The sequence below is a fragment of the Megalobrama amblycephala genome, linkage group LG16, assembly GCF_018812025.1.
Source record: "Megalobrama amblycephala isolate DHTTF-2021 linkage group LG16, ASM1881202v1, whole genome shotgun sequence".
Taxonomy (NCBI): Eukaryota; Metazoa; Chordata; class Actinopteri; order Cypriniformes; family Xenocyprididae; genus Megalobrama; species Megalobrama amblycephala.
In genome coordinates this window covers 6144882-6216970 of record NC_063059.1, presented here as the reverse complement: position 1 = coordinate 6216970, position 72089 = coordinate 6144882, and the positions used below count along the sequence as shown (strand labels likewise).

General features: G+C 38.2%; 1 protein-coding gene, 1 long non-coding RNA gene and 1 pseudogene across 2 annotated transcripts; all 3 read left to right on the top strand.

The window, feature by feature from the left end:
* Positions 1 to 24885: 24885 nt before the first annotated feature.
* Positions 24886 to 50978, top strand: LOC125248193 (annotated as a pseudogene).
* Positions 50979 to 52144: 1166 nt separating this feature from the next.
* Positions 52145 to 59339, top strand: LOC125248866. The gene is made up of 3 exons (XR_007180421.1): positions 52145 to 52464; positions 52695 to 52746; positions 58981 to 59339. It is a non-coding gene; the product is annotated as an uncharacterized LOC125248866 (long non-coding RNA).
* A 129-nt stretch (positions 59340 to 59468) lies between these two features.
* LOC125248865 lies at positions 59469 to 64572 on the top strand. Its single transcript, XM_048161010.1, has 15 exons — positions 59469 to 59841; positions 59940 to 60233; positions 60441 to 60476; positions 60578 to 60918; positions 61013 to 61312; positions 61506 to 61608; positions 61876 to 61917; positions 62015 to 62041; positions 63079 to 63141; positions 63230 to 63274; positions 63460 to 63486; positions 63617 to 63661; positions 63778 to 63843; positions 64187 to 64205; positions 64315 to 64572. Exons 4-15 carry the CDS (start codon positions 60648 to 60650, stop codon positions 64360 to 64362), a joined length of 1056 nt encoding a protein of 351 aa, XP_048016967.1. The 5' UTR covers positions 59469 to 59841; positions 59940 to 60233; positions 60441 to 60476; positions 60578 to 60647; the 3' UTR covers positions 64363 to 64572.
* The last annotated feature ends 7517 nt before the right edge of the window (positions 64573 to 72089 follow it).

The window sequence follows — 72089 nt, the reverse complement described above, 5'->3', positions numbered from 1 at the left end:
CAAGCAAACAAAACATATATTTATACATCATGTTACATGCACCAATGCAAACAAATCCATCTTAGTAAATTAATAAATTAAGCAGGTCTCTAGAGAGTTATCCATCTCTAATTTTGTGAATGGCTAACACATATTTTGCAGCTAGTGTAGCTGTGTTATCATCTTCACCAAGTATGAAGGGCATTTTCTCAGTATCACTCAGTTCAATGAATGATGGAATTAGTGTTCCAAGTATGGAGAGAAATGTTTCTCTTGCATTGCGATATTTAGGACAGATGAGTAGGAAGTGCTTCTCATCCTCTATTTGCTGTAGATCACAGTGTCTACAGATCCGCTGTTCTCTCGCTGTCCATGTTTGTCTATGTCTTCCTCTCTCTATTTCTAGATCATGGTCACTTAATCTGTATTTGGAGAGGATTTGTCTTTCTTTAAATTGTTTGATTAATAAATAATTTGCCAATTTAGTGGTTCTATTTAGGGTCGAGTAACATTGTAGTTTATTTTGGATCTCAAAATGTGCTTTTAGTGATTCATCATGAGTATCTTTTAGATTTTTGTCAATTTCTTTAATAATAGTTTTGGGGTTGTAGCTGTGGTCCACTGGGAATTGAGTTTCATGGACAAGTTGAAGAGCGAGTGTGTTAAGAGGATGAGATTCTGCTGAGGTTTCATTGGTGAGGAGGGCTTTATATTGGACTGAATCAGGATCAGACTGATGGAGGTGATGCCAGAACTGAACACATCTCTTCTGGATCTCAATGTTCAGTGGGTACAAACCTAATTCAGCCCTACAGGCGTCGTTGGATGTGCTTCTGTGAACCCCTAAAATGTTTTTGCTAATTTCCAATTGTAGTTTTTCTACTGAAGTTTTATCCCAATTTCTAAAATTTTGTACTGGTCCCCAAATTTCACATCCATATAAAAGAATTGGTTTTATTATTGAATTATATAATTTTATCCAAGTTTTAATGGGTAATTTTAAGTGACCGCATCGTGACTTTATAGCATAAAAAGCCCTCCGAGCCTTTTCGCTCAGTGTTTTGACAGCCAGACCAAAGCTTCCTGAAGCGCTGATGTCGATGCCCAGATAACTGTAGCTGGTGCTATGCTGTAGGACCTGGCCTTTATAAGTGAACTGGTGTTTGTTTGCCTGAGATCTGGCCTTTTTCTGGAACACCATTACTCTGGTTTTGTCCAGATTGACTGTCAGGGCCCACTCATGACAGTACTGTTCCAGAAGGGACAGGCTTTGCTGGAGACCCTCAGGTGTGCGGGACAGCAGGACCAGATCATCTGCGTACAGCAGACATCTGACCTCTGTGTGGTGTAGAGTGAGGCCGGGGACGGTAGAACGTTCTAGCATTGATGCCAGATCATTTATGTAGATGTTGAATAGAGTCGGACTCAGACTGCATCCCTGCCTCACTCCACGTCCCTGCTGGAAAAACGCTGTTCTGTGGTTATTGATTTTCACCGCACATTTACTGTTGGTGTACAGGGATTGTATAGTGTCAAAAGTTTTCCCACCAATGCCAATTTGTAGGAGTTTGTACAGTAAACCGTCATGCCAAATTGAGTCGAATGCTTTTTTAAAATCTACAAAACATGCAAATATTTTTCTTTGTTTGTCCTTGATGTTTTTGTTAATTAGTGTGTGAAGAGAATAAATGTGGTCAGATGTGCGTTGTTTTGGTAAAAATCCAATTTGTGCTTTATTTAAAATGTTGTGTGTGGAGATGTGTGTGACAATCCGGATGTTTATGATGCTGCCGAACAGTTTTCCTAACGCACTGCCCACACAGATGCCACGATAATTACTGGGGTCAAATCGATCACCTTTTTTAAATATGGGGGTGATAAGTCCCTCAGACCAGATCTCAGGGAAGTTACCGGACCATAAAACCAGATTAAATAATTTAGCTAGAGCTTTATTCATGCTGGGACTGTTGAGTTTAAGCATTTCATTGCTAATGTCATCTTGGCCACATGCTTTCTTTAATTTAAGTCTTTTAATATGCTCTGTTATTTCAGATATTGTTATAAATTTGTCTAATGGATTTTGATCATTTTTAATTGTTTTCTCCAAGTCTACTAGTGTTTTCTTTATTTTACACTGAGGCTGGTTAAGGTCAATATGTTCAATTTTTTGATAAAGATTTTCGAAATAAGTTTTCCAAATTGTGCCACTCTGTAATGATATTTCTGATTTGGGTTTTTCAAGTTTTTTATATAGATTCCAGAAAGAATTTTGATCAACTGATTCATCAATCTCTCTCTCTCTCTCTCTCTCTCTATATATATATATATATAAAACAAATCAAGTCAGAATATATAGTTATGAATATATAAATTTGAATATAAAAGTCTGACTATATAAATGTAAACTCTGTATTTGTATATTTACATTTATATGTTCAGACTTCTAAACTACACTATATAAAAAAGGAAACTTAACTTCTAACTTAACTTTTTCAGATATCTTTTTATTTACTTAGAATTTTAAGTACTTGACAAATGTAGTTATTTGAACTTCTAAAGTTTAGTTGGAATAACTTTATGAAAGTAAAGTGAACTTATTTATTTAGTATTTAGTTTTCAATACCACATATTGAGATTTATATTTATATATTCAGAGTTATAGCTATATATTTAGGATTTATAAATATATATTCTGACTTATAACTATATATTTAGGAAAAGAAAGTGATAAGTGAAAGTGAACTCGCTTTCCCGTTCCTTCAAAAAAGCATGCATGACGTAAAAAAGTAGTAGTGCAGAGGTTAAAAAGGTGAAAAATTCCATTACAAAAATAGAAGAAGTAGAATTATTATATTGGTGATTATTCCTGTAACTGCTAGGGAAAAACTCATGATGGAGACTGCGTCATGTAAGGATGCTACCTTTTTTTTATAATTTTTTGCGCAACCGTCCATTTCAGGTTGCAAACACTTGTAGTACAGATGCAGTACAAATGAGAAATGTAGTTGTGAACTATTGTGCACTTAAATTTGCTCTTGTTACACCTATAGTACACTTAAACCTATTCTTTTACATACTAAAAAGTAGACAAATTTAGACCCAAGCCATATTGAATTAGTACACTTACAAGTTTACTACTAGTACAATGATATTAGTATACTTACTAAATAAAGTATACTTAAAACATACTTGATCATTATTTAAGTATACTTAATAAAATTAACTTGAAATATACTTCTTTTTCATAAGGGAAATGTTAAACCCCAGACAACAATCCAGTGATCTACTCAACTTTTTTCAAATGTTGCCACTTTGATTTTGAAGTGAATATATGCCTATATCATTTATGTGATTTGGACTCATGTAATTCGTTTGAATGTGACAAGACAAGAAACATTAACAGAGCTGTTTTCGGCATAATATGCATATGGTTTGAGTGAATGTGTGCATATTTTAAAATAAAACATTATTTACAAACAATTTAAATGCATTACAATAAATTCTAGTTCTTTTACTATTTTATTCTCTGAAATCCCCTTAAATTATGGGCCACAGTCAATTCATGATTATTTCGTCAAATTTTGCAAGGCCCCCTAAAGCGCAAGGCCCTGTGCAGATCCCCCATCAATGCAGAAGAAGAGCCTGTTTCATTCTTACCTTTATAGTCCAAAATGTCCGTTCAGTAGACTATTAACTCGATAGTACAGTCGGCAATACAAGGATGCGCAATGCTAGAGCTTTTATGTAAACAGGTCACATGCTGCATTCATCCAATCAATGACACTGACACCGCAAATATGCAAATAAGAACATTAACTCAGGGTTTAGGTATGTACAGTGTGAAATGTCAGCTAACGAATACCCAGGATTAATTGTTAACCCCACTGGCCTGTTGCACAAAGCTGGTTTCAGTTGCTACCCAGGTAAGTTTGAGATTAGTTTGAGAAAACTCTGGTTTCTCTGGCACATGAAAGTGGATTGGTTTTTAGCAGTGTTCATCGCCATGGTAACTTAAGGTTATGATACACGTGGCAACTTTCTGAGCAATGTTGCCGAGAAATGTCGCTTGGGCGCTTTCCCACTGAGAATGAGCAACAAATTTATATCTGGATACCAATCATGTGACCATCATGAGGTCAAAGGAACTGCCTGAAGAGCTCAGAGACAAAATTGTGGCAAGGCACAGATCTGGCCAAGGTTACAGAAAAATTTCTGCTGCACTTAAGGTTCCTAAGAGCACAGTGGCCTCCATAATCCTTAAATGAAAGACGTTTGGGATGACCAGAACCCTCGCTAGAGCTGGCCGTCCGGCCAAACTGAACTATTGGGGGAGAAGAGCCTTGGTGAGAGAGGTAAAGAAGAACCCAAAGATCACTGTGGCTGAGCTCCAGAGATGCAGTCAGGAGATGGGAGAAAGTTGTAGAAAGTCAACCATCACTGCAGCCCTCCACCAGTCGGGGCTTTATGGCAGAGTGGCACGACGGAAGCCTCTCCTCAGTGCAAGACACATGAAATCCCGCATGGAGTTTGCTAAAAAACACCTGAAGGACTCCAAGATGGTGAGAAATAAGATTCTCTGGTCTGATGAGACTTTTGGGGGCTTCATCAGAAAAAATAACTTCTTTCAGTCTTGTGCTGTCCAATCCTTGCGGTACTTGCAGAATTCTAGTCTGTCCTTGAAGTTTTTCATGGAGAAAAGTGGCTTCTTTGCTGCCCATCTTCACCAAGCCACTGTCCAAAAGTCTTGACCTCACTGTGCCTACAGATGCACACCTGCTGCCAATATTGAGCTCTGCACATGGTTCAGGATTGACTCTTCAGGAGGTGACCGTCCTGCCGCTTGCTGGACACTCTGGGATGTTCCGAAGGCTTCTTCATTGCAGTTGAATTTCTCAACTTTAAGATCTTGATGATCCAGTAAATGGTTCTTTCAGATGCTTTGCATCAAAATGGCCTCACATGCAAAGAAATTGCTGCAAAGCGATGATGGGTACATGTCTTTCTTTAGAGGTAACCATTGAAGACGCAAGAACACAATGACTGGAAACACTTTCCTCCTGACTAGAACTTGTTTGCACTTTCCCATGTGCTGATGTGATTAGTGAAATTATGCTAGCTGGTCACCTTTTACCAGGACCTCAAACAGGTTTTTTTTTTTTTTTTTTTTTTTTTGCCAATGAAGCGTTTTGCAAATTCTGTATGTAAAATGCATCTGAACAACACCACAACTGAAGCAGCAAACGTTTAACAAGCAGTTAATCTAATGAGGGTTTCTGAGACTACAACCCACTGCAGAGAACCACCAAAACTTTTGGCCATAGCTTTACCCTATCATTCAAGTGTGGGGCAGGACCATAATAAATTGCCGTTTTTGAAAGGTAATGTACCTCCTTGTGGTTGAGAGACAACAGAAGAGAAAACATTAAGAACCTCATTCTGAGCACATCTCTATAACTTATAGAGTGAACATCTCTATAAGTTCACACTCCTTTTCTCCACTCCACTGCCACTGAGAGGCCGCCATCTTGTTTGATTTTTTTCTGAAATCTCCGAACCGGTCACGTTATCGGCTGCTAACATTCTGATTGGAGGATCTTAAAAAATTGCCCTTGACCGATCTAACGTATCCAGATATAAATTTGTTGCTCATTCTCAGTGGGAAAGTGCCCAAGCAACATTGCTCAGCAACACTGCCCGGCAACATTGCTCAAAAAGTTACCCCGTGTATCATCACCTTAAGAGAATATGCGCCGTTATTGCAGCGTCAGATGCCAAAAGGTTAATCTGTTTTTACTTTCAGTTTCTGTAGTGAATAGGTATAATTGACTGGAGTTTGAGACTTCTTCACCCGCATAACTCTCACAGAAAGTTTGCACATTGTTTGTGTGATATCCACTGGCTCGCCTTCATGGCTTAAAATGGAAATATTTTCAATATTGCGACGTGGCATTTTTCTTTATCACCAGTTGCTTGGAAAATGATGGGCACTGATTCACATATTGTCCACGTCATTTCCCATGATAATAAAATTAAGTGAATTATTAAATAAATGTTTTGTACCTGCAAAAAAATAAAAAATTAAATAAAATAAAATAAATAAAAATTCTTGCCCCCCTATACCTCAAGAGTCAAATGTTGCCATGTTAATAATAATATGTTTAATATATAGAACCTTTCCAAAGCTCAAGGATGCTTCACAATAACAGTAAGGAACAAACAATCATTTCACACACACAGAAATGTTAATTCTATTCATCAGCAGCAGTTTCCATGTTTCATTAACGGTTCATGTTAGTAGCCTATTGTGTATTTTACCATGGTAACTGTTGTTTCCATAACCCCAAAATACTATATTTTCACTTTGTGTTATTATGTATATTTTTAAATTACTGCAGTGGCTCATGCCAACTTACCAACTTTATTGTATTAACAAAAACTATTTTGTGTCCGCTATTTAATAGCCTTACCTTATAGACCTATTTATTCATCAGTATCAGTCATATTCCTACAATTTATGTGTGTTACGTAAAGTGGGACAGTACTACAGGTGCCCTCTTGTACTCACGGTCGCACACGTAGCCACGTCACGGTCTGTCGTCCGGCCAATGATATTGTCACATTTGAATCACATGCTTTAGATGCCAGTCGCACTGGAGGAGTTTCCCAAAGTGTCTTCGGACACAGTGCGAGTTCCCATTTGAAAGGGAACAATATTTATGGTACTTAGACAGGAATGTTATATTGTTTTGATAAAGGTAAAGAAGATACATTTCTAGTTTCAACATTATGTATTGTTCAGATATATTTCTCTTTAAAATAAATAATTATCAGCTATATGCAAAGTGTATGCAAAGTGACCCACATTTGGTTTTGGACCCCTGAAAATGTACAATTTAACAATTTACTCAAGGAGCCAAATTGAAATCTCCATATCTGTGGAAATGAACCATACAGGACATCAAAATATAAGATACCAAAGGAAAAGTTTGCTAAGAACCAAAATCTAAAAGGTTATTAAGATATCAGTACTTCTTGAGTTACAGGAATGTAAACTTTGGAGGGGAAAACACAAGTGCTTTTTCACATTTTTGAACAGTTACCACAATGCAACAAAGAGTCAACAGATTTTACAAACAGACTACCAATCTCAGTGTAAAATAAAATAATGCGGCCATTTTTCTAAAGTCATTTTTAACCCTCATTTTTAATTTGGCTCCAAATCTCAGGTGAAAATGATCATTTTTACATTTGTCACCCCCCTTTACAAAATATTGGACTACTCCATTAATATTCGTCCATGACATTTAATATTTTGTCTTTCTTCTTATTTTCTGTTATAAAAATAAATACAGTGAGATCAAACTGTATATGACTAGGGTGAAAAGGGGAAGTACATTGTGTTTAAAGATGCTTCCTGCTGATAAAACCACAGATCTGTTTCCAATCTAATTATACAGTTACTAATTAGAATATGTTAAAATGTAACAATAAGAACCCATGAGTAAACAATGGAATTGAAAGTAAAAAGTCATCATAATTGTTTTACTATAATTTCAAGTGTTATTTTTTATTTATTTATTTATTTATTTTTTGTTTTGTTTTTTAGAATATGGAGTCGACTATCAAGAATGTCTCGCAGGTAATTACTGTACTTTTGAATCTATTTTTAACATCTTCATTGAATGATTCATAAACCTCCATCAGTTATAAATGAACTTGAACTGAATTAAATTCTTGACTTTCTCCTGTGTGTGTGTGTGTGTGTGTGTATATATATATATATATATATATATATATATATATGTGTGTGTGTGTGTGATCACCAGGTTTCGTTCAGGTGAAGGCAGTGGTGGTCCAGGTGGCAGAGAGCAGAGGCAAGTACACAACAGCTTCTAATGCGCTCTTCTGCAACAAACCAGGACAAAACAAATCCTCTAGTGGAAATTTACTCAATCTGTAATTTCATTTGCATTTTAATTTTGGTATAGAGTTGTTGGTTTTTTAATGAACAGAGACTTAGTTATCAGCAGGAATTAAAGTTGTCGGACTGGATACTATCTGTAATCCATACTTTATACTAGGACAATAAATGGATAAGAGTTTATGTATTAAGGAATAATTTTAGATTAAAAGGTTAGTTCACCCAAAAATGAAATTTCTGTCATTAAAGGTGCCATAGAATTAAAAAATGAATTTACCTCGGCATAGTTGAATAACAAGAGTTCAGTACATGGAAATGACATACAGTGAGTCTCAAACACCATTGTTTCCTCCTTCTTATATAAATCTCATTTGTTTAAAAGACCTCAGAAGAACAGGCGAATCTCAACATAACACCAACTGTTACACAACAGTTGGGATCATTAATATGTATGCCCCCAATATTTGCATATGCCAGCCCATGTTCAAGGCATTAGACATTTAGATGTCTGGATCTGTGCACAGCTGAATCATCAGACTAGGTAAGCAAGCAAGGACAATAGCGAAAAATGGCAGATGGAGCAATAATAACTGACATGATCCATGATATCATGATATATATAGTGATATTTGTAACCCTTAATGTTTCATTAACATGTTGCTAATGTACTGTTAAATGTGGTTAAAGTTACCATTGTTTTTTACTGTACAAGAGCCATCGTTATTTTCAATTTTTAAACACTTGCAGTCTGAATAATTCATAAACACAACTTCATTCTTTATAAATCTCTCCAACAGTGTGTAATGTTAGCTTTAGCCACGGAGCATAGCCTCAAACTCAAACTCAGAATCAGAATCAGAATTAAAAATCCAAATAAATACTATACTTACATGATCTATACTCAGCATACATGACGAACATTTTGTAAAGATCCATTTTGAGGGTTATATTAGCTGAAAAAAACTATGGGATATTTTGAGCTGAAACTTCACAGACACATTCAAGGGACACCTTAGACTTATATTACATCTTGTGAAAAAGCATTCTAGGGCACCTTTAATTACTCACCCTCATGTCGTTCCACACTCGTAAGACCTTTGTTCATCTTCGGAACACAAATTAAGATATTTTTGATGAAATCCGAGGGTATCTGATCCACACATAGGCAGCAACGTCATTGCACCTTTTGACATCCAGAAAGGTGTTTAAAAAGATGGTTAAAATAGTAAATATGACTGCAGTGGTTCAACCTTAATGTTATGAAGTGACGAGAATACTTTTTGTATGCAAAAACAAAACAAAAATAACGACTTTATTCAACAATTTGAACCGTTGTCATACGTAGTAAACTCAGTGCAGGCTTCCTTGTTTACGTCCGAACACCAACTCAGTATTGGCTGAAGCTGAACATGTGAGCAGCACAACATATACATGTGATGCTGACACAGGATTCGTCCAATAATGAGCCAGCATTCGAATGTAAACAGGGAAGCCTAAACTGAGTTCACTACATATAACAACAGTTCAAATTGTTGAATAAAGTCATTATTTTTGTTTTGTTTTTGCATACAAAAAGTATTCTCGTTGCTTCATAACATTAAGGTTGAACCACTGTAGACACCTTGACTATTTTAACCATGTTTTTAACTACCTTTCTGGATGTCAAAAAGTGCAGTGACGTTGCTGCCTATGTGTGGATCAGATACCCTGGGATTTCATCAAAAATATCTTTATTTGTGTTCTGAGGACAAACAAAGGTCGTACGGGTGTGTAACAACATGACGGTGAGTAATTAATAAAAGAAATTTCATTTTTGGGTGAACTAACACTTTAACCTGTTAAAAATGTTGCAATGTTGTACTTTTCTCACAAATGTATTGTCTTCCTGTTTCTCTGTAGAGATCAGTACTGTCATATAATTTGTCAAATATTCATTATGAATATTGACATATATGGTATTCAGTGGACTTTTCAGTTCTTTTGTTTTATTGATAGTTAATAATAGGTCTAGTTACAATAAGGGAAGTAAGCTAAAAAAAACTCAGTTGTTTTACAGATTGTGTGATGATTGTTTTGATGGTGTGTTATTTTGGATCATCTGACCAAGGTGGAGAGGGGAAGTACAATGTGTTTAAAGATACTTCCTGCTGATAAAAGCACACAGATCTGTTTCCAATATCTATACTGGCCTATATATTAGTGCTCTAAAAATTAACAATTAATTCTTGTAAATTTATTTTCTTTTTCTGTTTAACACGTTAAAAATATTTAACACAATTAATACAGCATCTGTTGTTTTTTTTTGTTTGTTTTTTTTCTGGCATCCTTTTGCTAGTGTTAAAGTATATGATCACGCTCTCATTCATTCAAATGCTTTTAAACCATTCAAGTGCGAAAAGAGAACTAAGAGATTAGTTTATTCAGTTCCTATATATTTCCTATTACTGTTATACCTACCTGAAAATTTTAAAGGACTATTTACAGGAAGGTTACATGGGTCAAGAACAACAAAAACAATAACTTGAAGAGTTCATATAAATTATTATTTTTTTTAAATATATTTTATATTTTTTTTATAAAAGCCTAAAAAATATTTTTCCTTTCAATTAAACTGTAATGTTGAATGGCTATAAGTAATGTCTAAAAATGAGAAGATTTTTTTTTTGTTTGTTTGTTTCTACATTCATTTAGAGATTCATTGTGAAATTATTGCAGTATAAAAAATAGAGTTGGTCTAATGTGGTTTTAGGAGGAGAAAGTGATCATGTTGTTTTAATAAAATATGCCATTAATTGCTTTTAACTTTGACTTGAATTTTGAACAGTATTAGCACATAAATCAACCATGTCTAGAATCAATAAAATATTTTTTGTAAATTTCACTGTATTATGAACACAGTATTAATGTTTATAACTTTTTGGTGTCTCGATTGTAAACAAAGCTGCTTATACAGCACAAAAGATTGTTTTTTCATTAAATTTGACAAATTCAGTCAGAAGTTACTTATATTTAGTTATAGAAACAGTCCTCACAGTACTGTTTCACATATATATATATATATATATATATATATATATATATATATATATATATATATATATATATATGGGTCAAAGATGAGACGCCACCATTTTGGTGTCCGCATCAAATTAAATTTACAGAATGTAAATTTTATGTACATAAAAAAACATGTTAAATGCAAGCAGTGTATCTACTTCCATATTTCAAATAACTTTTGAAAAAATAAAATGTCAACATATGGAGGAAATAATGTTCCAAAGTGTAAAATTGTCATTTAACTTGATTTTACCATTACATCTTTAAATAAACATATAAAATACCAATTTTAAAATATATATTTGTGTTCTTGGCATTTTCAAATAAGTGTTGGCTGTCAAATGTTAAAAGGACTATGTCTTATTTTTTTATTATTTTTTTTAAGTATTTAAATAACCTGTCCTGAATATTGATTTTGTCAGAGGTCATTCAGTGTAGCGGGGTCAAGAAGCCTGTAACGAAGCAGGACTCAGGCAGGGATCCATTTGCAGTGCTTTATTAAAAGTGAGCGTGGTCGTACAGGCAAGGTCAAAACAGGAACAAACAGGAACCGCAAGGCACAGGCAGAATCGTAGTCAGGATACAGGCAATGGTCAGGACAGGCAGATATCACTCACAGGTCAGAATACAATAAACAGTCCAAAGGCAGGCGGCAGAGAATCGTACACGGGTAACAGACAGGCAGACAGGATAATAACGCTCAGAATTGTATACCAGGTGAAACAAGACTTCGCAATGAGGTGGTGTGTGAGTGAGTCTTAAATAGTCCAGATAATGTGCTTCAGCTGTATGTGGCAATTGATGATTGGTGTGGAATGTATGCATGTGACTGGCAGGGAGGATTATGGGAGTCCAGGAACTGACGGTAATCGTGACAAAGCCATTCTAAAATCAAATAAAAAACAGATAGTCATTCAACAGTCTGTAACAAGATCAAATGGCACCCTGAAGACCATGTGGTGCTGCAAGAAAATTGAGTTTATTGCTTTTAAATATTTGATAATCCCACCTTTTCATGGTGTGGTAGCCTAAGTTACAAAAATGCATGTCGTTCAGTGAAACACCAAAAGAAATACTTATATTGTTAGATTTTTTGAAACATAACCAGAAATTGTAAATAATTGTGATTAACTTAATGGTTTACAGTTGATGGCCAGCAATATAAGCTGGTAGAAGTTTCGTAGAAGTTCCGTTATTCAGGGTAATGTTTTTGCCATTCAGTGTAGTGCAAATTCTCTGTGACACCACAGTGCCATCCATTACAGTAAAGGACAGCAACACTGTATAAATAACAATTTTAGCATCGTTATTTTACAGATAAATGAGGAATGTTTAGCACTAACAAATATGTGTTAAACTTAATAAATAATTATTTTAGTGCATTTTTGTATCATTTAATTTGTTTTATTGATTCATTTTAGATGCCCATGAACAGAGAGAGTTGAAAGGCACTGTAAAAAGCCAAAAAGCTAATAAAGTAAATGCAGACCCAGTAGCTAGGGTGGCACTCTTAAAGCCCATTCACACCAAGAACAATAACTATAAAGATAACTATAACAATAACTATATTAGCGTCCACACCAATAAACAATAACACTGTTCATTCAAGCATGCGCTGCAGTTTTGTCATTTGCCACTTTAAATGCTGGAGCTCTTATAAAGCGAAATAGTTTTTCATTATAATTATAGTTATCATACTGAACAGGCCTTTAGCAAGGAAAAGAGAGGATTGCGATTTTCAGAATAATATCTTAGCAATATTTCTAAACAGAGAGTTCCCCTTCACTACGGTAAGTCACAAGTTCAAAGGAGACCATTGAGGGGATTATTAACCCAAAATACTCATCCTGATAACGTTTATGTTGGCAAACAGAAATCATAAAGGTAGCTGCATGCTGCAATTTTTTGGGCAAAGCAAGTCAGAAACCAAGTGACAAGCTAAGCAAGCATGGCAGGAGCATCAGAACAGTAGTGTAGTGTCTCACAGGTATTTAATCAATGGGTGAAATATATGAATATAAGAAGTCATAACGCTTTATGACTGATTATAATATATGTCGCCAGCCAATAGCCTACTGTAAGAAATAAAAGGCCAAAACACAGGCAAAAAAATAGCTTTGGCTTTTGGGGTTGGAGATGAATTAGTTTACAGAACAGACAAAAATGTTAAGAAATAAAAAAATGAAATAAGAATTGGTTTCCACTCACTCCATATTATAAGAATCAATGTGGCATTTAAAGACAACAAAAAACAGAAAGAAAAACGGTAGTGGCCTTTACACCCCTGAAATTCAAACAGTAGCACATATAGGTCACATGCATCATTCAACTATCACTGAATTGCCACAGTATTAGCTTTACCATAGATAAAGTCTTGAATTTGAAACAAATAATTCAACACAAATCAAGATTATGCACGTTTCAAAATATTTGCACAAAATGTACATTTATGCTGTATTACATCGCCCGGGGCGGTACTTAACGTCGAAATCAAAAACAGCAAGCTGAGCTGCCCATCTTTGCTCAATCGCCCCTAACTTTGCTGTTGTAAGGTGGCAGATGGGGTTATTGTCCGTGATGACGGTAAACTTTGACCCCAACAAGTAACTCCAAAATTTTTCTGTCACCACCCACTTCATGGCTAAAAGCTCTAACTTCATACTGCTATAATTTCAATCGTTTTGTTCTGCTCTGCGCAACCTTCTACTCGCATAGGCAATCACAACCTTTCTTCCTTCCTGATATTGGTACAAGACGGCACCTAGACCAAGGTTGCTAGCATCTGTTTCCAAAACAAACGGAAGGGCAAAATGTGGATACCCAAGTGTTGGAGCACTAGTCAGCTTTTCTTTAAGTTGCTCAAAGGCAGATTGACATAGGGGAGACCAAGAGTGCTCAAATGGCTGTTTTACCCTGAGAGAACCATTCCCTCTGAGACAGGCATTAACTAGGTCATGCAGCGGACCCGCAATTTGAGAGAACCCCTCAATAAACCTTCGATAATAGCTGCAGAAACCCAAAAATGACCTGAGCTCCTTTAGGGTGTTGGGTTTTGGCCACTGCTTAACCGCATTTATTTTTTCAGGGTCAGTGCTCACTCCCTGAGCAGAGACTCGATGTCCAAGGAACCTGACCTCCGACTGCAGAAAATGACATATTTCCACCTTAATTTTTAGCCCAGTATCTCTCAGTCTTTTGAACACTGTTTCCAGCCTCACCAGATGATCCGAGAAGGTAGTCGAGTACACTAACAAATCGTCTAGGTAGACAAGGGCAATGTGAAACACCAGGTCACTCATAAGAGACTGCATCAGGCGCTGAAATGTTGCAGGCGTGTTGCAAAGCCCAAAGGGCATACGGTGATATTCATATAGCCCGAACGGGGTAATAAACGCAGTCTTGTGGTGGTCTTTCTCATGTACGGACATCTGGTGATACCCACTGGCAAGGTCTATCGCTGAAAAAATCTCTGCTCCCCCCAACGTGTCCAGGCTTTCGTCTATGCGTGGTAATGGGAAAGCATCACGTCTGGTCTTAGCATTTAATTTCCTATAATCCACTCAAAGTCTAAGACTCCCATCAGCCTTGTGCACCAGCACAATTGGGGAGGCATAGGAACTGGAGCTCTCGTGTATAACACCTTTTCTTAACAACTTGGAAATGTGCTCTCTAACCTCCACGAACTTGTTCGGAGGTATGTGTCGATAGGGTTGAGAGACTGGTGTATCATCCACCATAGGTATCTCATGTTTCACCCTGTCTGTGTAACCTAGATCATCTTCAGAGGCTGCAAACACGTCAGCATATTTCTTCAAAAGTACTCTTAGTTCGGTCTGTTGCTCTGGTGTGCCTCCTATCTGCAGTCCATCTAGCAGGTGTCCCAAATCACTCTTAGTCTCTTGCCTAACTTCCTCGTCAGCATTCATTCCTTCCTGGCGAGGAGACATGCAGTGAAACCTCACTTCACATGGGTTACTTTCCATGCATTGACAATGGGCAAGCACACCTACAGGAGTCTTAGAAGGTAACCAAAAATCCTCTGATGAAAAATTTACCACCTGGACAGGGAACACTTTACTATGAGGTGGCACTAAGGTTGGGACTAGGACCCACCCCTTCAGGCAACGGCCCATTTCCTGGCTCGAACAATGCCCAAACATCACTGCCTGCTGGACTTTTGTGGACTTTGACATGCACTGTGGCAACAGCCGATGCTAGTACGTATGCTTTATGTTTGCCACTTACTCGGACGATCGACACTTCCTGTATTCGTTGGAAAGCTTCCCTCCAAACAGAGTCCAAATTACCTACAAGTGTGTTATCAAACTCAGAGATAACTAGCTTCCTGCGTCTCTGAGCTATGTTCATTCCTATTATGGCAGGTGGAGTTGAGTCTGGCTCTGAATGGTTAGTCCCAGTGGCAGTGACATCTGTCAGAATCCGGCAAATTCAAATGAAACGCCAGACCCACTCACCCTACGGGTCACATCTGGGCTGTCAGTGAGGCAGTGTATAGGCAGCTATAGCCTCAGCTAACAACAGATTAGAAAAGGCACAAAGCATTCAGTGCGTACTCTTACCACACACATGGATTTTAAAACGAGCACAAAGCACTTTGCACATGCTCTTACCATACACATGAAATTAGGTTCATTCTAAACGACAAAATTCGAGTATAAACTGTATCTCCCCTTTTATGTTTTTGCCACCTGACAAGTTTGGTTTCTTTGTAAAGCTCTCTTTATGCCTTATTCGACAATGTATGTCGCTTTACTGTAAAATGCATTGTTCTATTTTTAATGGTACTTCAAAGAAAAATGTACTCTGGTCTAACACTTCATAAATTATGCAAATCGAACCGCAAGACAAGACAAAGAAAAAGTTTGCCCACCAAGATTGCACCCCTATCATTTTTCGTGTCGCATTGTGCCAGTGTAGGTCGCGTCCGGTGTAGACACGGTGATAATATTAGACGGCACCATGAGACGAATATCTATTTCAGAACCAGCTGCTATAAAAATAATCTGGCTGTAGGTGAGACATTGCTTCAAACACTGTGGAAACGCCTCTTCGTGATTGCATCGTGAAGCGCGCATGAAATCTGTCCAATAGGGAGACGGAACATCATAGGCGGGTGATGTCACTGACCAGGAACTATAAAGCCTACCCGAAAACACACTTATTCAGCTTCTGATTTCTGAAGCAAAGCGATTACGAGCATGCCAGGAGTATGGCAGGGCAACGCAGCGTCTCATTCCCTATTCAGGGAACTAAGGTTATATACATAACCGAGACGTTCCCTTTCAAGGGAACTTGCGCTGCGTCAAACGCTGTGGGAACGACAATCCCAACGACGCCATATGAGCAAGTGACCGTTCATGTGAAGCCGTAGCGCACACTCACAGTAGCACCTGTGCCCCTGGAGTGGAGCCGAGGTCTAGTTCATAGAACCTCACAAACGTGTGCGGTGATGACCATCCTGCTGCATCACAAACATCTTGAAGAGAAACTCCTGAAATTAAAGCCTTGGAGGCAGCCATACTCCTAATAGAATGGGCTCTCACAGCCAAAGGTGAAGGCTGACCAGCCGAATCATAAGCAAGCGAGATGGCCTCGACCACCCACTTGCTCATTCTCTGCTTGGATGCAGGGAGACCTTTCCTAGGTGCCCCGAAACAGACAAACAGTTGATCTGACTTTCTCCACATGGCAGCTCTGTGGACATAAGCATCCAGTGCTCTAACTGGGCACAGCAGATTAAGCTTTTCCTGGTCCGACGTCATAAATGGAGGAGGACAGAAGGCCTGCAGTATGATAGGTCTCACAGTATTAGTAAGCACCTTAGGGATGTAACCTGGTTTTGGATGCAAGAAAGCCTTGACCATACCAGGTGCAAATTCCAAGCACGAAGGAGAAACCGACAGGGCTTGAATGTCTCCAATTCTTTTGAGAGACGTGATAGCAAGAAGGAATAAAGCCTTTAGAATGAGAAACTTCTCTGAAACCTCTTCAATAGGCTTGAAGGGGGCCATAGAAAGGCCTTGAAGTACAATGGCCAAATCCCATGTCGGTACTCTAGTGCGAGCTGCAGGTTTAAGCCTCAATGTGCCACAGAGGAAACGAGTTATGAGTGGGTCTCTTCCCAAAGATACTCCACTTAAAGGAGTGTGGTAAGCAGCTAAGGCTGCCACATACACCTTCAGTGTGGAGGGGGATAGCCCTGCAGAAAATCTTTCCTGTAGGAATTCCAGCACCACGCCAACGGGGCAGTTAACTGGATCCCACTGGTGATTTTCACACCATGAAGTGAATAATTTCCACTTCAGGGAATAAAGTTTCCTCGTGGAGGGAGCTCTGGACTGGAGAATGGTCTCAACAACCTCAGTTGAGAGACCTGAGCTTATGAGCTGTGCCCCCTCAGAGGCCACGGCCACAGCTTCCATATCTCCGGGTGGGGGTGAAGGATCGACCTGCTCGCCTGAGAGAGAAGATCCTTCCTGATCAGAATCTCCATAGGAGGGCTGTCTAGTAAGGACATCAGGTCCGAAAACCACACTCGGGCTAGCCAGAACGGGGCTACAAATAACAGACGGGGCCCGTCCCGGCGTACCTTCTCCAGAACTCCCGGGAGCAGCGCAATCGGGAGAAATGCGTACAGCGGCAGCCTCGGCCACGGCTGTACCATAGCATCCAGCAGGTGCTGGGCTTGACATTGAGAACCATAGTGAACAGTGAGTGGTCTCTCGAGACGCAAACAGATCCACTTGGGCTTCGGCGTAGTTCTCCCATAAGAGCTTCACTGTTTCTGGGTGAAGTCTCCATTCCCCGGGCCTCGGCCCCTGCCTTGACAGGATGTCTGCTCCCACATTCAGGTACCCTGGGATGTAAACTGCTCTGAGGGAGAGCAGTTTCCCTTGGGACCACAGGAGGATCTGATTTGCCAGCTTGTATAGCGGGCGTGATCTCAGACCCCCCCTGATGATTTATATATGAGACCACCGAAGTGTTGTCTGATCGCACTAACACATGATGGTCCCTGAGGTCTGGAAGGAAGTATTTCAGAGCTAGAAATACCACCAGCATCTCCAGGCAATTTATGTGCCATGAAAGATGATGGTCCTGCCACAGACCTCGAGTCGAGCGACCACTCATGATCGCCCCCCAGCCCGTGAGGAATGCATCTGTCGTTAGCATTACGCGACGACTGAGAGCCCCCCACACAGGTCCCTGGGATAGAAACCAAGGTTGCTTCCATATGACTAGAGCACGTAGGCATCGCAGTGTGACTCGAAAAAGATTCCCCCTCAGAGAGAACCCCTTGGTTTTGAGCCACCACTACAGTGGTCTCATGTTCAGCAGGCCAAAAGGTATCACATTGGACGCTGCTGCCATAAGACCTAACAGTCTCTGGAACTGTTTGACAGTGAGTGACTGGCCTAGCTTCATGCCTGAGACGGTCGAGAGAATCGATGTTATGCGAGCCGGAGATAGACGGGCATGCATAATCACTGAATCTCACACCACGCCTAGATAAGTGGTCCTCTGAGCTGGAGAAAGCACACTTTTCTTTGCGCTTAGTCTCAACTCCAACTTTTTCATGTGAGCGAGAACAACATCTCGATGTTGAACCGCCATCTGCTCTGATTGAGCTAGAATCAACCAATCGTCTATGTAGTTTAATATGCGGATGCCCTGCATATGCAAGGGCGTCAGAGCCGCATCTACACATTTGGTGAAAGTTCGGGGTGACAGTGCTAGGCTGAAGGGAAGAACCCGATATTGGAATGCTTCACCCCCGAAAGCAAACCTTAGGAACTTCCTGTGTTGCGGGAGGATTGATACATGGAAGTATGTGTCTTTTAGATCTATCGTGACAAACCAGTCGTCAGATCTGATTTGTGACACAATGTGTTTTACTGTCAGCATCTTGAACTTGAGCTTCGCTACTGTTCTGTTTGACATAGATCTAGAATTGGACGCAATCCCCCATCTTTCTTTGGCACAATGAAGAACCAGCTGTAAAACCCTGACTCCCTGCTGGGAGGAGGAACCCTTTCTATAGCCTCCTTTCGCAGAAGAGTCTGTACCTCTTGTGCCATCACCAGAGCCTGCTCGGGCCCCAACACTGTGGGCAGGACCCCGATGAATCGGGGTGGGTGTGTTCTGAATTTAATTGCATACCCCTCTCTGAGATATATTTGACAGACCATTCCATTCTGTCAAAAAATCTACTAAGGGTACCAACCTCTCGAGGCTGGCCTCTGGTGAAATATGGGCAGCCAGCACAGTGCCCTGAAGCGGAACCCCGGCAGGGAACAACTGGCTTGGCTGCACTAGAGGGCGCACACCAACCTCGGGTGACACGCGGGGAACCACTGCGCCACGCCATTGCGGCGGGGTTGGCAGAGCGCCCCCCTGAGGGCACCGAAGACATACGGGCACCGATGATAGAGGTGAACGGCGTTTGCCTTCAGAGGGGACCACCCTCAGAAGCCTGACACTCCTGGCGTCAGGACCTCTTTGACAAAGCCCTCTTAGCAGCAATGACAGCCCTCAGATCTGTCTTGCCCTTAGAGGACTTCACCTGCAAGCGTTGTCCCATCTCCCAGCTCCTCGGAGGAGGAGTACGGGTAGCAACACTCTGCTTCTGGTGTTGTCTGTGCGTATGTGAGGAGCTTGTACTTGGCTTTGGCTGCTCCCACCCAGCAGCCACAGGGACTTGGGATCGGCGGGGAAGAAACTGCTGCAGTGCTGCAGCCTGTTTCTTCTACTCCATGAACCTCTCGGTGACTGAGGAAATAGCATCACCAAAGAGGCCGGAGGGATTTAGTGGGGCATCAAGGAGAAAGGACTTGTCCTTATCCTTGATGTCAGTCAGATTCAGCCATAAACGCCGCTCCGTGGCCACTAGGGCTGCCATAGACCGGCCGATGGATTTGGCTGTCTCCTTCGTGGCACGGAGGGCTAAATCAGCTGACTGATGCAGCTCTTGGATCATATCCATCCCCACTACATCACTCTCTCCCAAGTCCTTGAGCAGGTCAGCTTGGTACGCTTGCAGTATTGACATTGTGTGCAAGCATGCCGCTGCCTGACCTGCAGCCGAGTACGCTTTGCCCACCAGCGATGAAGTAGGTTTCAGTGGCTTGGTGGGCAATGTCGGGGCTTTTAGGCACGATGAATGAGGAGAGAGATGGCTCGCAAGCGTCTCTTCTGCCTTAGGCATCGCCCCATAACCATGCCGTCTCATACCAACCACGTTGCTGTATGTGGATGTCTGTGGTGTATAGACATGGTATGAGACTGGCTTCTTGGTAAGCCCCGACGTGGAGTTTGAGCAGATCTAGATGGCAGGAAGCACTCATCTAGCTTACTTTTGACTTGCTGCTCTTGTTTTTTTGACCGGCCAGTCAATGTTAAGTCTAGCTACGGCACGAGATAACACCTCCACTAGCTCCTCACTCGCGGGAGACTGAAGTGGCGAGTCTTCAGGTTCTTCCGTAGTCACACATTAATGTAACTGTGTCTACCGGAGCGAAAGAAACCGCAACGCGTGCTTCCTGACTCCGGATCAACACATTAGATGCAGCGGGTGAGGGCCGAGATAGGGCTGGGCCCGTCTCTAAACCCCTCCGCTACATCCATCTGCGAACCCCAGGACATGAGGCGCTGCCCTGCCTCAGCAGAAGTGGGACTCGAGCCCTGAATGCACGCAGGCAGCCCCCTCGAGAGCTGCCTGGGCATGCTGCACACCCAGGCAAACAACACACAGCTCGTGTGTATCCCCACCCGTAATAAAACGAGGGCAGGGATGAACACACTTCTTGAACTGCTCACTCGCCATGATAACAAAATGATGGTAGACAGACAAGATCACACGTAGCGCTTGCTGAAGACACAGAAGCTGAATGAGTGTGTTTTCGGGTAGGCTTTATAGTTCCTGGTCAGTGACGTCACCGGCCTATGACATTCCGTCTCCCTATTGGACAGATTTCATACATGCTTCACAACGCAATCACGCAGAGGCGTTCCCACAGCGTTTGACGCAGTGCGAGTTCCCTTGAAAGGGAACTAGCATCATTTGTTTGCAGATACATGGTTTGATATCTAATGCAATACAATTTAATGTGTGGTTATTGCATCTTTTTATTTCATTCAAAGTATACTTGGATATTATTTTATGCAATAGTTTTATACAAAAAAATTTGTATTTGAAATACTGCTTTGACCTTGTGACAGACATGGTTTGCTATGGGGGTAGAATTGTAGCAAAATTCCAAATAAATAGATTATGATCCACAAAGATATTCACAAAAAAAAATAATCGTATGCACAAATTAATAGAATGAGGTCCACAAATATATGTTAGGAGTTTCACAAAAATTAATTGAATTCACAAATAAATAAAATGAGATTTGCAAATAAAAAACATATTCACAAATATGTTTTATGTCACAACTCTGCCTGCATTTATTTGTGAATCACCACCTGTACATTTGTAAATTGCTTTCTGTGCATTTGTGAATCTCTTCCTGCGCATGTGTGAATCATTTCATGCATTTGTGGATTCTGAAACTATTCTAGCGTCATGACTGCAGACAAATCCAAATCCAAATAGGTCGACTCCACCCACCGACTACTCAAGCCAATCAGATAACGGCCACGTTGCGCTGACCAATCACAGCACACTTTCGCTACAACCAATCACGTTTTTCTTTACAATCGGGGGCGGTCACGTCCTGCATTGGCTTAGAAAGGAAGTAGATGGTTCTTAAACAATAGTACAGTAAAAAGAGGTTTAAAATTTATATTTCATTAGACCATTAAACTGTTTGTCAAGCCAAGCCAAACTATTATATTTTATGCGCTATTTAAAAATGCCAGAGAAACAGTGCTCTCTGTTATGGGAACAACAAAGGTATATTGGATCCAGATGTGTTATGGAAGCGTCACGTTATTCAAGATTGAACAGAAAGCCTCAATAATTAGCTATTAATTTATCTAACTGGATTTAACCTTGTGATAAACATGCGAGTTTGCAAAATAGATTAAACTGTCATCACATAACAACAGCATTTCCCAGTTTATCAATCAAAAATTGACGGATATGAGCAGCAAACCAGCTATTAAACATGAGCAGGCCCTTAAGTAATATTTTAAACAGTAATTAAACGTGTTAACGTTACCATTGTTTGTAAAGAAAATATAGGCTTTTTAAATGTGACAGGTTATTGAATTACATAGCCTATAAATTATGCATTTCATTCAAATGTAAAATGTCCAGCAGTCAAACACTTGATCACACAAATATTTCAGATGAATCAGACTTAATAGTTTTTTATTGTAAGTTATTTACAGCATCCTAAATAAATACAAAATAAATAAATAAATGTATTTTTCAGCATTGCAGCCTCTTTAATTGCATTATCCAAAACCATAGCTGCAGTGATGCTCGTACTGATGGTCATTCAGGCTCATATTTGGTACATGAAATTGTGCAAGTGTGGTATTATAGCTACTGTAGAACGGGACATCCGTTTACTGCCACTGACTTGTCGTTTCTCACCGTGCCGCTTGTAGACAGTATAGCTGCATTTACATGGACACTAATAATGTAATCCATTTGTTTATAATGATTATAATGCCTTCTATTTGCTGCATCGCATCGCACCGTGCCGCACCGCGCCGCTTGCGTCAGGTAGACGTGTTATAGCTCGGGATCTGTGAATGATCATAATTCATGCACAGCCTTTATCCTGATTCACTGATCCTGATGGTAATATAAAGAATATACTATTTTGTGTAGCGGACCCTGTCTGAATGATGGCCGAAACTTTATTGATGAGTTTCATGAAGTTTTATTGTACATTAGCTACCATGAAATGTCCGTTCTTAACTCCAGATAATCACTGTAAGAGCTTATGCATTTTCAGGGTTGCTTAAAGGGTTAGTTCACCAAAAAACGAAAATTCTGTAATTTATTACTTACCCTAATGCCTTTCCACGCCCGTAAGACCTTCGTTAATCTTTGGAACACACATTAAGATATTTTAGTTGAAATCCGATGGCTCTGTGAGGCCTGCATAGGGAGCAATGACATTTCCTCTCTCAAGATCCATAAAGGTACTAAAAACATATTTAAATCAGTTCATGTGAGTGGTTCAATATTAATATTATAAAGCAACGAGAATATTTTTGGTGCGCCAAAAAAACAAAATAACGACTTATATAGTGATGGCCGATTTCAAAACACTGCTTCAGGAAGCTTCGGAGCATTTTTTGTGAATATCTTTACATTTATTTGTGGCTCATAATCTATTTATTTGGAGATTAGCTACAAATCTACCCCCATAGTTCGCAGAAATGCAGTTCATCAAAATGAATGGCTACTGCATTGACAATGAAAAAGGGACAGTTACATTTTAAGGACAAACAGGAACTACTCAGTAATGATTTAGAAATTTGGGTGAAGCATACTTTTCTGAATTAAGAAACAGCCTAGTGTTATGTTATAAATCACACCTGACTGAAGCTTCAGTTTCAAGAGGTCCTGACATTCTCCACTAGGGGTCAGTATACTCAATGCTTTATGGATTGCTCTCCATCACAAAGGCAGGGTTGCACATTTCCCAGTTCTGCACTGAAAATTGTTCCTATTCAGGCTCCAGTGCTGATGGCAGATGATGACAGTAATGATGGCATCCTTAGTGAGCTTTTCATTTCTTTGAATAGTTCTTCCTGGGTCCTGAGTCAACAGAGGCCTTGATGTTCCATTGCCCATGATATATAGTGAGATGTGATGAAGTACTGTAGAAAAGAAAAAAATGAACACAATAAAAGTATTAAGTTTGCACCATAATTATAAAACCTGTACTGTACATGCATAAACCATTCAGCATGATCAAAAGTAAAAAGGAAAAGTATTCATTGACATTACCTCAGTTGATTTTGAATGGACATTTCCTTTGGTTTGAAATCTGATTTGGATATAAATAGTGATGATGAGTTCCCTAAACTTTCTGTTTCAGCTCTCAGTCAGTGGTGTGAACAGCTTTGTGTTAGATAGGTGTTTCTGTTCTTTGAATGGATTGTGGAAATTAAATTAAAAATAGGATTAGGGAGAACAATGAACTCTGTATATTTTTTTATTCTTGCAAAGGTCCCTTTAGGGGCTCCGTACTTTACTATGTTCTCTATTTCGTTTTTTTTTTTTTAAGTGCCCCTATTATGCCTTTTTTTAAAGGTTCCTAATATTGTTTTGAGTCTCCTACAACATGTTTTCATGCATGCAAGGTCAAGAAACACTTTCGTTTTCTCATAATATACATTTAATTTCACCTCCATGAATTTCACCTTGTAAATGATTCATTTCAAAGAATCAGTCTCTCTAAACCCCTCCATTTCGTGAGCCTACACTGCTCTGATTGGTCAGATGGCCCAATCCTCTGTGATTGGTCTACTGCGCACACCGCATGCCCATGCTATAACTGATTGACAGCTATCAATTCGCAAGGCATTGTATACAATATATGGACAGAAAAGATTGCATCGATTTTACCGCATCAATTCGAACCCCCGACGAGGAAATGTCTGATGAGGTCGATCAACCAGAAACTGATTCGCAATCGACGTTTGTCTATGGTAAGCGTCACCTTAGTTTGCTTGTGATAGCAGCGTCACTGTTATACTTTATGTAGGTGCACCTGTGGGAACTGTATCAGAATGCCAAGCAAAATCTCTTACATAAGATTTGAGAAGCAGTTGTCAGTAAAATGACGGGAACACAACAAAAGATTGTACTGCTGTGGTATTGTTGAAAAAAAAAAAAAAATTCCCTGGCGTCTGCGCGTGCAATAAGTGGGCGGGCAATATGCTAATGTTTCATTGTAACGTCACAAAGAAACGGCTTGGGATTCGTTTTTACAAACGACTCGTTTAATTTTATATACGGTGCACTTTCAGATTTAAAACTTTGCAGGATATTTTCATTCACTTAGAACTATGTTACACACTACATGAAAGGTAACTTTCAAAAATTCATAACAGGGGCAATAACATCACAGGACAATGTTGTGAAGCAGTAATTTACGAAGAAAATGTGTTGAATCTGTTCTGGTCAGACAAAGTATGCTAATTTTTATGACTTCATCTCCTGATTCCTGCTGTTTCTCTGTCTCTTGGACTGCTAGAGGACTTAACATTATTGATTTTGGATGTTCAGTGTTGACTGGTTGTAGATACCAGATTAAACTGATATCTTGTGATGGGAGGTGTAAAGCAGCTAAGAACAGGAATTCTGCTCAGTTGGTCAAACCACCTAAAGATGCATGTTGCAGTTTGTTTTTAATCAAGTCATAAACATTCATTCTCTTCTAGATCTGAACTTCACTCTGGTGCTCAGCGTCCTCAAGGGATTCAAGAGAAAATGAGAAATGAAATAAAGGTCTGAATTCTCAGAAGTCTGTGGGGCACGATATACTTCCTGTTGGTTGTTAAGCAATTTATATCTCTGGTTTGCATTAGAATTCAGTCATTCAGTCAGTAAAGGCACACCAGTCACACTCTGAAAAATAAGGTAGGCTCCCTTTCTTTTTTAAAATAATTATTATCATCAAGAAAAAATGAATGAAAAATGTTCCTGATCCTAAGCATAGTGATAATATTTCAATCAAATGTTTGTGTATATGAAATTTTATGAATATATGATGATTGAGAAAATACAAAATATACATACAAAGAATTGCCTTGTATTATTTCATATATTTAATATGTTCTTCAGTTATTTAAGTTAATTTCCATTATTTATATTATATTTGATTGCTTATTGATTATTGCAAGATGTTTATCTAGTGTATGATTTATATTAGATGCATATGTATCAAATTATTATTGTTTTTATTTATTTATTTATTTATTTTTTCAGATGCAAAGGTCCTTTTGCTCTTAATTTACTCACATGTATATTTCTAGAGAACTGTAACAGGTTGTGTATTAACCTCACAAAGGTTTACTTAACTAAATAAATAAATAAATAAAAATAAGGGGAAAAAAAAAAACCTTCACACTTGCCCTCCTAAGCGAGGCCCATATCTATTTTTATCTTCTTTTTTTTCCTGTTTATCCACTATTGCTTGTGACCTAGTAAGCACAGGCAAATGCTAATCTTAGAATGATGTCAGACTTGTACATACTTCCCTTCTGTCTCGACTCTTTGACTTATGAAATCTCATTCTTTTTGTATTTGCTTCAACTAACCATTGATTAAATTTGTTTTTACTTTTTCAACAAATATCAGTGTCCAACAGCCTTGTCTACTGATTCTACTTGCATCAATATCAATAAATTATACATTTTTGTTTCCAATTTTTATCACCTGAGAACTCTCAGATTGATTTTTATGATCACTATAATTGAAGCCTGTGCAGTGCCCTATATACGCAAAGTAATCAGTAAACATTTTTTTGATCAATTTCTGTGTTTTTGCCTCTTCAGTTTATAGAGTCAGTCCAGCATGGGTGCACAGGCACAAGTTCTTCTCTGTTGGCTTCAGGGTATGATTTTAAAGCATTATTTAAAGATTATTTAAAATATATATTTCTATTAAAAATGTAAGTGTAAATTTTTCACTGATTGTGTTATTATTATTATTTTGCAGTTGTTTGTGCTGTCGTGTTTGGAGATGTTTGGAAGGTGAAGGTAGAGTCTGAAATGGAGGCTCTGGTCTCATCTTGTGTCGTGTTGCCCTGTTCATTCAAATACCCTGCTGAACAACAGCCCTCCAGTCGTATTAAAGCCATGTGGCACATGAAGAACAAGGAGGATTTCATCTATCACAATGATCTTACAAGGGTTATAGAGAATTTCAAGGGTCGTACAAAACTGATTGGGTCACTGGGTGCTTTAAACTGCTCCTTGGAGATTGATGAAATCAAAAACCATGACAACGGCCCGTATTGTTTCAGGGTGGAATTAGAGACATCTGAAAAAGACAAGTACTCCTTTATGGAAAACTGTGTGAGAATTAATATGATTGGTAAGTGTGCTTTTGAGCTCTTAACCTATAACCTATAATTACAATAAATAGGATACAAAATAAGAAAGCAAACTAAAAAATGGAAAGAGTCCAAATTATGTTTTTGTGACTAAATAATTAGTAAATAAGCTCTTTTTTTATTTACTATGTGAAATTAATGTTTCGTCATTCAAAATATATGTATAGAGCAAGCATCAAAACCTGTGCTGCAGGCTAACATGGCTGTGAAAGAGGGTGAACCCACAGTCTTCAAATGCTTGTCCGGCACACCTGTCCATCCCATCAGCCCACTCTCAGCTGGAGCCACCCTGGAAATGTCATCATGAGCTATAAGGACATTGGTCATGGAAAATGGGAAGCAGAATCTCTCCTTACCTTCACCCCAACAAAAGAGGATAATCACAACTCTATCTCATGCACTGTCAAGTACCACGGGAGTGTCCGGGGTGAAATGCAAGCCACACAGCCTATCTTTGTGAAAGGTATAACAATAAAACTCTTCTGTTTATATATTGTTATAAGTGATAATTTTAAGTAATTAAGTGATTTTTATTTTTAACCAGAACAAGCAACTCTCAACCACATCATCATACCAGCCATCTCTGGTCTTGGAGCTGCTCTTTTGGTTGGATTACTGTGTTTCTTCGTTGTCAAGAGATACAAGTGAGTTTGCATATGATTTTAAAATAAATATCAATTAGTAATATTAAGGAATGCATTCCTGAAAATATCTGATATTTGAGTAAATTCCTTATATTAATTACATTTAAAATTTGAGTAAATTGCATAATTTTATTTATAATTGGTTTCTTTTAACCCTCTACTGCACACGTTGATGGCAAATGATTTATTTATTTATTTATTTTTTTGGTTCATTTTGGAACATTATATTTATAAAACATTTCTTTGACCCCCCCCCCCCCCCAAAACCCCCCAACCCCAAAATATTTTTTCGTTGCCTCAAGGCAAATTACCATAAGTGAAAATTACCATAAGTAATTTCACAAACTTAAAAAATCACAACTTTAAAAAAAAAAAAAAAAAAAAAAAAAACATTACGTAAAAAGGTTAAAAACACTTGAAAGACACTGATATATTGAATCTGATACATGCATAGGTTTGTATCATGTAGTGTGTCATGTCAAATAATATACTTCATGTAATAAGATTTCACTCCGTACGAAACATCAAAAAGCAGTTCTTCTCTGCTGTGAAATTACAATTTTTGCAAATCACTTTGGGTGTTCCTTCATACCCAGGAACCCTGCATCTTCCCTTCTAATAACACATTAATGCCAATGTGAGGTATTGTCCAAAACATCCTTGAAAAGTATCCCTTATAGCACAATGTTGCCCTGAGGCAACAAAAAGAAAAACTGAATTTCTGAACATGCAAAATAAAAAAAGCCTTCTCTACACCTTCACACACACACACACACACACACACACACACATTTTTTATGTACAGTTCATGTCATTTTAAATAAGATTACTAAAGCAAATAATCTTGCCGCCTTCTCACACCATATGCTCCTGTGACCATGTGTCAGAACAGGACATCCCACCTTCAAATGGTGCTTGATCTTGAGTCCCACGCCTCACTGGACTGTTCTTTGGTACTTCCTTGACCTTTCTAATTTGTTGTAATCATTTAAAGAAAAATGTACTAAACATAGGGCTTAAGAGGGCAACACTATGCTGTAGAGGGTTAAAACACACACACAAAAAAGGGAAACTGCACACCAAACAAATTAAAAGTTCAAGTTCTATTGTAAAGTAGTTTTTTACTAAAGATTCTCATATTAAGTGACAACAACAGAAACAGTTTTTTTTTTTTTTTTTTTTTTTTTTTAGGTTTAAGCACTGAATAGTCCAAGATGAACTGAAACTTTTTTTTTTTTTTTTTTGCGCACACTCACTTTTTTGTTAGTGCTCTTTGGTATTTTGTTGTCACTTTATTACTAATTTTCAATGGATCTTGAACTTTGAATTAGTTTGTGTGTGTTTTTTTTTTTTTTTTTTTCATCTATGTTTTGTAAACTGAATCTATGCACACTATTTCTCGTGCACATCGGTGCAGGACTGTTTCTTATTCTGTTAAAACATTGTACTTATACAGTGAGCATTTAAGAATGCATTATGACAATGTTACTCAACTCCAGTCTTTGGGACTTTCCAGCCAGAATGAATTAGATGTCTCCCTATTTAACACACTAAGAAGCTGATAAGTTAAATCAAGTGTTTTATTTAGTGAGACATTTAAAGCATTCTGGTAGGACTGGAGTTGAGAAACACTGCATTACAACATTCTGGTACCTTTCAGTATATATTTTGTTTTAAATCACCCAAATCTTTCCCAGGAATCGCATTGCAGATCTCCAATCCAGAAACAACAATGGGTGAGTAAACAGCAATTCTACCTGGGAACATTATAGTACTGATTTTAAAATTTGTGGCTTTGAGTCCATGTCTGTGAACTTTGAGTTATTTATAGTAGTGTACTCTAAAAAGCTGATAAAACAAACTATATATATATATATATATATATATATATATATATATATATATATATGCTTAACACATTTATTAGACAACCACCCGATGTAAGGTTTGTGCCACATCAGCCCTAAACTAACAGTGTTGGTGTTTCTGTAATGTTTAATGGTAATAGTTTCTGTAATTAATGCTCTCCCGCTCCTTCAAAAATGTGTGCATGATGTAAGAAAGTAGTAATGCAGAGGTTAAAAAGGTGAAAAATTATTAAATATTTATAGAATTTAACAAGTAGAATTAATAAAATATATATTGTATATATATATATATATATATATTGGTGACTATTCAACTGCTAGGGAAAGAGTCGTGATGGAAACAGCGCCATATAAGGATGCTACCTTTTTTTTTCTTTTTTCTTTTTTCTTTTTTGCACACCCGTCCATGTAAAGCCTGAGGTTTGTCTAGACAGTGTCTGTAAGACTAGTTCAAGTCCCCTGTAGTCAATTATTTTATCCCTTAAAACTCATCTTTGATCACCAAAATGACATATTTAAAAAAAAAAAAAATTGAAAAAAATTCTTCATTCCTTAAAATAGCTTGAATGTAACTCTACACTCTTGCCTCATTTAATATACACGGATCAATGAATATGCAAATTAGCCCCGCCTCCACTCACTCACATACATGAAATAAATGCACATCCTTGAATGAGCACGGATTTCCAGCATATTTACTAGAACTTATCAGGTAGGCTAATATCTATGGTTTGATCCATTCCAGAGGTGGCCAAAATCAGAATTTATAATGGACTGAATAGCTCTCTCAGAACTTGACGTGCGATTCCACACTTACTGAATATGCACATGAATCACGGTCACAGGCACAGAGCAATATTGTTTTAACTATGTTTTATAATATTAAAATAGTTCGAATGACAAAAACATGAACTTTATTGGCTTTACTTCAAGTAAATGCGCTCGCACACAGCCCTTGCGACGGTTCAATTAATATGAATTAATATAATTAGCTTTTTGCTTGACTATCAAACAGCTATCAAACATGTGTTGCTAATGTTAAGGCAGGAACACACCAAGCCAACGGTCGGCCGTCGGGCAGTTTTTCTTCGTTGGGCGACTAAGTTTCCTCGGTGTGTTCCGCACCGTCGGCTGAAGTTGGTCCTCGTCGGCTTTGTTTCGGCCGATTCGACATGTTGAATTGCCGTTGGACCTCGTCTGGCCATCGGGCCATATGATCATTCTGATTGGCTGTTCAGCTACTGCCGCCTGCTGTTTCGGAAAGGCATTTCATATCATGCAGGCGCAGAACTGATGTGCTGCTTGGCCGTCGGCTGTTTAGCGTCGGTTTGGTGTGGCAGGGCAACTTTGGACACAGATGCTGCCGACGTGAGCCAACCCCGCAGTCTGCTTTCGTCGCCACTAGTTCGTCGGCGTCGACTTGGTGTGTTCTGGCCTTTACACACTCCATTCCCATTCTTCATCTCAGACAGAGTCAGACATCTACCTTCTAACAATCAGTATCATTTGAAACGCTTTGAACAACTCAGAACATCAGTAGAGAAAGGCATATATTTCATCATAACATCGTAATAGACTCGCTATATTGATAAATCTACACAATTATTCATATCAACAGAAAATTTACAGGGATAACCTGGCTTCTCTCGAGACTTTCCTGCTTCAGAGCAGTAATAGTTAATGATATGCTAAAGCCTGCCGGCACATTGTTGTAATTGGTTACAAGGTCTATTTTGCTGAATGGCTTAACCGTACAGAGGGCCAGACACTGTTTAACTGGAGATTAGGTGAGCGGAGGCCTCAGCAGAATGACTCTCTGAAGCGAGAGGAGACCAGCCAAACTCAAATGTCAGTGTTATTATTCTAACATTATTTTTGTAGCTTGTTATGAAATAAAAAGTCTCTCACCTCAGAAAACCAAACTTTCCTGTCCTGTCAGATGTTATACTGTGCTCGTAGCATGCACTCTTTAATTGCACAAGCAAATGCGGTTGCGATGCATTGTATATCACTTCAAAAATAAAGAGCAAGAGAAAGACGAGCATGCAAAGCGTCTCGGTTACAAAGGTAACCCTCGTTCCCTGAAGGAGGGAACAGAGACGTACGTCGGACAGACCAACGAATAGGAATCTTGCTAGAGAGGCCAATCTACTTCAAGTGTAACTACAACGAGCCAATGCACATTGGCATGCAATCATATGCATCAGCTGCTAGCCTCGCAGCGCGGGTATATAATGAGCAGCAGGTGCGTTGCATCTTCAGGTTTTCGCTGAGGAGCCGAACCAAGCAGGCGGCAGCATCAGCAGGACAACGACTGTGGCGACGGGACGTACGTCTCCATTCCCTCCTTCAGGGAACAAGGGTTACCTTTGTAACCGAGATGTTCCCATTCAGTCGGTCACGTTCGACATACGTCGGACAGACCGACGAATAGGAATCCCTACCAAAGCGCCACAGGAGCTGCCCTCTTCCAGCGCTCTGTTGTAAGCCACCTGAACCCCCTTGCCTGCGGATGGTGGGACAGGGCTAACACACAGAGAGGATCGATCACTGTTGTTCCAAAACCCATTCAGTGAGATTATTGGATAACGCTGGGAAAGCATAACCTTTCGTTAGAAAAGGAATGCTGCGGAAGCCACATCCTTCCCCGAAGGAGTTATGTGGAGAAGAACATATGGACTAACCTTGTAGGTTGTACAACATATGAAGAACTGGGGTGACTCCAACTCGATTAGAGATGGGTTCTCCCAGAGGGAAAGACACGGGCTTCGTTTAGGAGCAACCGTGGAAAAAACCATATGGGATCCCCGTAGGGTCACACATATGGAACCCAGCCTAAATCCGGTTCTCAAGGATGCAATGGAGTATAGGCCTGGCGCCAGATGCTCCGCCACGTCGGCTGCCAAAGGGTAACCGGAGGACTCAACAGGGTCTGCCCGTAGGGACTCTCTGGAGCAAAAAGAGCGCATGTAGCGCAGCAAGCCAACACTAAGCCGGGGCCTCTCCATGCCTCTGACCTGAGGCGAGAACACGGGAGGAGACCGGCTCGACATGAAGGCTATAGTATCTAGCGAACGTTTTAGGTGTCGCCCAGCCCGCAGCTCTACAAATGTCTGTTAGCGAGGCACCACGAGCCAACACCCAGGAGGATGCTACGCCTCTCGTGGAGTGAGCATGCAACCTGAGCGGGCAGGGCACGCCCTGAGCTTGGTAAGCCAGGGCGATGGCATCCACTATCCAGTGGGTCATCCTCTGCTTGGAGACAGCCTTTCCCTTCTGCTGGCCTCCGTAACAGACAAAGAGCTGGTCTGAGGTCCTGAAGCTTTGAGTTCTGTCTATGTACAGTCGCAAAGCGCGGACTGGACAGAGCAAAGCCAGGGCTGGGTCTGCCTCCTCCGAGGGCAGCACTTGCAGGCTCACTACCTGGTCCCTGAAGGGAGTGGTAGGAACCTTGGGCACATAGCCAGGCCGGGGTCTCAGTACCACGTGGCTGTCACCCGGCCCGAACTCCAGGCACGATTCGTCGACCGAAAATGACTGCAGGTCCCCTATCCTCTTGATGGAGGCCAATGCAACCAGCAACAAAGTCTTCAGAGACAGAATCTTTAAGTCTGCTGATTGCAAGGGCTCAAAGGGAGCAATCTAAAGTGCTCGAAGCACCAGAGCGAGGTCCCAAGAGGGTATGGAGGGAGGTCGAGGAGGATTTAACCGTCTCGCCCCCCTAAGGAACCTGACGACCAGGTCGTGCTCACCAACAGTTTTGCCATCTATGTGGTCGTGGTAAGCTTAGATAGCAGCAGTGTGGACTTTGAGGGTGGAGGGGGACAGCCTACGCTCCAACCCTTGCTGCAAGAAGGACAGCACGACTCTGATCGAGCATCTTCGGGGGTCTTCTCGGCGAGAAGAACACCACTCGACGAACAGGTTCCACTTCGAGGCGTAAGCACGTCTTGTAGACGGTGCACATGCCGAAGTGATGGTGTTAACCCTCTGGAGTCTGAGACTGATTTGGGGCCTGGAGAAGTTTTGACATGCCCTGACATTTGTGCTTTTTCCAGTTGTTCATAAACATATTAATGGAAAAAGTGTCATTACACTGTATTCAGCACAAACTAGGCTACCATAATATGTGAGGAACATGTATGTACATGTTTGTGTTTTTGAAGGAATAACGTTTATGCGTGGTTACTGAAAAAACAAAAAACGTAAGTCACTGAAATAAGGCCAAAAAAATAATATTATATATGTGTTTATAAGACTTCTGGGTATTGGAGATTGTAGACTAGAGTTTTTGCTTCAAAATTATGTAAAAATTATCCTTCCTACTCCTTCATATAAAACAATAGAGAGATTTAAATTTTCTAAAACATCTTTGGTCAAGAAACACAGTATGTGTGGAGGCGTGAATCATCATGAATAATGGGTGATTCTCACCTGTGAAGACAAAAGAATTGCATAAAGAGCTCTAATGACCTGCATAAATAATGAGCTCTTTCAGTCAGGTAAGCTGTGAAAAAAACACTCTGTGATCATGTCTCAAAGCTCATCATGGTGTAAATCAAACATACAGAAAAAAAAACAATACTGTGAAATATTATTACAATTTAAAATGAAGGTAATATACTATTATATACTTTAAAATATAATGTATTTCTGTGATGCAAAGTGTCTGAACAATTATGTTACCTCTATGGCATTTCATATAGGCTTTTAGCTTAAAAGCATGCACATTTGGAGAAATATTGATTCTCATATGTTTGTCAATCTTCTATACAGAGGAGTAATAGGCCTATTTATTCAGGATTTATTGTCATTACTATGAGTGCTGGATACTGTGTTTTCAATTAATACTTGCAGCCAGGGGGCGCTCTGTACACCTTTAGTCCACAAATGCCTGCTAAAGAAGAATAGGCAATCCAGGAACTAACTGAACTAACAGAGGCCAGAGATCGCTAACTATGGCTATTCAAAACACTTTTCAAGACAATAAATACACGATTGAGACGATGAATGCATGCATTGCCTCTGAATAGCGCTGGCTCCGTGGGCGTGGCCGCATTAGCGGATAATGAGCTGAATCACAGACTTCTGACACGGCTCTCTTTTCATACAGATTACATAAACAGAGAATATGTGTTTTCGATTTGACTTACACGATTTAAAACCTGACATCTCAACGTATTTTTAGACAGAAGTCTCATTTTTTTGTGATTAGTATTCACTAAGTTACAGTTCATTTTCTGAGAACTATCAGATTGGACTTCCTTCAGAGGGAGACGAGAGATCACGCATCATGTTAGTTTTCTTTATTTTACAAAAAGCACAACATTTGTTTTTACTCTGAGTGTACACAAATAAAAGAAGATATTCCACAGATTAAAATGGTGTATAACTCTTAATTGTATGTGCAACATTGACGGAGTATTTTGAGTCTCTTTCACACTGGTAAGAAAAAAAAAACACGGTGGTATTGCCGGCGATACCTCAGACCTCAGAGTGTTAAGTACCTCGGGGGGTAAGTCACCTAGAACCTCCGCGTCCCGTCCAGGGACCAGACATGGAGTTTCCAGAGGTCTGGACGTGGGTGCCAAAGAGTGCCTTCCTCAGAGGAATGGGCCAGGGAGGGGCTGTCGCGAGGAGTGAGAGTTCCGGGAACCAGGTCCGGTTGGGCCAATAGGGCGCAACTAGCAGGACCTGCTCCTCGTCCTCCCTGACTTTGCACAGTGTCTGTGCAAGTAGGCTCACTGGGGGAAACGCATATTTGCGCAGGCCCCTGGGCCAGCTGTGTGCCAGTGCGTCTGTCCCGAGTGTCGCCACTCTCCCAGCAGCGCAGCTCGTGAAAGCTTGTCGGCTGCACGGTTGAGCACACCGGGAACATGAATGGTGCGAAGCGACCTCAGATGCTTCCGACTCCACAGGAGGAGATGGCGGGCGAGTTGTGACATGCGACGGGAGCATAGACCACCTTGACGGTTGATGTACGCAACGGTCGCAGTGTTGTCCGTATGGACCAGTACATGCTTGCCCCATAACGGCCCTTTGAGGCGGCTCAGAGCAAGGCGTACTGCCAGCAACTCGAGGCAGTTGATGTGCCACTGCAGATGGGGTCCCGTCCAAACCCCTGAAACTGCAAGCCCGTTGTACGTGGCACCCCAGCCGGTGGTCGAGGCATCCGTGAAAACCACAGCATGCCGGGACACCTGTTCTAGGGGCACTCCTGCCCGAAGAAACAAGGGATCCGACCACGGGCTGAAGGCTTGGCGACACTCCTGAGTGATTGCCACCCGGAACGTTCCGCGTTGCCACGCCCATCTCGGGACTTGGCCGTGAAGCCAGTGCTGAAGCGGTCTCATATGAAGCAGACCGAGCGGCATTACAGCCGCTGCGGCCGCCATATGCCCCAGGAGCCTCTGAAAATATTTCAGTGGGACCGCTGTCCTGCCGTTGAACGTATTCAGGCAATTCAACACCGACTGAGCACGTTCCTCTGTGAGGCGAGAAAAGAGATCCTCTGCACCAGGGCGAGTTTGCTCTTTTCCCAGTTGACCTGAAGCCCCAACTGACTGAGGTGTCTGAGCACCAAATCCCTGTGTTCGCACAACTGATCCCGAGACTGTGCTAGAATGAGCCAGTCGTCGAGATAGTTGAGAATGCGAACACCCTGTTCTCTCATGGGAACAAGGGCTCCCTCCACGACTTTCGTGAAGACTCGGGGAGACAGGGCCAGCCCGAAGGGTAGGACTCTGTACTGATATGCTCGACCTTCGAACGCAAATCGCAGGAATGGCCTGTGTCGCGGAAGAATCGAGACATGAAAGTACGCGTCCTTCAGGTCGATCGCTGCAAACCAATCCCGGGGACGGATGCATTCGAAAATGCCACTCTGCGTGAGCATCTTGAACGGTAGCTTGTGAAGGCTCCGATTCAAAACTCGCAGATCCAGGATAGGTCGTAACCCACCGCTCTTCTTGGGTAGAATGAAGTAGGGACTGTAAAACCCTGACTTCATATCGGCTGGAGGGACCGGCTCTATTGCGTCCTTCGCCAGTAGGACTGCGATCTCCGCACGCAAGACAGGGGCATCGACATCTTTCACAGTAGTGAAGAGGACGCCCCTGGACTTGGGGGGACGCCCAGGCGAACTGAATCACATAGCCGAGCCTGATGGTCCGAATGAGCCAGCAAGACGGACTGGGGAGTGCTAACCAGGCTCGCAGAGACCGTACAAGCGGGACCAAAGGGACCACAGTGGGGCAGCGAGGTGGAACGCAGGGACGCGGGTTGGGGGGCTCTCTTTGCGAGGCGGCCCGAAGCGGCGTCACAGTGTGCTGGGCAACACTTACCTGGTTCCACGGCTGGACAGAGGGAGCATTCAAGGCTTTGGTTACCCGCTGCTCGCTGCTGTCCGCTGGCGAAAGAAGAGGGGGATGAGAGTGATGAGGTGCTTGCCCTCCCACTGCTCTCCGAGCCCTCTTCGGACCCGGAGATGAAGGAAACTGCTCTTTCATTGAAAATTTGGGTACCGCTGGCTGTTGGGCCAGCGGAAGAACACAAACAGACATAAACAAAAGATTCTCCACCCGGCCCTCCTCCGGGGGAGGGAGCGGGCACCCCGACCACGACCGGCTCCACGGCGCCGCTTGGGTGGAGGCTGCTGCTGAGGCGCTGGAGCGGGGGCGGCCGCGGGGGGCGCCCTCGGCGACAAGCAGCCTGTGGTGCTGCGGGCGGTGGGGGTGCAGCAGCTGACCGCCTCGGCAGGATGTGAGATATGGCCTCAGACTGCTTCTGGACAGCCGAGAACTGCTGGGCAAAGTTCTCGACGGCGTCGCCGAAGAGGCCGGTCTGGGACACGGTGGAATTAGGGAACCTCACTTTGTCGGTATCCCTCATGTCCGCGAGACACAGCCAGAGATGGCGTTCCTGGACCACTAACGTGGACATCGCACGACCCACTGACCGCGCCGTGACCTTCGTCGCACAAAGCACGAGGTCCGTCGCAGCACGAAGTTCCTGTAGAACTTGCGGGTCATGACCACCCTCGTGCAGGTCCTTCCCCCGCAACTCTGCGATGGTCATCTTCCCACAATGGGTACATGACTCATCCACAAACGCCGCCTCAGCATGCTTTAAGCCCAGACACGCGAAACAGCATTGGTGACCATCCCGCGGTGACAGATAACGACCGCATCCAGAAACACACAAGTAGAACGACATCTTTAGAAAGACGCAAATCTACTTGTGTGAGCTCTTTTAGGACTATTCTTTCAGGTGCTGAAGCACGCAGGGGAATGACCGCTGCAAAACACAGACAGGGAATAGTGCAGCCTGTCGTGTGCACTCTCTCTCTTTGTAGCCGCCCTCTTACCAGCTGTGAAAACAGCCTTTGAGCGCTCGAAGTGCACCGCCCACCAGCTGTGAGAACAGCCTATGTATTGTGATGCTCTCTCAAAAAGGCAATCAAAGAAAATGAAAGTGAAAGAAAGAGAGATCGGTCCCGCTGCTGCGCTGTCCGCCTGCACCAAACGAAAGGGAATCTTCAAAGAAGCTGACTCGTAGTAAACACACACACTTCGTAGACACCACTGAATGGTTCGGCTCCGAAGCGAACAGCTTACATACCCGCGCTGCGAGGCGAGCAGCTGATGCATATGATTGCATGCCAATGTGCATTGGCTCGTTGTAGTTACACTCGAAGTAGATTGGCCTCTCTAGCGAGATTCATATTCGTCGGTCTGTCCGACGTACGTCGAACGTGACCGACTGAATGGGAACTGTAGTTACGTTGTCAATTAGTAATAAAAAAATAAAAGTAAAGTACCATTAAATAACGTAAGTAGTATGTCGTGTGTTAGCTGGGAAGGATTTGCATGCAAGTATGATGGTAATAATAATATGTTTAATATATATATAGCACCTTTCCAAAGCTCAAGGATGCTTCACAATAACAGTAAGGAACAAACAATCATTTCACACACACAAAAATGTTCATTCTATTCATCAGCAGCAGTTTCCATGTTTCATTAACAGTTCATGTTAGTAGCCTATTGTGTATTTACCATGGTAACTGTTGTTTCCATAACCCCAAAATGCTATACTTTATTTTCACTTTGTGTTATTTTGTATATTTTTAAATTACTGCAGTGGCTCATGCAAAATTACCAACTTTATTGTATTAACAAAAACTAGTCTGGGTCCTCTATTTAATAGCCTTACCTTATAGACCTATTTATTCATCAGTATCAGTCATATTCCTACAATTTATGTGTATGTTAAGTAAAGTGGGACAGTACTCACAGAGGGCTGAACACCTGATGTCATTGACTGACTGGGGCTCAGATGAACGAACCTCAGATCGGGAGGAGGTCAAACTACACTCAACCTTAAAGCTTTAGTTCACTTAAAAATGAAAATAATGTCATTTATTACTCAGCCTCATGTTGTTCTACAGCCATAACTCCATCTTCCGAACACAAATTAAGATATTGTTGATGAAATCCGATGGCTCAATGAGGCCTCTATTGAGAGCAAAGCCATTCAGACTCTCAAGGTCCATAAAGGTACATGTTCATGTCAGTTCAGTGGTTCTATCTTAATATTATAAAGTGACAAGAATACTTATTTTGTGCACCGAAAAAAAACAAAATAACGACTTTTCAACAATATCTATATGGGCCGATTTCAAAACACTGCTTCTGAGCTTTACGAATCGAATCAGTGAATCAGAGCACCAAAGTCACGCGATTTCAGCAGTTTAGCTGTTTGATTGGAGATCCGAAAGAGTCATAAAGCTCCGAAGCAGTATTTTGAAATCGGCGAAAATAGATATCATTGAAAAGTCGTTATTTTGTTTTTTTGCCGCACAAAAAGTATTCTTGTCACTTTATAATATTAAGATAGAACCACTGAACTCACATGAACTGTTTTAAATATGTTTTTAGTACCTTTATGGACCTTGAGAGTTTGAATGGCTTTGCTCTCAATGGAGGCCTCACTGAGCCATCGGATTTCATCAACAATATCTTAATTTGTGTTCCGAAGATGAACGAAGGTCTTACAGGTGTAGAACGACATGAGGGTGAGTAATAAATGACATTATTTTCATTTTTGGGTGAACTAACCCTTTAACCTTTCTTCATGATATTCGTTCACACGTAGGCAAACAAACGGATACTGAAGACAAAAGAAGATGTTGACATGTACTACAGGTGCTCTCTTGTACTCACGGACGCACATGTAGCCACATCACGGGCTGTCGCTGGCCAATGACATTGTCAAATTTGAATCACATGCTTTAGACTCCGGTCACACTGGAGGAGTTTCCCAAAGTGTCTTCGGACACAGTGCCAGTTCCCATTTGAAAGGGAACAATATTTATGGTACTCAGACAAGAATGTTATATGCAATTGTTTTGATAAAGGTAAAGAAGATACATTTCAAGTTTCAACATTATTTATTGTTCAGATATTCCTTTAAAATAAATAATTATCAGTTGTATGCAAAGTGTTTGCAAAGTGACCCACATTTGGTTTTGGACCCCTGAAAATGTACAATTTAACAATTTACTCAAGGAGCCAAATTGAAATCGCCCTATCTGTGGAAATGAACCATATAGGACATCAAAATATAAGATACCAAAGGAAAAGTTTGCTAGGAACCAAAATCTAAAAGGTTATTAAGATATCATTACTTCTTGAGTTACAGGAATGCAAACTTTGGGGGGAAAACACAAGTGCTTTTTCACATTTTTGAACAGTCACCATTGCAACAAAGAGTCAACAGATTTTACAAACAGACTACCAATCTCTGTGTAAAAATAAAATAATGCGGTCATCTTTCTAAAGTCATTTTTACCCCCCTTCAATTTGGCTCCAAATCTCAGGTGAAAATGGTCATTTTCATATTTGTCACCCCCTTTACAAAATATTGGACTACTCCATTAATATTCGTCCATGACATTTAATATTTTGTCTGTCTTCTTATTTTTCTGTTATAAAAAGAAATACAATGAGATCAAACTGTATGTCTTATCTGACTGGGGTGGAGAGGGGAAGTACATTGTGCTTAAAGATGCTTCCTGCCGATAAAACCACACAGATCTGTTTCCATTCTAATTATACAGTTACTAATTAGAATATGTTAAAATGTAACAATAAGAACCCATGAGTAAACAATGGAATTGAAAGTAAAAAGTCATCATAATTGTTTTACTATAATAATCTCAAGTGTTAAATGTTTTTTAGAGTATGGAGTCGACTATCAAGAATGTCTCGCAGGTAATCACTATACTTTTAAATCTGTTTTTAACATCTGTATTGAATGATTCATAAACCTCCATCAGTTATAAATGAACTTTAACTGAATTAAATCCTTGACTTTCTCCTGTGTGTGTGTGTGTGTGTGATCACCAGGTTTCGTTCAGGGGAAGGCAGTGGTGGTCCAGGTGGCAGAGAGCAGAGGCAAGTACACAACAGCTTCTAATGCAGCTTCTGCAACAAACCAGGACAAAACAAATCCTCTAGAGGAAATTTACTCAATCTGTAATTTGATTTGCATTATATATATATTTGCACGTATAGAGTTGTTTCTTTTATGAACAGAGACTTAGTTATCAGGAGGAATTAAAGTTGTCGGACTGGATACTATCTGTAATCCATACTTGTCCTACTATACTAGGACAATAAATGGACAAAAGTTTTTGTATTGAGGAATCATTTTAGATTAATCTGTTATGCCTCTTCAGATGCAATGTTGTACTTTTCTCACAAATGTATTTTCTTCCTGTTTCTCAGTAGAGATCAGTACTGTCATTTGATTTGTCAAATATTCATTATGAATATTGACATATATGGTAGAAAAACTCAGATCAGTTGTTTTACAGATTGTGTGATGATTGATGATTGACAGAAAATATATAATATAAACAGATAATATATATATATTGTATAAAATATATATATATAACTGATAGCAGGTAGGTAATATGTTTTCTTTGGGTCTTTAACTTGTTAACCTGAAAAAAAATATTACTAAATTATTATTGTGTTATAAAAGGAGAAAGAGATCAGACAAAGAGTCAAACTGTAAATGGTGCAGATGTTATTTTGAATCATCTGACGGAGGTGGAGAGGGGAAGTACAATGTGTTTAAAGATACCTCTTGCTGATAAAGGCACACACTGTTTCCAGTATATACTGGCCTATATATTGGCATATATATTTATTTTTTCTGGCATCCTTTGGCTAGCGTTACAGTATATGATCACGCTCTCATTCATTCAACTGTTATTAAACCATTCAAGTGCAAAAAGAGAACTAAGAGATTAGTTTATACAATTCCTGTATATTTCCTACATGAATATTACTGTTAGACCTGAAAATCTTAAAAGGACTGTTACATGGGTCAAGAACAACAAAAACAATAATTTGAAGATTTTTTTAAAGCTGCAGTCCGGAATTTTATTTATTTATTTATTTATTTATTTTGGTTAAAAATTATCCATGCAGCTTTTTGTCTTTGTGTCATTAAGTCATGTCTGTTTACATAAAGAAGGAGTACCCAGCTAGTAGGCTAAATCACATGTGAGGATTGGTGGATCATTTATAGCCTTTTCTCACAGCAGCTGTAATAATTAACTTATTTTGATGGCGGATTGTAATCCAGAAAGGTCAAAATTAGGGCTGCACGATTAATCGCATGCTATTCTCACGCGCATTTCGTCAGTAAAGCCGGTTCCCTGATTACCGCTAAATCGCCATCACCTGCTTTCAAATGAAGCGGCATTTAATAGACAGAGCCGTAGGTCACTGAAAAGCCACGCAATATCGCGTTCATATCGCAGATGAATCGCCTGCGATAATGAACGCGATATCGCGTGGCTTGTCCGTGAACTACGGCTCCGTCTATTAAAAGGCGCTCCGTTTAAAAACAGGTGATGGCGATTTAGCGGTAATCAGGGAACCGGCTTTACTGACGAAATGCGCGTGAGAACAGCATGCGATTAATCGTGCAGCCCTAGTCAAAATGACAATCATCAGTGACAAAAACAAAAAGTCAAAAGCAAAATGAAGAGTTTGGTTCCAAAACGCGATAAACGCCATTTTCAAAAATTGAGTTTCCACCAAAATCAGTATTGTATCTGGTCGGTATTGAAAAGTCATTTATTAATTTTGCGCAAAATGCGATATCCGTCGTGTTATTCTGTCATGTTTTCTCCCTTTCTTTCCAAAACGCGACAAACGCCAGTCTCCTTTTTCTGCAGAACGCGATATATCCGCTCAACCGATCACAGCGCTCCATTCCACCCACTGTAAACACTGAAGGCTTTTTTAAAAGCCGTTTTTAATACCAATGTACTCGGCAAATGTGTTTATTTAACCGTGCGGTGGCGCCAGATACTCTTTAATCGGTAATGTCAAATAATTTAACAAGATTCATTTTGGGAGCGACGGCTGAATGTATTTTTAGTAAAATGCCTGTATATAAGATAAATATTGGCAAAGTTGAGACTCTGTCATGTATATGAATCAACTTACTTTGTTGTGTATTTTCAATTTGAAAATAACTTTGATATTGATGGATTAATTGCATTTTGAAAAAAAGTGTCATGGATTTATTGCATTTTGGGGAAAAAAATAATACGTTTTATAATAAACTTTTTAAAATCAAAATGTAGATTTGAATTTTTTATGTTTTTATAACCAAAAGATGCTATGTGAAAGTTTGAAACAGAAAATAGTGGTTTTCATCTTGCCACTTTCTTGGTAAAGAAAACACCTTTTTACTCAAATTAATCAAAATGGAGTTATTGCGTTTTGGAACCAAACTCTTCAAATACTTCATACTGCGGAGTGGCTATACAGAAATTGAAATGTACAGTAATGCTAATACACACTAAATACACTGTCATGCAATGCTGATATTGTTAACATTAACAATTTGAGAAAAATGTATAACAATAATAATAATTTGCACGGTTTGATGTGATATGAGTTAAGCGATCGTTAGATTTATTCACCATTGGCAACGCAATTTATTGTAATGATTTTTTTCTCAGTTGGTGAAAACAAAAGTGGCAGACATGTTACTTGTTCAGATGATATTTTCCGGTGAAAATTCTTATTTTGGTCATACTTACAAGACAGAGAATCTGTGATTCTGAAGTACAGTATCCACACCGATGAGGTGACTGACACCAAACATTAGATTAATCCGCACTGAGGGTAAAACTTACGGACTGCAGCTTAAAGTTTGTGTAAATTAAAAATTGTGATAATTTAAAAGTCTATTAAATGTAATAATAATAATAATATAATAATAATGTTACTTTCAATTATACTTTAATGTTGAATGGCTATAAGTAATGGCTGAAAATGAGAAGAAAATTAGAAGAAAAAAAATCAGTAGCAGTATTTTGTATCAGTGATACTGGCCTTCATTCATATATAAAAATATGCAATTAAACACATTATTTAAATAAACCAATTTTTAATATTGTATCTACATTAATTTGGAGCTTCACTGTGAAATTATTGCAATATAAAAAATGTATTGAGTTGGTCTAATGATGTGGTTTTAGGGGGAGTGAGTTATCATGTTGTTTTATAAAATACACCATTAATTGCTTTTAATTTTGATTTGAACTTTGAGAAGTAGCATTTAGCATTTAAATTGTATTGTTGTGCCCCATGTCTAGAATTAATTAACTATTTCTTGTAAATTTCACTCTATTATGAACACAGTATTAATGTTTATACAGCACAAAAGATTGTTTTATCATTAAATTTGACAAATTCAAACAGTCAGAAGATGTTGTGTTACACTTATATTTAGTTATTGAAAAAGTCCCCACGGCCCCCTTTTTTAATCTATATTCAGCACTGTTGTTGAGAATCTTCAGTATGGTCATAAGCCACCAACACAACATTTATTTTTAAATATGAAAATGTTTCACTACCGTTTCACCAGTTTGTGGTTGTATCAATTAATGTTTTACTGTCTTTTTGTGCAGTTGTGGGTGACATTTCAAACATTAATCTGTAAATGAAGATATGACAAGATTAAATGTTCTCATTTGCATTTTTTCTGTTCCTCTTTTTGATTTAGGAGGTCTATTTGGAGTAGATTTTCAAGGTATCCACACACTGCCTCTTCAGTCTGCTAATGACAGTCTGTTTGCTTGTGTCACTGCAAAGACTATATTGCATATATGTATATTACTTTATGGCATCTTTTTGAGCCCAGCACCTGCTTCTAGTAAAATAAAAAACTTAGAAATGAACAAACAGTGAATTAAAGTGACTGTTATGCCCTTGAAACAAATACTGTGTTTCTAGTTATGTTAGTTAAATTAGATCTACCATAGATCTAAAGCATGTAAGAGCTATGTAGGCCAGCGTTTTTTTACAAACAAAAATGTAATTTGACTTGGAAATATATGTTCTGCTGATCCTAAAGACTAATATCTATTTTTACATTTTAAAGGAGAGGTCAAGGGCATCAAATTGACAGGAAATTCGACAACAGGTTAGTATCTGCATTCTTAGTTTCTTATATTTTATATAAATTATTATAATTTCTTTAAGAATTTTTGATCAATTTTAATTTAGTATCAATTAAATTGCAGGGGTCTGATGCTAATAAATGTTTTTGTAAATGTTTTTGTTCTGTAAAACAGTAGATTATGGTGATAGCAATGCTAACGTCATGAGTTAATTTTTCAGGGAACTCATGAAATGTTTAAAAATATAAATCTTTTTTCCTATTAATTCTACTGTGTCGTGGACAGTTACTTCAATACCTATCAGTATTTTTGACATGAGCAACTTTTACTATAGGGTCATTTATATAAAGCTCTCTTTTACTTAAGTATGACAGAGGTTTTTGAATCTTAACAGGGCAAACAACATATGTACGGTGTCAGGAAACAAGCCTTTCGACAAACCTCGTATGCCATCACCAAAGAGGTACAGAGCATGTGAACTAAATTCCAATCTCTGGATAGATTCATGGCATGTAATGATGCCTGTCTGTGCTTAGTACTCTAATATTGTTCTATTTGTTATAGCAATCCAATGTATGTTTAAATCTTGTACAATTAGATTTTTTATCAATGTTTTATTGTAGTTAGCATTTTTGAAGCAATTTATGTGCTCCCCACTTGAAGCAATTCAGTCTGACTGAATTCAGCCATAACCATTGTTGCTTAACCCTTTGATGCATAACATGGGTCAAAAATGACCCGGCTGAGTTTTTATTTTCTATATCTTTGTAAGAAATTAATTTCATCATTCAGTATTCCAGGTATTCCTCAATTAACTTGTTTTTGATCATAACAATTCCTCATTTTAATTTTTTCTTTCTTACTTTTTTAATAAAAATCATTTTTGTATCACTACCCTTCTAATGCGCAACATGGGTCAAAAATGACCCGTATTCATTTCCTATGTAATTTCAATAATGGTTGAGTGTTTCTTTGCTGAATCTTTAAAAGAAATTTATTTTATCATTCATTTATTCCAGGTATTCCTTAAATATCTTGTTTTTGATTGTAAAAAATCATTATGTTCATTTTTTCTTTCTTACTTTATAAACAAACACAGTTTTTGTTTGTCTACATCAATTTTACACACATGGGTCAAAAATGACCCGTATTCATTTCCTATGGTATTTCAGTCAAGACTGAGTGTTTATTTGCTGAATCTTTGAAAGAAATGTATTTTGTCATTTATTTATTCCAGGTATTCCTTAAATATCTTGTTTTTGATTTTCTACAAATAATTATGTTTATTTTTTCTTTCATACTTTATAAACAAACACAGTTTCTACATCAATTTTACACACATGGGTCAAAAATGACCCATATAGAAATCTTTAATATTTGCAAATTTTTGCAAGTAGGAACATATTTACTGCAGACAACTGTTCATCTGCCACACATTTCACATCTTAACAAGGCTACTTTTGTATATTTGATGGATGTAAGTCTTATTATATTTAATATATTAGGCTATATATTTCATAATTTTTAATTTTTTGTCATAAATCAATGCAATTGGTCACCCTTTAAGTCTGTCAGTGTTCCTGAAAAGTAACAGTTTTGGACATATACAACATGGGTCTAAAGTCACCTGAATGAGTTATTTTCTATATTGCATATATTACAATAAATTAATTTCATCATTCATTATTCCATCTATTACTCAATAAACAACACCTTATTTTAATTTTTCCTTTCTTTTTGAATGATTTTTCTTTTTGTGTGTCATTACCATTCTAAAGGCCAAAGTAAACTTCACTTTTGTATGCGTATGTGAGGATCAGCATACAGATTTTTGTAACTTTTTATAATTTCCGCCGGATTTCTGTAACTGTGTATGTGCAACCTGCACATACACATTTAAATTGCGTTTGTGCGCAAAGTATACTTTCAGCTTTTTTACAGTGATGTCATCATCCACCTCAGTTCTGTTGAGGACCAGCCACTAACACTCTAGATAAAGAAAATCAAAAGCACTGTTGATCGATTCACTTATTATATATTTTCACTGTTGGACAGAAACCTTGTTCAAAACTCTTACATTTCAGGAACACTGATAGATGTAAAAAGTGACCAGTAGCATTGGTTTATGACAAAAATACAAATTATGAAATATAATATATAGCCTATTATATGAAATATAATATCACTTTCATCCATCAAATATACAAAAGCAGCCATGTTGAGAGGTGAAATGTGTGGTGGATGAATAGTTGTCTGCAGTAAATATGTTCCTACTTGTGAAAATTTGCAAAGGTTTCTATATGGGTCATTTTTGACCCATGTGTGTAAAATTGATGTAGAAATACAAAAGCTGTGTTTGTTTATAAAAAAAGAAAGAAAAAGTAAACACAATGATTTGTTAAAATCAAAAACAAGATATTTAAGGAATACCTGGAATAAATAAATGATAAAATACATTTCTTTCAAAGATTCAGCGAAGAAACACTCTGAAATACCATAGAAAATGAATACGGGTCATTTTTGACCCATGTGTGTAAAATTGATGTAGACAAACAAAAACTGTGTTTGTTTATAAAGTAAGAAATAAAAAATGAACATAATGATTTTGTCAATCAAAAACAAGATATTTAAGGAATACCTGGAATAAATGAATGACAAAATAAATTTCTTTCAAAGATTCAGCAAATAAACACTCAGTCTTGACTGAAATACCATAGAAAATGAATACGGGTCATTTTTGACCCATGTGTGTAAAATTGATGTAGACAAACAAAAACTGTGTTTGTTTATAAAGTAAGAAAGAAAAAAATGAACATAATGATTTTTGTCAATCAAAACCAAGATATTTAAGGAACACCTGGAATAAATAAATGATAAAATACATTTCTTTTAAAGATTCAGCAAAGAAACACTCAACCGTTATTGAAATTATATAGGAAATGAATACGGGTCATTTTTGACCCATGTTATGCATTAGAAGGGGTTTTCATAGCTTGTGCATCAAAGGGTTAAATCAATTATCAATAACTAATTTGATGAATGCTTTTAACAATTGATTATTTTTTATTTATTTATTTATTTATTTATTTTCACATGGTTCACCTCAGTAAGGCCAAAGGCTACTCTGTGAGTATACTTTATTCTTACATGAACATCTGTTAACTGCTAAGTGTTTGATTTCCTTTCCTGTAGATCATAGATATATATTGGTAACACTTTACAATAAGGTTAATTAGTTAACATTAGTTAACTACATTAGTTAACATGAACTAATAATGAAATGCACTTATAAAGCATTTATTAATCTTTGTTAATGTTAATTTTAATGCACTGCAGTTAATCAAGTTAATGCACTGTGAACTAACATGAACAATGAACAACTGTATTTTCATCAACTAATGTTAACGAAGATTAATAAATACAGTAACAAATATATTGTTCATGGTTAGTTTATGTGAGTTAATACATTAACTAATATTTAACTAAGGAATCTTATTGTAATTACCGATATATTTTACCGATATTGTGTTACAGAAATATTTTATTTCATAACTTTTGATTCATAGTTTGTGCATATCCAATGTGTTATTGCCTGTCTAATCTGACTTCTGTATCTCTGTTTTCTGTTAAAATCTTTCATTTGAAGTGTGATGATTTTGATGATGATTACACCAACACAGCAGACCTCAACTTATATGGAAATATCTGATGAAAATGCCAGTAGATTTTCACATCAAGATCTTCAGGCAGAGATCCTGCCTACAATCCTACAGGCAATCCTGTTACACACACACATATATATATATATATGCAGCTGAGTGTTACATTTTAAGCCAGGCATAATTGCCTAAATATGTATGCATATAATTTCCTATTACTGTATTTACATACTTTGTTATGATGCTTACACTCTTATAAGAAAAAAAAGGATCATCATGGGATAATTTTATGGATTTAGTTTTAAATAATTTTCATTAATAATTTTATAATATATAGTTTTTTTTTTTTTTTTTTTTTTTTTTTTCACTATTGAAATAATCCATTAAACGTGAAAGTACCATATTATGTGTATAACCTTTTTGGCACAAAGGGTTCTTTAAAATTGAGTACATAGAACTCCACTGAGAATTTTTCTAAGAGTGTAAATTTTACACTAGGTATAAAAAAAAAAAAAAAAAAAATCATTATTAATGTACATAATAGTCATATATAGCAGTGGCGAGTGGTGACTTTTAAAACCTGGGTGGTGCGTTATGTCAAATATGCAGCTGGTGCAGATCATAGACTGCAAAAAAGATGGATGACACACTTTCACTCTCTTCCGTTGTAGTAAGTGAAGCCGCCAGTGTGCTAATATGGCACTGACATCTTGAGTCTGCACATAATGAACTTAGAGCCTGAGTCTGCGCAGTAGTGAGCACGATATCAAGGTCCTGCCCACACTCCTGCAGAATCAGTTAATAAAGCAGAACAACTCAATATGTCGTTGTGAAATAAACAGTTCTGGAAATGTAGAATTTAAAGTTAAAGCTCCAATCTCCTCCCGAAGATCGAGCTTTGGTGCTTCAGTGACAACTTCGCTCCTAGAAGCTGTCAATCACAGCTGTTGATTTTAACATCAGAACCTTCTTTTTATAGCATCAAATAAATAACTAAAAACAAACTTATTTAAAGAACGAACACTTTAACTAACATCAGCGTGATAAAAATTCTCTAAAATGACAGAAACCATCTTTGAAAAAAAACCAAAAAAAAACATTTTGATGTGTAATTTGACTCTTTAGTTTGTCTCACGTTCCATTACATTACATGGAGAGGGCGGGGTTTATGATCTATACTGCATCCAGCCACCTGGGGGCGATCCAGACGCTTTGGCTTCACTTTTCAGGACTCGTGTGGACGCTTGGTGCAGATTCATCTGATCGACAGAATGTTATAGCTGCTTATTCTCATGACACATAGCACCAATGCTGAAAGTATTCCTTGTTTGACCTATTGAAAGTAGCCTACATTTACCTCTTTAATTCTTTTTTATTAAGAATTAAAATAAGTTGGCCTATAATATAATAACTATTAGTAGCCTATTCGGTTGTGACTTTTTTTCACTTGATTTAGTTGAGTTTGTTTTGTCTCAAATACAATGTGATTTTCATTTGATCAATCTGGAAGCAGCAGCACATTTTTACTTTTGGGCAAGCGATCCGCTTACAGATTTTCCAATGCACTGAATCCCCCATAGGCCAACAAACAGGAACAATGATGACGATACATAACAACAGAGCAAAGGCGCAAAAGCTGCTGTAGATCAGCTCACCCGGAAGCCTCTGTAACTGGCAGATTTAAAGAAAAATTACCGTTGTTTGAAAGAAAAATACTATGAAAAAGTATTTTAAAAAAAGTATTTACCAACATTTTATCATGTAGGCTTTATGGTACACCTCAAACAAAGGAATTTATAGTAATTTATAGTAATTTGTAGTGTTAATGTTAATCAGCGAGTCCAAGAATGGCTTGGGTATGCAGAGCATTCACAGCTTATATGGACCGTACGCCACTGATGTATAGTACTAAAATACTTTTTTTAATGTGTGAGAGACAATGAAACATTTAGCTGAACTTTCAGTTTTGAATCTCTAGATGGCACAGACTGACAGGTCCTGAACTCAGTCTGCTTGCAATCACATTGTTATCTATAGGGCACAGCTGATTGGTCCCTGCTGTATCAGTAGCCAATGAGCTCACTGCTCAACCTTCAAATACTTGGTCAGCATTTGCTGTAACAGCTGCAGCGCGCTTTTCAGAAACCCTACTAGAAACTACCCTGCTACAGGTAATTCATGTATGCTATTTAATAGAGCAGTAGCATGTCTTACTTGCTCACAGCAGCATGTCATGTATGTATTGGCAATAGTAAGTCCCGTACTTGCTCTGCAACAGCAGCAGCAGGATCAATAACCAATAGCAGCAATAACAGAAACAGAAGTGTAGCAGATCTATTCTGCCAAGACCAAACATATCAACATTTTCATGTCCATTATCATGCCAAACACTCAGAGAGTTGTCATAACAAAATTGTATTTGTGTTTATTTTCATTTTTGAGAAATAATTCGTAGACATCATGCAACTTCCTATTGACGCTGTTTTAGAGATACACTGTTTTTAGTGTTTATTTCAGTTTTTTATGACAAAAAACAAACAAACAAATGTATAATAATAATGTAACAGTGTCACGGTTTGAGTTGTATTTTGTTCTGTTTAGTTCATGTTTTAGAGTTTTTTTCATTGGTCACACGTTCTTTGTTGTTAGTTTCCCGCCTCTTGTTTGTTGTCATGGTTTCTGTTCTGATTAGTGTTTGAGTTCAGCTGTGTTTAGTTAATTAGTCCTGTATTCATCTGTTCTTCCCCTGTTTGTTGTTCAATGTATTTAAGCCCTGTGTTTCAGTCTGTTCTTTGTCAGTTCTCTGTTGCATTTACCTGGTTGTTCTGTTTGTTTCTTATTGAAGAGTGTTTTGTTTCAAGGTGTTTTTGTTGAAAGTTATTGTAAATAAACCTCACTGCTTGCGCTTAGATCCTAAATATCTCCTTTGTTTTCAACCAGCGGTTACAAATAGTATATTGATGTTTAATTTGTACCAGCCTAAATGTTTAATAAAGTGCACTGCAATACATACGTTGCTACTCTTTGTCATCTGTATTTTTGTATGTCATTCCTGCTCTGTTTGTGCAGGTGGTTTCAGAATATGTTTTCAGCATCAATCAGAATGTCATATACCATCTTAAATGCTGGATGTTTCTGGGTCAAAGGATTTACCTGCTACTTAAAACCACAATTAAAATGATTTACAAAAATAACAGGCATCGAAACTTGCTAAACATAGCTAAAAGGTATTGACATGTATTTTGGGGGATTTCAGGATAGTTTTTTTTTTTTTTTTTTTTGCATCTAAAGGGATTGTCAAGTTTTATCAAGAACATACTGGCCCGGTTTCACAGACAGGGTTTAGCCTAAGTCAGCATTAGGCCTTAGTTTAATTAGGATTTTAGTAGCTTTTATAAACATACCCTAGAGAGGAAAAAAAAAAAAAAAAACATTACTGGTGTTCATCTTGAGACAAAACAATTTCAGTGACATATTTTAAGATCGAGCAGTGCTAGTTGCTTTCAGTTAAAACAGGTCAAACATGCATTTTAGTCTAGGACTAGTCTTAGGCCTTGGCCTGTGACCTCAGACCACAGGAAACAGCCTTATTTGGAAGAAAATAAAATAGCCCTCTGTCTCGACTCTTCTCTTAACCAGTGTTTTAATAATAGCATGGTGATTTGATGCTCACTCAGAATCCTAACGAACAGTGCTTTTGTATTTCTCTCAGTCTCTCACATTTTAAATGGTGTAGACCTTTTTCATCCAGTCCACTTCTTTTCTAATGAGTCTTCATTAAGAAGGTAAGAATGGAAATTAAAGTGTATTAAATATTGTAGCAATATATATAGTAATATATGTAACGGAAGAATAAAGGTTTCAATTTCAATAAATTTTAGCCCACTTTTTTTCTTTCTTTTTTCTGGGTTTGATGGTCAATCACTGATTTCCATTGTTAGTCTGTTGGACAGAATATGTTCTTGTCAATATTTTTTTGTGCGTATAAAACAAGTTGTTTTTGTTTTTACTTAAGGGCAAACTCAGGAACGTGATGGGACCTCTACTACTTAAATTGCTTTTACAAGGTATAGAATCTGTTTCCCTCTCTTCGTTCAGTTAGTGATGTCTGTCTTGAGCATTTAAAAATATCCAGTTTGTGCTGGATTTAGTTGTGTAAATATTGTTTACATAATGGACATTTTGCAGATGAACAATGTCAAATATTGCAGTGTACACACAATTACAGTTGGAAGGATGGAAGTTTGTTTCCGAATGCCCAAAGTATATACAATGTCAATTTAATATAAACGCCCATACAGAAATGTTATATATATATATATATATATATATATATATATATATATATATATATATATATATATATATATATATATATATATATATCACAAGTAGTGTTGTTATATATTATAATGCATTGTATTATTATCACATATATACATCCTAATTTATGTCCAATTTATGAAAGTTTATTTATTTTAAACAACACATATGCAAACATTCGGTATGCTTATATAGGATGTTATATAGGTTTATAGCATATATGAAATACCCATAGTAGAATTATGATATATACATATATTAAATATAATTATATGTTGATTTTTTTTTTATATATATATATGGAACTGTATGTTAAGACCATATATGAGCAATATATGTCAATTTATCTAAATAACGTATATGCAAACATTCAGTATACTTATATAGGACATTGGGTTTTATTTAATTTTAAACCATATATGCAATACCTAAACATAGTGCATGTACATTATTAAAAAAAAATTATATAATGAATTTTTATATGGAACTGTATGTTAAGACCATATATGTGAACATACTTCTTTATATATGCAAGTTTATTTACAGAACATATATGCAAATATTAATTTGGGGTGCTTATAGGATTTTGTTATACCACGTACGAAATACCCATAGTAAGGCAAGGCAATTTTATTTGTATAGCACATTTCATACACAATGGTAATTCAAAGTGCTTTACATAAACAAGAATGATACAAATAGAACATAAGAAATAGAAATAGCAGTACAATTAGTAAAATTAGTATAAATACATATTTTTATAATGTAATGTATGTTAATGCCATAGTAATGTATGTTAATGCCATAGAACATAAGAAATAGAAATATATATATATATATATATATATATATATATGCAGTGTATGCTTAGGATTCTCTTATTAATTCTCTAATTAATTTTGAAGGCCACATTTCATAAGTTATATTTGATTTCCAAACTATTACCATTTTCTATAAAGAAATTTTACATTTTGTTTTTCATTTTGTTTTCAATTGGATGGCATGAGTAACTGCAAAAGGTAAATACTCCAAGGCCCGGATTCACAGACAGGGCTTAGCCTAAACCAGGATTATGCATTAGTTCAATTAGGGCATTTAAGTAGCTTTTAAAAACTTTCACTAGAAAAAAAAAAAAAAAAAAAAAAAAAAAAAAAAAACTTTACTGGTGTGCATCTTGAGACAAAACAATGGCACTGACATATTTTAAGATCTGTCAGTACAAGTTACTTTCAGTTACAACATTAAAGGTTAATGTTCCCAATATATCGCCACACGACTGTATAACCATGCAACGCAACCAAATACAGAAATGCCCTGCAAAGTTCACAACGCACATAAATACAAAACGTGCTTCAAATAGCACATGACAAAGGAAATGTTTCAAGGGGACCGCAAAGAAGTGACGAACCTGGCTAGGAATAGGAACAATATTATCTGCCTGTAATACCAGAGGCTGCACTTTTAGGACTGCATTTCTAGGACCCTAGTTTTTGTGACAGCGCCATCTAGTTTTAAATATTTAAACAGGGTTACCAATGGGTAGGTTTAGGGCTAGGGGTCGGTTAGGACAATATATAAATTAAACTTAATCAATTAAACAACTAAATCATTGCTAGGGTCCTAGAACTGCAGTCCTGAAAATGCAGCCGGTATTGCAGGCAGATGCCACTCAATGGGAAGCGTTACTTGTTCCACGTCTACTCGTTATTGCTGTTGTCGATGACCTGAAAGGTGAGTTTTTTGTTTAACATCCTCATCGTATATATATCGGCCACTATACCATGTATTTATCAAAAACACATTTTACATACATTTCATTTTTTATATGCAAAATAAATACTAAGACTCTATGACATATCATTTAAACAATATGCTACGCATGTATAATTTGTAAACTACACATAGCCTACAAAGGCATATTAATAATTATATATGAGATATATATGTCAAAATATGCATTATACATACATGGACATATTTAAATGGGATACATTTGTATGTCAATATAGGGCATTGTTCCTATTTCTAATAGTTTTCATATATGGCTGTGCATATATGTACATATATGTTTTCAATCTATATGATCATATATCCATATATGGATATTTCATATAAGAGATATGTCAAAATATATATTATGGATACATTATATGTCAATATATGGAATTGTTCCAATTTCTAATAGGTTTCATATGTAAGGAATAATTGACTCCGGGCCATTGAATTATTAGAAAATAATGCACACCTGAGATGTACCACCTATCTAATAATTTAATGGCCCGGAGTCAATTATTACACTTATACTACGGTTACCACACCTGAAGACCTCAATGTTTTCGATGTTGTATTTCAAGACATTTGTCAGGTTTTTGTCCTTAAAACACTCTTGTGTGTGGGACTAATATCTTACGCCTCTTTTGCTAATTCCAAAATGTTATTTCAGAACTAGTAATGAATAGAATATGTGAATTAGCCTACCTGAGTGTCTGTGCCTCTCTCATGGCAACACTTTCTCTACTAATAGAAAAAAGAAACTATAAGTTTTCATCCTATTGTTTACTATATTTATCTGCTTGGTCGGTTTCGTTGTGGGTTTTGTTTCTTTTGCTGTTGTAGGCTGTAAGGACCTTTTGAAATAACTGAAATCATTTGGTGAATTGATATGGAACTGAAATGCGGTCAAGACCTGCCTAGAACTACTTTACCCGTGCGTTTCCCTGAAAATAATTGGGAAAGTTAGAACCTTGGGAACCTTAGAATGATGATCAACCAATCAGATTTGAGCATTCAACAGCCCCATATTTTTACTTTATACGAGAGTATATTCCATATATTGATATTTCTGTGGCCCCAGCCAGTCTGCACAATGAAAGCGTTCAAACTGCAATATTTAAAGGTGACCTCGAAAGAAAAATTTAATTTATCTTGGCATAGTTAAATAACAAGAGTTCAGTACATGGAAATGACATACAGTGAGTCTCAAACTCCATTGTTTCCTCCTTCTTATATAAATCTCATTTGTTTAAAAGACCTCCGAAGAACAGGCGAATCTCAACATAACACCGACTGTTACGTAACAGTCGGGGTGTACGCCCCCAATATTTGCATATGCCAGCCCACGTTTCCAACATTATAAAAGGCATTAGACAAGGGCAGCCAGTATTAACGTCTGGATCTGTGCACAACCAAATCATCAGACTAGGTAAGCAAGCAAGAACAATAGCGAAAAATGGCAGATGGAGCAATAATAACTGACATGATTCATGATATCATGATATTTTTAGTGATATTTGTAAACTGTCTTTCTAAATGTTTCGTTAGCGTGTTGCTAATGTACTGTTAAATGTGGTTAAAGTTACCATCGCTTCTTACTGTATTCACAGAGACAAGAGAGACAAGAGACATTCTTTATAAATTTCTCCAACAGTGTAGCATTACCCGTTAGCCACGGAGCACTATCAAACTCATTCAAAATCAGAAGTAAACAATATAACAGTATACAATACTCACATAATCCGACGCATGCATGCCGCACACTTGGTAAAGATCCATTTTGAGGGTTATATTAGCTGTGTAAACTTTAAGGCACTGTTTATGTTACAGCTGGTGTATGGTGCTGGAGAGATGAGCCGTACACGGATATCCACAAGTGCAGTATTTAATCGAAGGAAAGGAACAACCACAATACACTTAAGCTTAACATTAACAGAGAACGGACAGGGAGTGCAGGGAGTGAGTCCATTATAAAGGCAGTGAAGATGATTACGTCCAGGTGAAGATGATGAGTGCTGATAGGGAGATGACGAGGGAAGTGCGTGCAGGTGTGGAGAACAGGAGGATAATGGGAAACGAAGTCCGGGGAACAAGGGATCTGTGACATTACCCCCCCTCCCGGTAGGCGCGTCCTCGCGCCGTGGATAGAACAACCGGGGCGCCCACCCCCCTCCCCGGAGACCTCATGCAGGTGCAGGGAGAGGAGCAGACAGGAACGGAGGTCTCCAGGGCGGATCTATGAACCATGGCGGGTCAGGAGACGTAGGCCGCCATGGCGGGTCTGGAGCCCTGGTGGGCTCAGGTGACCCCGAAACCCCGCCCAGGAGTTCCCCACCCACAGGTACTGGGCTCCCCCCAAAAAATACTTGGGAGGTGTCCAGTCCATCCCCTCATAGGTGATTAAAATCCCCACAGGCACTGGAGCTGGCTCTGTGGAGACTGGAGCGACAGGCTCGGAGAGGACTGAAGGGGTAGGCTCGGAGAGGGCTAGAGCAGCAGGCTCGGTGATGGTTAGAGCGGGCTCTGGAGTGGATTCACTGGCTGGAGCGGGCTCTGGAGTGGACTCACTGGCTGGAGCGGGCTCTGGAGTGGACTCACTGGCTGGAGCGGGCTCTGGAGTGGACTCACTGGCTGGATCGGCTTTCTTCCTCCTCCTCCGCTTTCTGGACCCAGCGGAGGAGTGTGGGTCCAGTGTGGGACAGGCAGGGAATTCGCTGGAGGGGTATGCGGAGGAAGACGGAGGCTGACTAACTGGCCCGGCCGACCGTGTTTCTGGACGGACTGGAAACAAACACTTATCCTGAACCTCCTCAACTGGGAATTTGGAGCCATTTAAACACAAAATTAAATTGATAGTTTCACTTAAGGAGAAACGATAATCAGGTTCATCAAAACGGATAGTGTCATCATCCAGTCCGTCCAAAAACAGGGCGATTAAATAAGCCTCAGGCCAGTTAGTCAGATAAGCTAGCTCAACAAACTCCTCCACATACCTCTCCAGCGAACGACCAACCTGCAGGAGCCCGATGAGGCGATCGCCAGCTGACAGAGGAGTGGGAGGCGTTGGAGGAGAAGCTGGAGCCAGGGATACGAAGAAAGAGTCCATCTTTCTTGTGGAAATCCAGTCAGTATTGGTCCGTTCTTCTGCAGTATTTAATCAAATGAAGGAAAGGAACAACCACAATACACTTAAGATTAACATAAACAGAGAACAGACAGGGAGTGCAGGGAGTGAGTCCATTATAAAGGCAGTGAAGATGATTACGTCCAGGTGAAGATGATGAGTGCTGATGGGGAGATGATGAGGGAAATGCGTGCAGGTGTGGAGAACAGGAGGATAATGGGAAATGGAGTCTGGGGAACAAGGGATCTGTGACAGTTTAAGGCAAGCGCGATCTCTGTGGGCGGAGAGCACGGGATTTAAAGGGGCCTCAGCATAAAATCGGCGCATTTATAATGATGCCCCAAAATAGGCAGTTAAAAAAATTAATTAAAAAAAAAAATCTATGGGGTATTTTGAGCTGAAACTTCACAGACACATTCAGGGGACACCTTAGACTTATATTACATCTTTTAAAAACATAATCTAGGGCACCTTTAACAAATATGTATGTTAAATATACATATACTGCGAAGCATCCCATATGTAAACAGTAATTCAACCATCAAATACAGAAGAAACTCCTGCACAATCTGCATATTTTAAACACTCATGACAAACATCACTACCTGCCCATGACAGAAATTAGATGCTGCCTGTTTTTTTTCTTTTTTTTTATGTTGAAAACCTCTTACAGGGCTGTCAAGTGAAAAGCAAACCAAGCATTTTAAATTGTGGCTATGTTAAATTATTAGGTGAAGGTGTTTGTGTGGATGATTTTTGCCTGGCCTGTGGGCCCTGTGATATTATGCCACCATTCACCCCATTAGCAATGAGCAATGCCCAAAATGATTTTTGATCAGAAAGTGTAGGAATGCACTTTATAAGTTTATATTCATTAGTGTTACACAAACTTTGTCAATAGATAAACTGGTTTCTTGTGTATTAGCATGAATTAGTTGGCATCATGTTAAAAGTAATATATAACTTAAATATATACACTCTTATTTTGAGTCTTTATACATTAAACACCAGTATTTTTGAGGGGAAAAAAATGCTTAATCCTTCACTCAGCCATTAATGTTCTCCAACTTTTGTCCCACAGCTGTTATTCTGTCTGATGCTTTGGCATGGAGAGTGACAATGCCAAAAAGCATTCGTGGCCTCCAGGGTTCCTGTCTGGTTATACCATGTTCTTTCTCTTACTATTCATACCCACCCAAAAACCCACGTAGAGTTGTGTGGTATCAGTGGGTCTCTAGAGGTTATCCTTTAGTTTATGATCCATGGTATCCAAATCATGTCATTGATAAGTTTAGACGGAAAACTTCTTTATATGGAAACCCATCAAACTGGGATTGCAGTCTGCTGATTACAAACCTGGAACAGTCTCACCATGGAGAGAAAATATATGCATGGATTGACCCTGAAAATGTTGGGTGGCGCACCTACGCATTTTATGATGTCACCTCTACAATCCTTGTCGACGGTATGTATTCTTGTAATAATATTCATTTAGTTTAATATATGTGATTGTCAAAATGTGCCTATAAGTGTTGGTCAATAACAGTCAATAACATTAGACAAAATTTCTCTCAAACTGACTATTTTTAACTATTTACTGACTATTTTTAACTAACTATTTTTATTCTAATTGTAATGTTTCTGTCAACTCTAGCAAGTCCACAGCCACCCAGCATTATTATTTATGGAGGTGACAGGACGGGTGACACCATCACAGTAGCATGTTCGACTTTCCACTCGTGTCCATACAGCAAACCAAACATCATTCTGAAGGGTATAGAAGGATCTGACCAAATAAATGATGAGGACATTAATGATGGCCTGTGGAAAATCACTCTGACACGCACAGGTGTCGTAAAGGCAGAAAGTTCAACTATTGAGTGTTCTGTAACACATCATGGTGTTGAAACAGTGACATTTAAAAAGGACAAAAGCGCACAATGTGAGTGAATACAAATATGAATAGCTTTGTGCTGTTAGTTATAACTTCATTTTAAATGTCATAGTTGGACCTATTAAAAGATCTCAGTTTAATTTCAGGTGTTCATCATAAAATAACGATTGATCCTGAACTGGCAGATGTCACTGAGGGCGTTGCAAAGAACTTCACTTGTTCCGTCTATCACTCCTGCCAGAAAGAGACTCCAACCATCACGTGGAACTATGAGAACATGCAGGTCTCAACAAGGAGCAAAACACTTTCCGGTTTAAATAAGGTCAGCTATTCCAACATAACCTTTCTGGGTTCAAAAGAAGACCATGGAAAGAAATTGATATGTACTGCAAAATTTTCTGGAGGAAACATCGAAGCTTCTGTTGCACTACATGTACGCCGTGAGTAATTTGCCTTCTGTAATGTAACACTTAATTGAACAATAACACATTTGGTTTAGTGGCACAAACATTTGAAAAAAAGTAGATGTTGAAAAAAAATAGAATACTGAAGTATGTTTCTAGCCTTAAGGCTCAAATGTAGCATTTAAAATCATAAATGAAACTTGAAAAACCTAAGCTTATTGATTTCTACTGATTCTCTTGCAGCGTATCAAAAACCAGCGAGTCCAATCCAGAATGAAAGTATGTCAACCCCGATAGCTATTCTCTAATTTATATCAATGGCAATGACACATTCAGTTCTGTAATAATACTAATTAATCCATTATATGGTATCATGTTAGCTTATTTTCAGTATGAGGCAGATGTGATACCCAAGATCACTGCGTTGCCTCGTTCCTGTGTGGTAATACCATGCAGTTTCAAGATGGCGAAGAATTTGTCACTCGACTTCGTGTTCTTTGGGTCACCAAAAAAGGTGGCTACATGTTCCACACAGACTCACATGACGTCTTAGACAACTTTAAAGGCCGCACAAGGCTTCTCGGAAACCCAGATGAGCAGAACTGTACTGTGGAGATGGATAATGTGCAAACTCATGATAATGGGCCATTCTGCTTCAGAGCAGAAAAAGAAAATGAGAAATATAGTTTTAACAACAGCTGTGTGTTCATTATAATGCGAGGTGAGGAAATATAACCAGTCAATATTGGTTGGTTTTTAAAGATGCATCACATCCCATAACTAACATAACGTCTTTGTGTTTCTGGTTAAAAAAGCATCTCCTGACAAACCTGTGATGTCGTCCCTCCCTGAAGACATCGAGCCCGGGACACGCATCACCGTCAAATGTTCAGTCAACCACACATGCTCCTCTCACCCTCCCAAAATTACCTGGAGCGTCCCAACAGCCCGAGAAACTATCAGTCACAATCACATGGGTGGAGGCGTCTGGGAAACAGTGTCCACTGTGATCTTCATTCCAACTGGATATGAAGAGAAAGATGAAATTGTCTGCAGTGCCAACTTTTGGGGTGGTAAAACTCAACAGAACAATACTGCCTTCCTGAGTGTTAAGAGTGAGTATAGACTGATACAGTTATGTCCAAGATGTTTTGGTGGCTCTCCGATTGTAACTGTATACTTTAATGAGTTTGGCTTGTGCACATTATTATTTGGTCCATTTTTTAATATTTCCGATCAAACAGGCTGTACTTCATAATGTGTGAGAGATGTGACTATTAATCCTTTATAACAATAATATTATCTTAGGAGTTCAAGGCATTGGATTTGGGCCTTATATCATTGCTTCTTCACTTGCGTTCATCCTTATTTGCATACTTGCTGGAGTCTTCATATATAAAAGGCAACACAGGTTTGTATTTTTTATTTTTTTTTCCCAACTTATACTGATCCTCCAAAATGTTTTTTTTTTTTATTCACCTACATTTCCTACCAGTACCGAGACTTGAACCCACAACCTTCAGGTTACAAATCTAACTCTCTAACCATTAGGCAACAACTGTCCCTATGGAGGATCCAGTTAAATTTATTTGTAATGGATCTGCCGCTGCTGTGCTTAATTGCTGATTTTATCAGCCCTGACAACTTCTCATTATCACACTGTCATTATTGTTTGTAGACAACCTCTTCGTGATATGCAAGGGTCACGATCTGAGCTAAGGTATGTACATCAGTTTTCATTCATTAATTCGTGTTAAGAGCTAAAATCCTCTGATTACTAAAATACTAACAATTTTATCTCTATTCTCTTAATGTAGGAGATCAGTTTGGAACAGATTCACAAGGTTGGAGTTTTTCTTTACTGAATTTGCACTTGAATCAGAATCAGAATCAGAATGAACATTATTACCAAATATGTTTACATACACAAGGAATTTGTCTTGGTGACAAGAGCTTCCAGTGCAGAAGAAAGTACAGACATAGTGCAGACACACATAGGAATTATGCAGTAGATATGAAGTATAACACAAGAAAATAACACTGTGTGCAAATTATTAGGCAAGTTGATTTTCTGATCATGTTTTTTTCCAAGCACATTTTACCAATTCCAATCCACATCAATCTTAATAACTACTATTAATATTGTTTTTATCATTTATAAGTGATATATAATTGTTCATGAAGGCTGGAAATGAAAAATGCCTTATATTCATGTGTGCAGAATTATTAGGCAGGTTTTCTTTTACAGGCAAAATTCCACCTGTTTTTGTATGACCCCGCTGACCCAATGAGCATTTTGCTGTCCACTGGTCATGCTTTAACTTTGCAATTTCTAGTATTGCATTAGTATTGCGTCCTTCTCATGAGCATTTATTAATTTTTGTCTTTTCAGTCTAAAAAGAGTTAAATCTCTTTTTTGGCTCATTTTGCCTGTAAAAGAAAACCTGTCTAATAATTCTGCACACCTGAATATAAGGCATTTTTCATTTCCAGCCTTCATGAACAATTATATATCACTTATAAATGATTAAAAACAATATTAATAGTAGTTATTAAGATTGATGTGGATTGGAATTGGTAAAATGTGCTTGGAAAAAAAATATGATCAGAAAATCAACTTGCCTAATAATTCTGCACACAGTGTATATATATATATATATATATATATATTTTTTTTAATGAATGTACAGATATGTTATTTAAAAGAGTACAGTTTATGACAGTTTTAATTGTTCAAGCTGAATATATCCTGCGGAGAAAAAAAAAAAAAAAAACTGTTCTTGTGGTCTGTAGTGCTGGCCAGAGGGCAACAGTTCAAAGACAGAGTGGGCATTTGTATCTTTGTATTTGTTCCTGAAACTAAATGTAAAATTTCCCCCAGTCATTTTAATATGCCTGAAGGAAGAGCAGCTTGGAATAACAGGGGAAACAGGAGTGATATCAGGCAAGTACAAAACACCTTTAGTTAGGGTTGACTTGTCACTGGTCCAAATCTGTCCAATGCACTAACTAGCGCTGGTAACTATCTACAGGTACACTGAAAATGCTCCTGAAAGACCACCGAAGCCTGAACAAAGGCAGGTTAAAAATATAATTGTAATATTACAATATATATTACAATATATATATATATATATATATATATATATATATATATATATATATATATATATATAAAGCATAAACGGAACACAAATTATTTTTGTAATCATGCTATTATTTAAGCATCACCTGACTATTTAAACATCACATCTTTCAACAGACGGAGCATCTGGAGCCGATTTTCTAGGTAATCAATTAAATTTTCTGTTCATTTTATGTAATGTGTTTCATTATTAAATTATAAAATCCTCCAATTTGATAACTTTTATTCTCTCTCTCTCTCTCTCTCTCTCTCGCGCTTGCTCTCGTTTTTGTAGAAACCAATCACCCAGAACCAATGCAAATCTGAGAGCTGAATACATGTCAGTATTTTATTCTTAAAAAAAAAAAAAAAAAAGTACACATTTTAGATTTTACAGTATACATTTTAATAAATATTTTACAAATGACAACACTGATGAACCTTCTCTCTTCATAGGGCAAACACATGTATGGTGTCAGGAAACGAACCTTTCTCCAAACCTCATATGCCATCACCAAAGAGGTACAGAGCATTTGAACCACATATGAGTCCCTCAAGGTCTCAATTCATTAAATTATGGTACACAGCAAATTCCCAATGCCTCTTAACATTGTTTAGCAGAAAATAGCAGAATTTGTGTAAGCTGCAGTTTAAACATTATACCAATTGAATAGTTTCTTGCAATAACAATGTATTATAATTCATATAAACACTGCATGTGCTTCTCTCCTTTGCCATATGGCAGATATGTTATAGTTATATTAGCAGTCTATTAAATGCATTAGCTTAACAGTTTCTATGACAAATTCAAACATGTATATGATTTTACATTCTTATCCCCCTCCACCCCCATTCCCCATCTCAGTGAGCCAAAACTCTACCGTGTGAGTACATTTATCACTTCATCAAATTTCTTACAGCATGGATAACACATTCAATTTCTGTGATTAATATGCTATTGACTGACCTTTGTATCTCTTTACATTTTCCAAGGGTTATGATTATGATGCTGATAACACCAACCTATATGGAAATGTCTGATGAAAATGGGCTGTATCCTAGAACATGTGCTCTGAATTTCAGTCCAGTTCGTATTATTTCCCCATTCTGTTCCACCTATTTTCTTTCTCAATCTGTTTAATATTGTTTTTTTAAATCACAACAATGTAAAACTGATATGAAAAACAAACAAAAAAGCTTCTGAATATATTAAAAAAAAGCTATAATCTTATGCTGCGTGAAGAGTGTAAGAGCGTTGTAGTTTGCAATACTGTGAACATCATTCTGAGCGTTCACACCATAAAAAAAAGTATTCCACAAATTATTGTGTTTTAAAGTCTAAATGTTTTTGTGAAATGTATTAGTTGACAGATCTTTAAAATAATGATTGTATACACTTATTATTTATTATTCCCATATTTGTCTGCTAGAAATTCAAGTAGTTACGATATCTAAAGAGACATTTCCATTGTTAGGATGTGCTTGACAAAACATTGTATTGCCTGCTATCAACATTTCATCTGCTTCATGTGCAATAAAGTTTAAAAAAACAAACAAAACAAAAAAACTAGGGATGTCAAGTTTTTTTTTTTTCTTTTTTTTTCTTTTTCTCCAGATCCAGTCTGAGTCAATTAATATTAAACATCTGCTGATACCAAGTTGAATTGAGTTGATCTGATGACAGCTAGTTTAGAGAGGGAGTGAAGGATAATGTATGTCTTTTTGATAAAATATGTTATTAAAGGAGCAGTAAGCGACTTGTAGCCAATCAGCAGTAGGGGCATGTCCACTCATGATGGAGGAGAGAGAGAGAGAGAGAGAGAGAGAGAGAGAGAGACTTTGACTTTTAAGGTCTCTTTATTACAAAAAGTTTAAAAATTTAGATTGACATCAATTAAAAAAAAAAGAAAAAAAAAAAAAAATTGGCGCAAGTTTATAAAACAAAACTTAGCCTTCATTAGAGTCAACTTCACAAATACATTGATTAACTTCCCATTTATATTTGAACATCTGCAGGTCATTTATCAACGTATAATAACTATACTCTATATTAATAAGGGATTTTATTAATCCCTTCAATATTGAAATAGCATCAGTTGATCCCCTATCATTCAATTTACCTTTTCTTGACAACCATATAGCCATCTTTGCTTGCCCAAATAAGAAGTTTAATAAAACATGACTCCTCATTTTACTTCTGCTGTACTTTGGTCTAAAAATAAACTTTCAGGTACAAATATTTCCCCCAGGGTTTGACACCACTCTTCCATTTTATAAAATAATGGCTGTAATCTCACACAATTAAAAAAATAAATGAAACACAGTTTCTTGTACTCCACAAAAATGACCCTCCCCAACCTGTGGATTGAGGTGTACTCTGTGTCTCTTTGTGGCTATTATACAATGCACAATCCTCCACTGTAGGGCTCCAGTTCTTTTCTGAATAGGAGGTTTGTACGGCCCTCCAGCAACCTTCAGAGGAAGCGCTTGACCCAAAAATATCTTGCCATTTCGACTCTCTCACATTCTGAAGCTGAAGAAGATGGGACACCTTTACACACAGTACATAAATTGTTTTTTTTCCAGCATTTCTAAAAAGTTCCAGCTGGGGTGTCTTAAAAGAAAGCAAACCATTCTCCATTTCTTGTCATGTTCTAATATCAGCTGAAAAATTCAGGTCTGGGAAGACAGAAGTCTCCTCCTCTCCAACCGGTGTCTCTAATGATAGTCTAATCAGATGGTAAAATCTCAAAGATTTGAATCAACAGTCTATCTGCCACTCGAACTGATCTCATTCCCAGTTTTAAAGCCAAGTTTTTAGCAGAAATCCATCCTTCCTCAGAAACAAAATGTCCAATTTTGGTAATGTTTGCAGTTCACAACATTTTTCTGAGGGATTCTGATTTAAAAGCGTCTAAATCCAGTGCTGAATTAAAAAAAAAAAAAAAAAACAGTGGTTCTTCTCTCAGCCATAGCCCCTTCACACCATTTGGCTCATGAGAGAAACTGAAAAATGTCCATGTTTTTAACATTGATCTGTAAAAAGGTGTCAGTCCTGTCAGGTCTAGTTTTTCAGTGTCCACGAGAAACAAGTGGCGGTCTAATCCCATATTGCCTGCTCTCTTTAGAAGGGTACAGGCTACCCCAGCCTAGCTTACATCCTCTCCATATAGGAGTCTCTGGGCTGCCTGGAGTCTAAAAGCTCTGACTCTGGATTTAATGTCAACCAACCCCTGTCCTCCTTCTTGTATTGGCAGATAGAGCACTGATGCCTTCAACCAGTGCTGTCCTGACCAGAAGTCCACCAGGCACTGTTGAATTCTTCTTACTACAGTAGGTCTTCTGGAGGCTCTAGAATCATCATTTTGTGCCACAACGATGATGCAACCAAGTTGTTACAGACCAGGGTTCTCCTCCTATAGGACATCTGGGGTAGCAACCATTTCCAGTGAGACAACCGAGCACACACTTTCTCTACTAGTCCCTCCCAATTTTTTTATATATATATTCATCTGTCCCTAAAAAAACACCTAAATATTTAAACCCCACTCTTCCCCACTGCAAACCGCCAGGTAGTGATGGACTAATAAAGTTTTGACCACACCACAAAGCATCACTTTTTTGCCAATTAACTTTGGCTGAAGACGCATTCCCATAACATTCCAAAGCCATTTTTACACACTCAACATCATTACACTCTAAAAAATGCTGGGTTAAAAACAACCCAAGTTGGGTTGAAAATGGACAAACCCAGCGACTGGGTTGTTTTAACCCAGCGGTAGGGTTAAATGTTTGCCCAACCTGCTGGGTAGTTTTATTTAACTCAACTATTGTTTAAAAATTACTGTACTGCTTAATTAAAATTAACCCAAAGTATGTTGGAAATGAACATTTATTAATGTTCAATGAATAATTATTAAACAATAAACATTTATTAAATTGCTTATTAATAAATTTATATTAATAAACTATTAAACTATTAAATTTATATTAATAAAATATTAAAGCTTATTAATAAACATTCACCTTTTGTCTATTATTGTTGCCTCTAATTGCATCTGGTTTTTAATTTCCCAACTATTTTGGGTTCATTTTAAGCTAGCCATATACCAATTTTTAAACAATAGTTGGTTTAAATAAAACTACCCAGCAGGTTGGGCAAACATTTAACCCAACCGCTGGGTTTGTCCATTTTCAACCCAACTTGGGTTGTTTTTAACCCAGCATTTTTTAGAGTGTATGATTTCTGATTAAAACTGTGACATCATCTGCATATGCAGAGAGCTTGATAGGACCCTTAAAATCCAATGTATTAACCTGTAGACCTGTTAGCTGTCTTCTCAGTCTACATAGTAAAGGCTCAATGGCTATACTATAAAGTTGACCTGAAATAGGACAGCCTTGACGAATGCCTCTATTGACTTTCACAGGAATACTAAGGCCACCAGCTATTTTAATCATACATGTGGCCCCAGCATACAGCAGTTTTATTTTGTCTCTAAAACCAAAAGCCTTTAAAGTATCAAAAAGAAAAAAAAAAAAAAGATCAACTCTGTCGAAGGCTTTTTCCTGATCTAATGACAGAAAACCTATATTGGTATTATCATAAGAGGCAAAGTCAAAAATGTCTCGTACCAAATGTAAATTGTCCAATATAGATCTATTTTTTATACAATATGACTGATCTTTATGTATTATGTGCAGTACGCCATTTACCCTATTGGCCAAACATTTTGAAAAAAAATTATAATCAGAGCCTAAATTTGCTACAGGCCTCCAGTTCTTTAAGAATGTCAGGTCACCTGCCCGCTGACAACTCAAAGGAAGAACTCTTTCTTTGAAACATTTTTGGATTACTTCAAAATAATCATGACCAATAACATCCCAAAAACTCGTATAAAATTCAGCAGGTAATCTGTCCAGTCCCGGTGTACATCCTGAGGAAAGTCCCATAACAGCAGCAGTATTCTCCTCAACAGTGAGTTCAGTGTCTAAAGATTTTTTGTGTTCCAATGTTAAAACAGGAAGATCTTGTAACAGTTGATTTCTGCACTGTTCATCTGAATTGTCAGCAGCATATAAATTAGAATAAAAATCCACAGCAAGTTTGCACATTACTATTGGGTCTGAAGTGTATCCATTGCTGTCCTTAAACACATACATCTGTTTTTCTTGACGGTCCATCCATGTCTCTTATTGCTAAAAATGACTTCTTACAAGTGCTCCTTAGTTGTTGTTTTTTTCAGTCCAATGTTCTTGTAGATTCCTAGCATCATCATTCATGTTCTTTTCAATGTCCATAATCTCTTTTTCCAGCCACTCCAATGTCTTTTTCAGAACTAAAGGGGAATGAGATGTATATTGTTGACAAAACCCTTTTATGCGCACTTTACTAACTTCCCACCATTGAATGATACTTTCATAAATGCACTTCCCTTTTCCAGGATTCCCAAAAAAGTTTAAAATTCTCACAAAAAAGTATATCATCCAAAAGATTAACATTAAAATGCCAGTAATAACTCATGCTTTCTTTGAGTTAGCATACCTCAATTGTAATAAGTTTATGATCAGAAACTGCAGTTGGGGTGATAGGTGTATTAACATTCTTGTTTCTCAAATTGTGTGATATATAAAACCTATCCAAACGTGCACCAGAAAAGCCTCCATTGCTGACTTTCATCCATGTATACTGACATACTGATGAATTATGCATCACCATCCTGCTGTTGTTTAAAAAAAAAATAATGCTCTAATTTCATAAAAAACTGTACTCTATCTTCTCCTATATTAGGAGCGTAGATGTTCACAAACAAAAAAATTAAAAAATTAAAATTCTTGATTTCAGCCCTTACAACCAATAATCTCCCTGATACCACTTCATGTTTTGATAAAATCTTTGCTTTGAGAACAGGGGAAAAGAGCACAACCACCCCTGCACTTAAATTAGTCCCATGACTAAGAATTCTCTCTCCTTCCCACCACAAGCTCCAATCAATCTCATTGCTTTGATTGCTATGGGTTTCTTGCAAAAAAGCAACACTCAGATCTTTCGACCGTATTATTTCTGATAATAAAATAATTTTCCTCCCATCCCTCATTCCATTTACATTAATTGATCCCACCCACAAGATTTCCATGAGCAAGGGGAAACGAAAGAGGAAAAAACAGAAAGAAAAAGAAAAGTTAGAAGCCATTGAGATTATTTAGTTTTTCCCCTCGCTTTCACTGACTTTTTGCCTTGTCTAAGACCAGTAATATGTTTTTTTTAGACAATACCGCTTCTGTTGTGAGAGCTCTTCATAGCTACTCACCTTCCTAGCCCACATCACTGAAACAATAAACTTGTCAATATCAGGAAAGTAATTACTTACTTCAACACCAGCTTTACCTTTAGTTTTATCAAGAAGTGCATTCATTTCGTCAACAGTATACAAATCTTTATCAGTTGCTTTTGAGCCCTCTGTCCACTGTTCATCATCTCCTACTCCATCATCCGTATACTGGGATAAACTATCCATCTCATCAACCATATTTTCCTCTAAGCTTGTAGCCTGTGCCACACATCATTAACTTCACAAACATATTCCACACCAGTCTGGGTCTTACTCTTATCAATATCCTCTGTTACATCTCCATGTTTATCAGGAACAGAACCACATCCAGCTTTCTCCACACTCACAGCATGTAAATTAATCTCACTCACCTCCTGCATCTTGCCCTCCTCCGTAGGCCCTTCTTCCTGCTCCTCAGTTCTCTGTTCTTCACTTTTACTCGTTTGCTGATCGGTATTATTTACATCACCACGAGATGTAGACACACGTTGGTCATCTTAATGTGGGCATGGTTTGCTGGCGTAAACCATGTACGAATTCTCCCCGTGATTAACACGGAAAGAGACCTCTAAAGTATGCTCCTGGGAGTTCAAAAACATAAAGACTTGGCATCTAAAAGACACGTGCTTAAAGGATTAGTTCACTTTTAAATAAACTTTTGCTGATAATTTACTCACCCCCATGTCATCCAAGATGTCCATGTCTTTCTTTCTTCAGTCGAAAAGAAATTAAGGTTTTTGATGAAAACATTCCAGGATTTTTCTCCATATATAATGGACTTCAATGGGCACCAAACGGTTCAAGGTCAAAATGACAGTTTCAGTGCAGCTTCAAAGGGCTTTAAACGATACCAGACGAGAAATAAGGGTCTTATCTAGCGAAACGATCGGTCATTAAAAAAAAAAAAAAAAGTTTACGTTTTATAAGCACAAATGCTCGCCTGGCTCTGTTCTGCGATGCGCGTTCGTGACGTCACGTAATATGCAATTACATTGAAAAGGTCACGCTTGACATAGGCGGAAGTACCGACTCAGTGTTTACAATTTGAATGTGCAAATACTAAGTCAAACACCATTTACAAAAAAAAGGTAAAACAGCTAATGGTTCTTCCATCCTGTGTTGTCAGTGCCATCAGACTGTCATACACTTCTCCATCAGAACAAAAACACTTCTAAAGGGGGTCGCACACCGGACGCGAAGCTCGGTGCCGTGCAGCATTGCGTCTCTGACAACTCACAGGTATCGCACACTATATACGCACAAGCTCAATTTTGACTCGACTCCTGATAGAAGAATGGGAGTGTTTTACGTCAACAGGGAAACGTTACATATGCTTTAATATTTCGCACTGAGGTTAGTGTATATGGAAAAATGGCACAACAAAGCAAAAGGAAAGAAAAGGCTATGTTTATTATACATTTTTAGACTTCAAGCTGTTAAACTAAAAGTGTAAAACTAATGTATCTTGCAGCACAGGGTGAAGTCAGTATGTACATTAACGACGATCTGAGAGAAATATAATGTACATTTAATGTAAAACAACGTGCATGGCGCTCTGTGGCACGGCAGGATTTTGAGTCATTGCTGGGCGCTGCCGGTGTGTGTACACTCATAGAAAACAATGCGTTCTAATTTTAAAGACATGGCGCAGCGCTGAGCTTCGAGTCCGGTGTGCGACCACCTTAAAACTCTGTTGCTCATGTAACCCCTATGCAAAATCCCCATAAAAGAAAATATGAATGAGTTGGTGGCATATTTGTATGAACTCATTATCATTAATTGTGCCTTTAAGTCCCCTTGCTCTGTGAAACCTGGTATTAGAAAATCTGCCTGGTAACTAGAGTGTGTGAGCAGATGGAAATTTGCTATTGGTGAAAAATGGGAAGCTCCGCCCTCTTTCTGGGGAGATACATGCTAAAGCTGCATTCACGTCACCTCGTATTTACCGCATAGACTGTAAAAAAAGAATTTACCGGAATCTTGAAATGACAACACGTGACGTTATATTCGGAGCTGTTCACGTCCTTTTGGTCCTTGGGCTGGGAATTATGCGTTTCCATGGCACCACTATCAACGCCTAATAAATCAATCTACAGCAGTCAGGTGGTACAGCGGCCACGTGGTACATATGGGAGCTTTCAGAAAACTCCCAGCTTACAAGCTGTAATTACGAGGTCTACGAGGACGTGAACGCTTTTTACGATCTCGTAACTACAGGAATTACGAGGCCGCGTGAACGCACCTTAATATCGGCAGAGAGTGATGAGATGATTTGTTGTGCAGATGCAGGGAAGTTTGAATCGATCACTCTACAATTTATGTAAATACAGTGCATTTATAAACTTATAATAACTTAAAAAAAAAGAAAAAGAGGATTAAGATCATCATGAATACTTGGACCATTGAATTTAGAGCTGCATTTCGGCAGATGTGAAC

What these genes read in the sequence shown, in the direction of transcription:
- LOC125248865 (XM_048161010.1), top strand. Translation starts at nt 60,648, where the DNA reads ATGCAGTTTCAAGATGGCGAAGAATTTGTCACTCGACTTCGTGTTCTT. An exon ending in GGAAACAGGAGTGATATCAG is followed by an intron (nt 63,142 to 63,229) that starts GCAAGTACAAAA and finishes AACTATCTACAG; the next exon opens with GTACACTGAAAATGCTCCTG. An exon ending in CCACCGAAGCCTGAACAAAG is followed by an intron (nt 63,275 to 63,459) that starts GCAGGTTAAAAA and finishes ATCTTTCAACAG; the next exon opens with ACGGAGCATCTGGAGCCGAT.